General features: G+C 37.8%; 2 protein-coding genes across 2 annotated transcripts in view; one reads left to right on the top strand and one right to left on the bottom strand.

The window, feature by feature from the left end:
* Positions 1–9645: 9645 nt before the first annotated feature.
* Positions 9646–44491, bottom strand: TOMM70 (translocase of outer mitochondrial membrane 70). Its single transcript, XM_045785352.2, has 12 exons — positions 43963–44491; positions 31431–31604; positions 28791–28917; positions 27085–27194; positions 24000–24148; positions 22095–22302; positions 19679–19813; positions 18238–18345; positions 17274–17390; positions 14629–14726; positions 13947–14069; positions 9646–11750 (listed from the first exon to the last, which is right to left on the bottom strand). Exons 1-12 carry the CDS (start codon positions 44287–44289, stop codon positions 11597–11599), a joined length of 1830 nt encoding a protein of 609 aa, XP_045641308.1. The 5' UTR covers positions 44290–44491; the 3' UTR covers positions 9646–11596.
* Positions 44492–60050: 15559 nt separating this feature from the next.
* Positions 60051–66961, top strand: part of LNP1 (leukemia NUP98 fusion partner 1) — an 18808-nt gene continuing 11897 nt past the window's right edge. Inside the window, exons 1-2 of the mRNA XM_087861690.1 lie at positions 60051–62664; positions 63877–64065. Of these exons, the coding sequence (XP_087717816.1) occupies positions 62560–62664; positions 63877–64065 (294 nt within the window). The 5' untranslated portion in view covers positions 60051–62559. The remainder of the gene's footprint in view (positions 62665–63876; positions 64066–66961) is intronic.

The raw sequence follows: 66961 nt of genomic DNA, 5'->3' as shown, positions 1-66961 counted from the left end.
GTTTCTTTCATCAATTTTTTTTTAATAGTTTTCAGAGTACACATCTTTCACCTCCTTGGTTGAATTTATTCCTAGGTATTTATTCTTTTTGATGCAATTGTAAATGGTATTGTTTTTATAATTTCTCTTTCTGCTACTTCATTACTAATGTATAGAAATGCAGCTGATTTCTGTGTTAATTTTATATTCATTATTTCTAATGGGTTTTTTTGGTGGAGTCTTTAGGGTTTCCAGTGCATAGTATGTCATCTGCAAATAGTGACATTTTAACTTCTTGCTTACCAATTTGAATGTGTTTTATTCCTGTTTCTTGTCTGATTGCTGTGGGGCCAGGACTTTCAGTACTATGTTGAATAAAAGCAGTGAGACTATGGGAGATCCTTGTCTTGTTCCTAATCTTAGAGGAAAAGCACCCAGTTTCTCACCATTGAATAAGATGTCAGCTGTAGGTTTTGTTTTGTTTTGCTTTTTTCACATGTGGCCTTTATTACGTTGAAGCGTGTTCCCTGAAAACCCACTTTGCTGGGTTTGTATCATGAATGGGTGTTTAATTTTGTCAAATGCTTTTGACAAAATTGAGATGATTATATGATTCTTATCCTTTGTTCATGTGGTGTATCATGTTGATTAATTTTCAAATAGGGAACCATCCTTGCATCCCTGGAGTTCTGTGATCACAATGAATGATCCTTTTAATGTATAGTTGAATACAGTTTGTTAATATTTTGTTGAGGATTTTTACATCTATGTTCATCAGAGATATTGGTCTGTAATTTTCTTTCTTAGTAGTGTTTTTGTCTAGTTTTGTTACCAAGGCAATGCTGGCCTTGTAAAATGTTTGGAGGCTTTCTTTCCTCTTCTATTTTTTTAGAATAATTTGAGAGAAGTTATTATCTCTTCTTTAAATGTTTGGTAGAATTCATCAAATCCATCTGGTCCTGGACTTTGTTAGGAGTTTGATTACCAATTCGGTTTCATTACTAGTTATTGGTCTGTTCAGATTTTCTGTTTCTTTCTGATTCACTTTTTGAAGAATATATGTTTCTAGGAATTTATCCATTTCTTCTAGGTTGTCCAGTTTGCTGGTATATAATATTTCATAGCATTGTAATCCTTTGTATCTCTGTGGTGTTGACTGTTACTTCTCTTTCATTTCCAATTTTATTTATTTTTATCTTCTTTCTTTTTTTTATTTTTTCAAAGAACTGACTTGGTTTCATGGATCTTTTCTCTTGTTTTTTTTTAATTTTTCTTTTTTTCAGTCTATTTTATTTCTGCTCTGAACTGTATTATTTCCTTCCATCTACTAACCTTGGGTTTTGATTTTCTTCTTTTTCTAGTTCTTTTAGGTGTAAGTTTAGATTGTTAATTTGAGATTTTTCTTATTCCTTGAGGTAGGCCTGTATTGCTATAAATTTCCTTCTTAGAACTGCTTTCGCTGTATCCCAAAGAATTTGGACTACTGTATGTTCATCTTCATTTGTCTACATGTAGTTTTTTGATTTCTTCTTCCTTTGTAACCCATTGGCTGTTTAGTAGCATGTGGTTTAGCTTCCATGTTTGTATTTTCTTCAGTTTTTTTCTTGTGATTGTCTTCTGGTTTCATACTGTTGTGGTTGGAAATGATGTATGATATGTCTTTAGTCTTCTTAAATTTGAGATTTGTTTTGTGGCCTAACATGATCTGTCCTGGAGAATGTTCCATGTGCACTTGAAAAGAATGTGTATTCTGTTGTTTTTGGAAGGGATGTTCTGTGTATTATCTGTTAAGTCCATCTGATTTAATGTGTCACTGAAAGACACAGTTTCCTTATTGATTTTCTGCCTGTATGATCTATCCATTGATGCAAGTAGGGTGTTTAAGTCCCCTATTGTTATTGTATTACTATCATTTTCTTCCTTTATATCTTTTAATATTTGCTTTATGTATTTAGGTACTCTGGTGTTGGGTGCATACATATTTACAATTGTTATGTCCTCTTGTTGGATTGATCCCTTTATCATTAGGTAGTAGTCTTCTTTGTCTCTTGTTATAGTCTTTGTTTTATTTTTATTTTTTAAAGATTTTATTTATGAGTCAGAGAGTGCACATGCACAAGCAGGGGTGGGGGGACAGAGGGAGAAGCAGGGTCCCTGCTAAGCAGGGATCCCAACATGGGGCTTGATCCCAGGACTCTGGGATCATGATTTGAGCCAAAGGCAGATGTTTAACCAGCTGAGCCACCCAGGTGCCCCTCTTGTTATAGTTTTTGTTTTAAAGTCTATTTTGTCTAACTGTTGCTACCCTGGCTTTCTTTTTTTCACTTCTATTTGCATGGTGTATCTTCTGTCCTTTCACTTTCAGTCTGTATGTGTCTTTAGGTCTAAAGTGTCTCTTGTAGACCACATATAGAGGAGTTTTATTTTCTCCATCCATTCTGCCACCCTATGTCTTTTGATTGGAGCATTTAGACCATTTACATTTAAAGTACTCATTGATAGCTATGTACTTGTTGTCATTTTTTTGTTGTTGTTTCCTGGTTGTTTTTGTATTTCTTCTTTGTTTCTTTTCTTGCTCTCTTGTGATTGATGACTTTCTGTACTGTTAGGCTCGGTTTTCTTTCTCTTTATTTTTGTGTAACTATTACAGGTTTTGGGTTAGTGGTTACCATGAAGTTCATTTATAGGACCCTAGGTATATAACAAATTACATTAGGTTGGTCATTTAAGTTTGAACACATTCTTCTTTTTTACTCCCTCTTTCACATTTTATGTGTATTTTGTCATATTTTACATCTTTTTATTCATAATTTTCTTTTCTATCTATGGCTTCCCCCCTCCCCTTAAGTCCCTGTAACATTTCTTGAAAGGCCAGTTTAGTGGTGATGAACTCCTTTTACTTTTGCTTAGGAAACTCTTCATCTCTCCTTCAGTACTGAATGATAACTGCCTAGTGGAGTATTCTTGGTTGTAGCTTTTTCCTTTTAGCTCTTTGAATATATCATGCTGCTTTCTTGTGGTCTGCTAAGTTTCTGCTGAAAAATCACTTGGTGGTTTCCCTTATATGTAACTTTTGCTTCTCTTATACTGCTTCTAAAAAAAATTTTTTTTATCTTTAACCTTTGCCATTTTATTTTTTAAAAGATTTTATTTATTTATTTGACAGAGACAGAGCGAGCACAAGCAGGGGGAGTATCAAACAGAGGGAGAAGAAGAAAGAAGCAGGTTCCCTGCTGAGCAAGGAGCCTGATCAGGGCTCAATCCCAGGACCCTGGGATCATTACCTAAGCCAAAGGCAGATACTTAACTGACTGAGCCATCCAGGCACCCCTAACCTTTGCCATTTTAATTGTGTCTTGGTATGGACCTCCTTGGGTTTACCTCATTTAGAACTGTCTTTTTTCACCCCATTTCTTAAAGGAGTCATTTCTGCTCCCTAGTCCATTCTTGTCTTTCAGTGGATCTGCCCTTACCATTCCAATGACACTTCTTTGGCAAAGATTTCTGATAATCTATTTGTAGACCTGTCCATTTGACCTCCCTGAAACCTAACACTATCATTGGGACCTTGGTCTTACTGTGGTTAGTGGTCTACAGCTTTTCATTGCCACCTTTGTTTGTCCCTTAGATATTGATGTTTCCAAAGGTTTATTTTTAGCCCTTTTTATTTTCTCCTGAAGTAATCTCATCTATGTGCAGTCTTAAATATATGCGGATAGTTCTCAAACATGAAGCTACACTATTGGCATCTTCTTACCAGTTAAAATAAAAACAGCTTCATCTTGCTGGACTCTTAACTTGGAGGGCTTAATTTCAGCTTATACTCATGTGTCTTCACTTAGGTTTTATTTTTAAATTCTGGTGGTTTTTCCCATTTTCTAGAAAGCTCTTACCTAAATCTATTTATCCGTCAAGCCCTAGCAGAATTCATTACTGTTGTGTGTGTTTCCATACCACATTGTATAGATAGAGATTTATGGTACCAATTTTGTTGTCTTCATTTTGGAGCTCCTCAAGCCTTTATGTTCACCTTTTTATGGCTGGTCCTCACCGTGATGAATGCTCAGTAAAAACGTGATACGTTGGAGTGAATTTATTCCTCCAGATTGCACCAATTTATGTATAAGTTTTCTGGCTAAATGACTTCTACGTGTTCTGGAATCTTTTCTTTACCCTAAGGGATTCTAATTGGGTATGGTGTAGCTTCATGTAATATAGAGCTGGATAGGACATTATTTACTTAAGATCACAAAGGCAGTGGAAAGCGTTGTTAGTTAGAACTTGGGTCACTTCATGCTGAGGCCAGTAATATTTTTCCCTGCACCATGCTATTGTCCAAGATAGGCATTGTAATTGGTGAAAGATTAAGCTTGAGATGAATAAAAGGTAAAAATATGTACAGATAGGTAGTCATTTTGCGGTGAGTCTCTTTTAAGTTTCTGCCTCTCTTGTGAACAGAGGCATTGACAGCTTTTCTTCCAGGCTGTCCTTTCAAAAAAGTTTATATAGTGAATGGTTTGGGAAGATAGAGATATGTCTTTCTGGAGAATAGGACAGGCTTGTTCACAAACCAGTATAATAAAAATGTCTTCCTCTGACGCCAAAGTCAGGCATGTTTGCTTGCAGTCAGCCCTTTAGGATTCGATTTCTTAAGCTCAGAGTTTTTCATCTGTGACACAGTCCCTCTGCCTGTGCAGCATCCACCTGGATTACTTCAGGACATCTCCATAGTATTTGGGGTACGAGGGAAGCAAAGCAAACATGAAGCTCATGGTGCTTGCCCTTCTTAGGTAATTAAGTCCATTGTCTCTGGATCTCAAGTCTTTTGCCATCATTCGTGAAACTAGTTTATAAGAATGGCAAAGGGTTTGCAAGAATGGTAAAAATCTTATATTCTTCATGGTTCTTGACATAAAGCAGACGTTCTGAGATAAAATTGGGTACAAGCTGTTTAATATAGCAGTTCACTGATAATTTAGGTGATGGGCCATCTCTGCAGAGAATCTCACCTGTTCTGTCTGGTCCCCTTTAAACTTTCCCTCCTCCAAAATGATGCCTAGCAGTCCCTTTTCGTCATGGTCTTCTTCCCCCACATTTGCTCTGTGAGCCTTTTCCGTTGAGCCCTCCCATGGCTTCTAGGACACCGCTTGCTCAGAGTCCTGTTTTCTTTCAGTGCCAACAAAAGAACTGGAGAAATTTCGCTGAGCTCTGAAAGGGAGTAGTCATGTTGGTCCTTAGCCTACTCCCACTTTTAACTCCCTCCCCTCCTTTGGTTGGGGTCAGACACCACAGCCATTTCTGTCTCAGTGATCAGCAGGACCTTGAATAACCTCTAGCATGAAGACCATCTAGAATGGTCTAAGAATACTAGCTTTCAACCCCCAATAGAATTTGTGCACTGTCACTCTAAAATAAACTTGGGTGTAGTTATTTTTACATTGCTTAACTTTAACACTTCTAAAAATGTTTGAAAATAGTGTCTTCGTTTTCATGTTTCTTCTGTGCATTGGCAGAGGCATCTGAACTTTACTGACAGTGTTTTATTAGTTTCGGATGTGCCATACGGTGATTCAGCAATTCTACACGTTTGTCAGTCCTCACTGAGCTAAGTGTAGTCTTAATCCCTTTCATTTCACTCATCCGAATACCCAGCTCCACTCTGGAAGCCGTCAGTTTTTCTCTATTTAAGAATGTTTTTTTGTTTCTTTTTCCCTTAAATTTCACATATGAGAAATCATGCTATTTGTGTTTCTGTCTTATTTCACTTAGCATTATATCCTCTAGGTCTATCCATATTGTTGCAGATAGCAACATTTCATTGTTTTTTTAATGGCTGAGTAATATCCCAGTGTGTGGAATTACATATATACATGTACATACATACACCACATCTTTTTTTTTTTTTTTTAATTCCAGTATAGTTAACATAAGGTGTTACTTTCAGGTGTAAAAATAGAGTGATTCAACAATTCTATACATTACTCAGTACTCATCATGATAAATATACTCTTAATCCCCTTTACTATTTCACCCATCTCCTCCCCACCCCCACCTTCCCTCTGGTAACTATTTCTCCATAGTTAAGAGTCTGCTTTTTGGGTTGTCTCTTTTTTCTTTGTTGTTTCTTTAATTACACGAGTGCAGTCATATGGTGTTTGTCTTTTTCTAACTTATTTCACTCAGCATTATAGCCTCTAGATCTATCCATGTTGTTGCAAATGGCATGCTTTCATTTTTTATGGCTCAGTAATATTCCACTGTGTATATACACATTTTCTTTATTCATTTATCAATGAATAAATTATGCTTCCATAATTTGGCTATTGTAAATAATGCTTCAATAAGCATAGAGGTGCGTTTATGTTTTCAAATTAGTGTTTTTGTGTTTTTCGGTAAATACCGAGTAGTGGAATTACTGGATCATATGGTAATTCTCATTTTTTGAGGAAACTCCATATGTATTCCACAGTGGCTACACCAGTTTGCATTCCCAAAAGGGCAGGACAACTCCTTTTTCTCCACATCCTTGTCAACACTTTTTATTTCCTCATTTTTATTTTAGCTATTCTGACAGGTGTAAGGTGGTAGCTCATTGTGGTTTTGATTTGCATTTCCCTGATGATTAGTGATGTTGAGCATCTTTTTATGAGTCTGTTGGCTATTTGTATGTCGTCTTTGGGAAAATGTTTGGGTCTTTTGCCCATATTTAAGTGGATTATTTGTTTTGCAGGGGTCGAGTTGTTTAGTCTGTTTTGGACATTAACCATTGGATATGTCATTTGTGAATTTCTCCTATTTATTAAGTTGCCTTTTTGTTTTGTGGATGGTTTCCTTCACTGTGAAAAAGGTTTTTATTTTGATGTAGTCCCAATAGTTTAATTTTGCTTTTGTTTCCCTTGACTGAGGAGACAGATCTAGAAAAATGTCGTGATAGCCAGTGTTACTGCCTGTTTTCTTCTGTGAGTTTTATGGTTTCAGATCTCACATTCAGGTCTCTTCTTTAATCCATTTTGAGTTTCTTTTCATGTATGGTGTAAGAAAGTGGTCCAGTTTCATTCTTTTGCATGTAGCCATCCAGTTTCCTTAGCACCATTTATTGAAGAGACTATCTTTCCCGTGTTGTATGCCCTTGCCTCCTTCTTTGTAGATTAATTGGCCATGGAAGGGTGGATTTATTTCTGGGTTCTCTATTCTGTTCCATTGGTCTGTGTGATTGTTTTTGTGCCTGTACCATCCTGTTTCGATTACAGTTGTACAGTATAATTTGAAATCTGGGATTGTGATACACCTCCGGTTTTGTTCTCAAGATTGCTCTGGCTTTTCAGTCTTTTTGGGTTCCATACAAATTTTACAATTATTTGTTCTACTTCTGTGAAAGATGTTGGTATTTTCACAGGCATTACATTTAATCTGTAGACTGCCCTGGATAGTATGCACATTTTAACAAGATTAGTTTTTCTATTCCATGAGCATGGAATATCTATTTGTGCTGTTTTGTTTCCTTCATCGTTTTATAGTTTTCAGAGTACATGTCTTTCACCTCCTTGGTTAAGACTAATCCTAGCTATTTTATTCTCTTTGATGCAATTGTAAATGAGATTGTTTTCTTAATTTCTCTGCTACTTCACTATTAGTATATAGAAATGCAACATTTCTGTATGTTGATTTTGTATCCTACAATTTTATTGAATTCATTTATCAGTTCTAGTAGTTTTTCAGCAGAGTCTTTAGGTTTTTCTGTATATAGTATTGTGCCATCAACAAAAAGTGGAAGTTTTACATCTTTCCAATTTGGATGTCTTTTGTTTTTCTTATTGCTGTGGCTAGGGTTCCAGTACTGTGCTGGACACTAAAAAGACTTGATGTCCTTGTCTTGTTCTTGATCTTAAAGGAAAAGCTCTTGAGTTCTTCATCATTAAGTATGTTAGCTGTAGGTTCTTTCATAAATTGCTTTTATTATGTTGAGGTATGTTCCCTCTAAACCTCCTTCATTGAGATTTTGTTGTGAATGGATGTCGTACTTTGTCATATGCTTCTACATCTATTAAGATGATTGTATCTTTTTTATCTTTTCTCTTATTGTGATATAGTATATTGATTTGCAAATTTTGGACCACCTTTGCCTCCGTAGAATAAATCCTACCTGATTGGGGTGATTTTTTTTTTTAATGCATTATATGATTTGGTGTGCTAATATTTTGTTGAGGAATTTTGCATCTATATTCATCAGGAAGATTGGTCTGTCAACTTTTGCCTCATATCTGAAAAGCAGCCTTTTGGTCTGGTGAGTATACCATGATCACATATATTTTACATCACAAATGCCCCAGTTCTTGATTTAACCTCCACACTGTGGCCTAGGTGTACATTCGTTGCCTAAACCACCTTTAGTCAAAATTTAAGAGCAGGGGAAGACATGCTGTACTTTGAGATATTCAAAAGAATTCCTTTAAACTGTAAGTTACCTTGTGCACAATAGCCAAAGGAGTGTGTGTTAGTTTCCTATCACTCCTGTAACCAAACTGCTACAGATTTAGTGACTTAAAACAACAGATTCTTATTGTCTTAGAGTACTGGAGATCAGAAGTCCGAAATCAGTTTCACTGGGCTGAAATCACTGTTGGCAGGGCCAAACTCCGCTCTAAGGCAGAATCTCTTTATTGCTTTCCGTTTCTGGTGGCTGCCAGAATTCCTTGGCTTGTGGCCACATCACTCCAATCTTTCCCGCTGATCACATTCTCTTCTATGATTTCTCTCTTACAAGCACACTTGGGATTACATTTGGGGCTTACTCAGATAATTCAGCATAATCTTCCTATGTCAAATTCATTAATTGAATCAAATCTGCAGAGTTCACTTTTGCCATGTAAATTAACATTCACAGGTTCCAGGGGTCAAGATGTGGATATCTTTCAGGGCACCATTATTATTCTATCACAGTGTGTTAAGGCTTGAAAATAGATCAAGTTCCATCACTTTATTCACAATTTTACAGAGGACTGAGGTTAGGATTAATTACTCCCCCCTTCTGTGTTATTTCCTCATAAAATAGCAAAGAACTCAGTGCACCCAGGACAGTCGTAATTAACTATTAGTTTTAAACTCAAAAGTTTCCTGGTTTGGTTAAATTATATGCCCTCTTGTACGTAAACAGCCTTAAGATGATGACAGTTAGCTGATATGTACTGGGACAGTTTAAACTACAATTTGATCTTCCAGAGGCCTGAAAGTCTATCTGAACTGTTTTAAAACCAAAGCTGCTGCTTGTTTTGGGATGTATTCCCTATTTATACCTCAATTAATAAAGGGTAGATAACTTCAGGCATCCCTTCTGAAAGACTACAGAGTGGTTGCAAACTGATTAAAACTCACTGGTGAAACCAGTTTGAAGATCACATCAGTCACAAAGCTCAGGTCTGGTTGGCAAAATTCTAGGCTGCCATGCAAGCACAGGTAAGGCAGTATAGGTAGGAATAAAGGAAACTGGCTCCGCTAGCTCTTCTTAGAGCTTTGTTTCACCAGTAAAAAGGACACGTGTTCTCAGGGAACTCCACCATTCACACCAAAAACTTAGTTTGAAAAGTCCATAAGAGAATGATTATGCTTTTACTCTATACTATGATAAATGAATAAACTACCTATCTTTTTATTTAAAGAACAGATAGAAAAGCTTCAATGTAATATTTATTTGGTGAATTTACATGTGAGGTCATTTACAAAAGAAAAGATACAGACAGATGCAGCTTTCAGTGCAGTTTCAAATATTTTTCAGAACAAGCAATAGTCCATGAGGATTTGGAATGATAGTACTGAATGGCACATGCTTCAGTTTCCTTCGTGTGTTTTTTCTACCCAGCCCCAAAGGGTAGGAAGGGAGAACAGTAGAAGAAAATACCAGTGTTAATGTAAATACAGCCATGCAAATAAAAACTTTAAGTCAGAGGTTATTCAAAGATGTAGAACATTTCTGTGTATTCAGGGGTTATGATAGTTGGTACATAATTTAAGAACTAAAATGCAGAGTTCTCAAACTTTCCATTATCCAAACCATCTTAAATTATGTTAAACTGTCCCCACTAGAGACCTCCTCAATATTTTCTAAACTCTGACTTTGGAAGGGGTCATTTCTTACAGTTTCTAGGAAGACAGCATTTGTAGACAAAACCTTTTTGACTTCACTAGGATAAAGCACCCTCTTACAGAGGGGTACAATGCACCTTTACTCTCAAAAATGTAAACTCTAATTAGATTTCATTTCCTGAAGTGTAACTGAAGGCCTGCTTGCTCTTTTATTATACCCAGACTTAAATAAACCTCTCCCAAACCCAAATATCTCAAAACAAGAGATACCTTAAGAACACAACCTCTCTCCCACCAGAAAAATCCAGCATATAAACAAAAGGATGGTCTATAAAAGTGACAATTGGAAAAATAAAACCCAAAGTGATTTTTAAGTAAAAAGGTAAAGTAAGGAAAAAAAATCTGTTAGTATTCCTAAGTAAAGACCTGGACATGCACAGTCAGGCCCTAGAGACCAAGGTTAGTTAGCTCAAAACTAAAAAGCCTTCCACATTTCCTCAGCACCTTTGAAAATACTGGTTTAATATTCTTTAAGCATATGTAGCCATAGTTAAAGCACTAAACTTACCACCTCAGGAAATACTATGCTTCTGGCTCCAAGATTTACATTCTTTTGGAACCTTTAATCAACATTTTCTTCACTACAAATTTTAAGCTAATTAAACACTCCCACACATCACACTTCATCTTTATACACACAACCAACCTGAATTTTCTTTCAAAAATACACTATTAAATAGTGTACCTTATACAGAAAATAGCCACGGGAATTTACAGACCCATTCCTATTTCATCTTACCTCTTGCCTGGTTCACTCTCCTATTAATTTTCAGTCTTCCAGCATATATACCAGAGTATTTTGCTTCTGTGTGATTTACTGTATGAAAGCCAGCTGCTGTGGACTTTTAACAACAATGTACATTATCCACTGGAGTTGAATGGGGTCAAAAGGCTTAAGTTGCCACTGAATCTAACCTGCAGAATCGGAGGCATTGTGCATGCTGACAGTGGTTTAAAGGGTCTGTTTTGCTGCCTTCAAAACAAAATCCCCATTTGTTTTGTTACAAAACAAAACTAAAAGGGATTAATTGAATCCAAAAGAAACCTATTTTACAGCACTTACTATGTTCATTTAAAAACCAACATGCTGTAAAATACTTATATTGCACGCATACACACACACACACACAAAATCATCCAGAACATAACCCCCCAACATCCAAAAAAAAAAAAAGTCAAATCAACAAATCAAAGTTTTTATTTGCATGGCCGATTATCATCTGTACTCTCTGCAACTTTAATATCCCTTTAACAGGTTCTAAGCTTTTGTTGCACAAGGAATAAAAGCTGCAACACTGCAAACTTCCTTCAGCAGCCACTCCCACAACACCTAAACATGAAACATGTAACGAATGACAACAGCACAAACAGAAATACTAAGTTCCACCATTCAGCACAGTTCATGACAGTGTCTTTAGGGTTCAGTTGAAAAGGGAGTAAACTTCTAAAAAGAGGGTCGTTCTCCTTTCCCCCTATTTTATAACGTTGGTGGTTTTAATCCGTATTTCTTTGCAACTTCTGTCTGGGCATGGGCAGCATCACAGAGCGAGTACAGATGAGCCATCTCCATTTCCGATTTGGCCAGGTTAATAGCTTTGTTGAACATGTCAATGGCTTTCTCCATGTTTCCTCTAAAAGAACAATTTTAAATGTTTCACATACAACAAGCATTTCACAGAATACAATGAAGTTTCTGACCACCCAGTTTTAGGATTCTAAAAAAATGCTTCTGTATAAGAAACAAAATAGTGCCTAGCACATAGAAAGCACTCAATGAATATTAGCTACTATTATAAATACTGTGTACTTACATTATACCTTTCATAGTCTTTGTTTTCAGATAAGAACACTGAGACTAGAGAAATTAAATGACTTATTTAAAATTAGAATCCGGTCTGGTTCCTAAATTCTGTGTTTCTGTACTACATCGTAAGACTCCTTTAGAAAGCAGTCACATAACCTCAGAGAACATTAATGGTATTCAGGGGCTTTACCTTCACATCCATGTGAACTCTTCTTTCCCCTCATCTCTTACCACCATACTCCGCCCCATGCACCTCCACTCCAGTTACACAGGTTCCCTGGAGGCCCCTGGCTCTCCTACCTATACATAATGCTCAAATGATTTACGGCATCTCTGCCTGACTCTAATCAAATCCTCACTGTTCTAAGGCCCAGTTCAAATACAATATCCTCATGAAAAACATACTGTCATTCTGTGCAAGTCAGATGAATGTATATTCATATTCTTACTACATCCTTAATAAACACTTCTCCGTTCCCAAAACCTAGTACAATGCCTGGTAATTAGTATCTGTTTTTTCAGTAAATGGATGAATATGCTTGGTCAAAAAAAATGTAATTTGCCTCTTACTAAAGTCTAGATGTGGTTAGGCTTTACATACTTGCCAAGAACCGAGAGCTGTTTTAAGTTGTCTTACCCATGTATATATGCATACATGCTTGAAATCTTAGAACATTTATAAAGTCCCTACTAAACTGCATATAAAGGACCTCTGGGGTAACTACTTAACTTCCTACCACAATATATGGCTACATGAAAGGCTTGTTTTTTAAAAAATAAGAGTTCATGTTTGGTTATTAGGTAGATTGGCTAAATCCTAGGATAATGAGCAATTTCATACATTCATTTACTTTTATTTCTTTCTTTATTTGTAAGGTAGGATTTAGAATGGATTCCTAAAACTATAACACACCACGAAAACCCATCAAGTGCGTATCAGGGGTTCTTAACCCAGGCTCTACAAATAACCTTATAGCTTTCCTCAAAAAAGATTACGAACCAGTATCCCATCCTATCTTAGTGCAAGAATATCCACATTAACAAACTGGCAACTAAGAAATAATATTTACATGAACTGTCACAAATTTCATCAGCCTATATATATTCCGCTCACTGTGGAGCAAAGAGAGGACGTAGGAGGGGCCGAATGACAGGGAGTTAAAACAATCCCTAGTGATTCCTAACAAGATCAGTTAATTTGGCATCAGTGAAATACAGAGGCTAATATCCTATTCCTACTACTGGATCATCATGTAACCTTGTTAACCAGTTTGGACATCAGTTTCTACCCTCTTCGGTTAAACTGAAGATCACATAATCCCTACCTTTATAAGGACTGGGGTAAAGATCATTTGAAATAAAATTTGGAAAACCACCCAAGGTTCAGTACCTGGCCTAGAGTAGACACTCAAATGGACAGCAATGCCAGTACTAAGACGGTATACGACACTAAATTCTATGGTATAAACAGTTGTCACCTGTTAATGGTGACTCCCAAGTGCAACTCTGGATAAATATTTTCACAAAACAAGTTATGAGCAGTTAAGAGTTACAAAAAGTCTCTAGCTCTGTGATTTTTAAGAAAACTCATGGGCTCAGGGATGATGTTTCAACGTGTCCAGTTGCTTGGCTGGTTGCTTATTTGTGGCAGGATCTGGATCTTCCTGCATTCTGGCAGGAATCCTTACGCTGCACTACCCTACCTAAGCACACTACAGGCATTTTTCCCCTCCAATAGAAATAATATAGGTGAACAGAGCAAAGAACACACAAGAGGTATTAGAGAAAGATCAAATTTTCCTAATACATATGCTTTTAAACAAAACTTTTTAAGTGTAACTTTTAAAGGAAGAAAATGAAACAAGGCAAATCAAAGTTGTATAGTTTTGAGAGAAGCTTCCTTCCAAAGGCATGACATATTAAGAATTTAATGGATATTGACAATAACATATTTGTAATGAGAAGAATGAGAAGATAAATATCTATGGAACTGCCTTAAATTTTCTTAGACTATAGAAGTTACCTTTGCACTTCAATAGTTCCCATGGTTTCATATGCAAAATCACATTTATTGTCAATTTCAATAGCCTTGCTGATCAGTTCCAAACCTCTATCCAGATCTTGCTTCCACTGAAGCTGAAGTAAACTGCAAATGCAACAAGGCAGTCAGATGTAACTATGGCGTAGTATCAACAGCAATATAAGCACACGACTCAATTTCTACCCTCAATGAATTTACAGGGAAAAACAATCTAGTATATAATCATTAATTTTTTCCCTCAATTTTATATTGGTTTTATAGTCCAAATTCCTTATTATGAAAAAAGTGTCCAAAGGTCTAGGCTCTGTTACTAACTTACCTTGCAAAGCTGACTTTTTTACTTTGTATAAAGTTTTTTAAATGATAAGTACATAAGGACTGGAAAAACTTATTTTCATACAGGTAACATCTGACAGGACTTTCAGTACTGAAATCTTTATAGAGTGTAAATAGTATATTTACCAACTGCTGTATAAGAATGAAACATACAAATTTAAAAATTAACAGTGGAGCATCTACAGCATTAAGAAATTTGTCAGTGAACTTACCGATACTCTTTACCACAGTCCCCCCGCCTTCCTTTCTTAATGACCAGAGAAATCCATCTTATTACACGCAAGATATAGTTTCTTACAGAAACAAAGAGAACGACAAATATACATACCCTTTATGAACATATGTTGTGGCATTATCTGGTTCCAAATCAATACATTTATCATACATATCATCAGCTTTCCCGAACTGTTGTTGATCTGTTAATGCCTATGTGAGGAGAAACTTCAGTTATATTAAGGTAACTGTCAACCTAAGCAATTAAAAGTATATTGTTTACTAATTAAAATTTACTTATCCATTCATTACCAAGTTAAATGTTACACCTTAATTATTTTTTTATTGTTGTAAATATGAAATCTTAATTGTTCTTTCTTTTTGTCAGATGGTTACATGAAATAGCAGATGATCTGGTACAGTGTAGACCAGAGAAAGTCCTGCTCTTGGTGCTAGTTCTAATATCAGTTTTGCACAGGTGCACTCATGTCACTCATAATTTATCATAATATATCATAAGGGACTTATTTTAAAGACAATACTCTTTGGAAGAATAAATTCAGTTATGTGTTATCAGTCATTCCTTAAAAATGTTGATTAAAAAAAAAAAAGCAGCTACAGTCAACTATTTTAGGGCAAATCCCATGGCAGAAATGGAATGCTTGGTTATATGGATACCAAATCATGCTGAACCTAACTTTGAGACTTAGCCAGCATCTAAGCTCAAGCTTGAGAGTTAAAAAATATTACACTGTATCTACGTGTGTATATAAAGTAATATATATTATTTCATGAAGTAAAAATCAAAAGACGGGTCAAAGGATAGAAATTTTAGACTAGTAATGTTAGCTGATAAGAAGATAGTGCAAGTAAGCCACAGCCATTCTGAAGGGAGCACAGTGACAGGAAAAAATGCAATCAGAAAAGCTCTCAAGAGGTTGTACCTAGTATTAAAAACCCCTCTGAATTTCATTTCAGTGATGAGGTTAGTGCTGTCACTTTCTGGTTTGTTTCTAATCAAACATAAGGCATAAACCCAAGTGTACTTACTCAATAAAAATGTCCTACAATTATAATGTGTTTGTCCTATTTTAATTTTGATACATTCTATAAAATTTTATATCATACGTTTTAAATCGTGTGTAGTCAGCAGTGTTTCATTTTTTTATTATCACCATCCTGTCTAGAAATTTTAAAACAAATAGATAATTTCAAACGCAATTTTAAGAATTTCTGGGTTGTACGTCATACCCTAGAATCTCAATTCTTAACAATGCAGTGATATTAGGACTTTTTTTTTTTTTTTTTTTTTTTTTTTTTTAGAGATTTTACTTTTTATTTTAGAGAGAGAAAGCATGAGCAGGGAGAGGGGCAGAGGGACAGAGAGAATCTCTAGACTCCACGCTGAGTGTACAGCCCAACACAGGCCCAAGTCTCATGACTGGAGCCAAAATCAAGAGTCAGATGCTCAACTGACTGAGCCACCCAGGTGCCCTGATATTATGACTTCTAAAGAACAGATCCAACATAAGTCAATCTTATCATAATCCCTCTCAAAAAAAAGTTATAACCTGTGGTACTTATATAACTTGACTAAAGAATGCATGGAAGAAATTAAAAACAAAACAACCTTCAGAAAAGGTTTGGAGGTAGGAGTCTACCACAGATGGTCATTTTTAAATGTTTCTATTTCTGTGATGTTTGGGGTAGGGAGAAAATATTTCTTTGGAATAAAAAAGAATAAGAGAAGATATTATATAGCATACTGAGATATCTGGTTTATGAATATACCAAAAGCAACTTTCAACTTAAAGACTAAGAGAGAAAACAGTCATTCTGAGATCATTTACTTACAGAAAAAAGTCTAACTGTGGCTGTAAGAAGCTAACCATTTTCATTTATTGGAGGACTTAAAATTAATAAATTTTCAAAGACTTCAGACTACAATTAAAAAGTGAAAATAATTCAAGTGTACATTCTACTTTCCATACCTTCAATCCTAAAGCAAGGAAAGGTTCAGGATTTGGCAAACCACAGAGAAATTAAAATGAACTGTTACAGCCTACCTAACCACTTAAAAGGACAGTGATCTAAATAGGAAGAAAAACCTTTCCATGACATTCTTCCCACCAATTGCACAGAGTAAATTTTCCTAAGGTAATTAACTAACTTTTTTGCAAATCCAATCCAAATGAACAATTAAGGGAAATGCTTGACTTAAGCTTCCCCACGTTGAGTTTAGGGCCAGGGCTTTCAAACTATCAACACAGGAGTCACTCCTAAGGTGACTGAAGACCATTCTGGAAGCCAGGAGAATCATAACAGAACAAAGCCATTCGTGTTCACAGAAGCTGCAACCAGGGAAGCACTGTTTCTAATTTCCATACTGAAATTCAGCATACGAATGCAGTTCTTCAAAAGGACTGGAAACTGGGGGCCCTGGCTGGCTGATTCAGTGGAACATGCAACTCTTGATCTTGGGGTTGTGAGTCTGAGCCCCATGTTGGGTGTAGAGATGATTACTTCAAAATGGAATCTTTAAGGGGCGCCTGGATGGCTCAGATGGCTAAGCGTCCACTCTTGACTTTGGCTCAGGTCATGATCTCAGGGTTGTGAGATCAAGCCCTGCATGGGCTCTTCTGAGCATAGAGCCTGCTTGAGATTCTCTCTCCCCCTCTCCCTCTGTTCTTCTCCCACCTCTAAAAAATAAAATTAAAAAAAAAAAATGCCGACTGAAAAAATATGAAAAATCACATTTACCTGAGCATATAGTGCATAGCCTTCAGCACACCTTGGAAATTTCTTTATGACCTCTTCAAAACCTTTCATAGCTGCTTGGATTTGTGAAGAATTGTTTCCCGTATATGCCTGGCGATACTGTTTTAAAAAAATCAAAACAGGCCTGTCAAATCAAGAACTCAAAAACTCATGGAATTTAACATATTACAAAAGTCACACAAAATCACATGAATATTTCCAGAAAAGCAGGTGATTTGCTAACCTAATTTGCTGCATCTAAAAGGGTTCCAAGGAAATATCTCCGGAGCAGGGATCCATAGGCTATGTACCACTATGACTTCATTGCCATTATACAATTGCAAGATGTTCAATAATCTAGAAGAAGGCATACTAACTTGTAAGAAGTTAACTTTACATATAAATGGGGGAGTTTTAAATCTAATTTATTACCACTTTACCAAAGTTACTATTAAAGCTTCACCTACCAACATTTTTCATCCATAATATAAATGTGCTTATGACCAATTTCTTTAAAAAGTCTTTTAGGACTCAGGCTATAGGGTTAATTGGAAGTACCTCATTTCACTAAAAATGAACTTTTGTCTGATTTTCAGCTTTGTGTTTCTGAATATTAATAAGGTGAGATGAGAGAGCAGTTATGTGATACGACTGAAGAGTATTTCCTCAAAATGCTTTTGTTTTTTTGTGTAGCTTATGGTAGAAAGGCAGGGAGAACAGTGCTGTTTAGGGGAGCATGAAATCAGGGACAAACATCGAGATGAACTCAAATAAAACATCCAGAGGTACACAGGAACAATACCTCAATTAGCAAGTACACTCTATTTCCCTAAACACATTTCTCCCTTGTAGTCATCCTTTGGGGGAAAAAGAGATGATGGTTTTGTAGACAATGAGATACTTATTTTTGTTAACAATGGGAAATAAAAATGATGTTTAGGAAAACACAAAATAAAGTAGAACCTACCAATGCAAAACATTTCTGAGCTTGTGCCAGAGCTGACTCAGGTCTTAATCTAATACATTCATCAAAATCTGCCACTGCTTCTTCAACTTGATCAAGCAGTATTTTCAGCTAAGAAAACAAACAAACACACACATATATACACAATTCAAAATAACAGGTGCACCAGTTGAGTACAAATGTCTCTTATCACAATTTAGCATCATGCTATGCATGTAGTAGTTATTCAATATAGAAATCCTTTCTAAGTGAACTAGAAAATCCTATCATTTAAAGGAATGATTCTAAAAACTATTAACCGATTTTTTCTAAAGCACCATTACAAGACAACCTTCTCGGGTCCCCTCCCTCCTCGGGAGCTTTATACAATCACTTTGCTATCGTTTAATAAACCCTGCTTTGCTGCCCACAAAAACAAAAACAAAAAAAAACCCAACCAACCAACCAAAAAAAAACACCATTAGAAACCCACCATTTTTGTACTGCAGTTTTGGTCACTCTTAAGAAATCTGTTCTAGAAAACTGAATATCTCTGTACTTTAAAATTTCAAAGCGGATCAGACACCAGTAATTACTTTTTTTTTTTTAAGATTTATTTATTTATTTGAGAGAGAGAGGGAGCATGAGTAGGGGGAGGGGCAGAGGGAGAAGCAAACTCCCTGCTCAGCAGGGAGCCCCATATGGGACTCGATCCGAGGACCCTGGGATCATGACCTACGCCAAAGGCAGCTGCTTAACTGGCTGAGCCACCCAGGCGTCCCAGTAATTACCTAAATGTCAAGAATTTTAAGAGGTTATCTCACACTTCTTAATAGCCTCCAGATAGAAATATTAGGTAAAATTCTCCATTAGAAAGAACTTCTGCTTTTCTGTTATTATATCAATAGCCTGTACATTCCACCCTAATGCATATCACGAAGCTATCCATGTTAAACAGGTAATAAAGCCGTGTGTTCCCCAGAAGAGGCTGAAACTGGGAATGGTTTTCATCACTACATATCTTTACCAAAAATCAAGTATGCATATTATAAAACTCCATTCAGAAGAGTTTTTTTGGTACTATTTGGATAGTCTAGGACAAAATTTCCTTACAGCAAGAAGCCCACAGAAATCACCCTGTTGATTCTAGCATTAACTCAAAATGTTCAATAAATGTTTCAATGTCATTGAAAACCTAGGAGCCAGAAACACCTGAAAACCAAACTTGAACCGGCAGGCCAACATTTGTAGCCTTCTTTCTTTCTTTCTTTTTTTATAAGCAAATACCAAAATTCAAAGGACAAATATTTAAGATGGGACTAATAAATGCCAACCCAAACTATAAAACTATACCTTGTTCACAGCTATCAGAAGTGGCACAAGGAAACTTGTGACAACATTCTCAAAAATGGTGTAAAATTCCTCAATCCAAAGGTCAGAACTCTTGATAAGAAAATAAATTTACCTGTCCTCGGTGGTGATAAACATCTGCATTCTGAGGATCAATGTCAGCAGCCATGTTAAAATCCTGAGTGGACAGCAAAGGCTGCTGCTGTTGCATGTACATGCTGCCTCTCTTGATGAGAGCATTTGCTCGGAGCTACATAACCAAAATAAGAAAAGGGTTGTCATTACCAGAATTTAGTTTTTTAACAATAACAGCTTTACTGAAGTCTAATTTACACACCAAAGCTCATCCTTTAAAAGTGTACAAGTCAGTCATTTTTAATATATTCACAGAGCTGTGCAACCATCACGAGTAATTCCAAACATTTCCATCACCTTCAAAAGAAACCTCATACACATTAGCAGTCATTCCCCATTTCCTTCCTAATCCTCAGTCCCTGGAAACCATCAATCTACTTTCTATTTCTACAGATTTGTATGTTCTGAACATTTCACATAAATGGAACTGTACATTATGTGGCCTTTTTGTATCTAGCTTCCTTCACGTAACGTCAGGTGTTCAAGGTTCATCTATGTTATAGCATGTGTCAATACTTATTCTTCTCTATGGCTGAATAATATTCTATTGTACAGATATACCACAATTTATCTGTTCATCAGCTGATGAACATCTAAGCTGCTTCCACTTTTTGGCTATTATGAATAATACTGCTATGAACATTCGTATAAGTTTTTGTGTTGATATATATATATATATTCAGTTCTCTTGGGTATCTACTTTAGAGGGGAACTGCTGTGTCATATGGTAACTCAATAATTACTTAACTTTTTGAGGAACTCCCAAACTAATTTCCAAAGGGACTTTAACATTTTACATTTCTACCAGCAATATGTGAGAGTTCCAATTTCTCCATATCCTCACCAATACTTTTAATTGTCCATTTTTATGATTATAGCCATCTTGGTGGGCATAAAGTGGTATCTCACTGTGGTTTTGGTTTTCACTTCCCTATAGCTAATGATGCAGAACATCTTTTCATATTCTTATTGGCCATTTGTATATATTCTCTGGAGAAAGTCTATTCAGATCTTTGACCTATTTTTAAATTGGGTTCTATTGTTGAGTTCTGTATATATTCTAGATAAAAGCACCTTATCGGATACATGATTATGAATATCTTCTCCCATTCTGTGGAGTGTGTTTTCTCTTTCTTGATGGTCCTTTTAATTACAAACGTTTTTAGTTTTGATGATTTTCGTATTGTTGCCGTATCTAAGGAATCATTGCCTAATCCAAGGTAAGATTTCCTCCTATGTTTTCTTCCAAGAGTTTTTAGTTTGAAATCTTACATTTAGGCTTCTCATCCATTTTGAGCTAATTTTTGTACAGGGCACATGACAGTCATCATTATTACTTGCCATTAAAACAAAAAGTCATGGTCATGAAAGCAAGAAATAGGTTTCTTCTGCAAAAAAATTTTTTGAGGCATTAAGTACATGTAAATTTTCTTTCAATGAAACAAATAAGAATGCCCCCACAATTATAACAAAAACAGGAACATATTTGTAATCAGTAGGAAATAGAATTAAAAATCATATTAGTAGGGTATCCTCAATTTGAACACCTCATTTTGAAAGGAACTTTTAACAAATACTTAGTTGTAATGCCTTTTGTTTACAAGAGGTGAAGACAGTTTATTAACAAATACTTAGGCCTTGAAAACAACTTTTATATTCCACAAAATACATGAATAATTCATTTGGAGGTGAAAAAAGCCAGAATTCACTTAAATCAGTCAGGAAACAAGCCACAGAGATGTTAACAAACTAGTAAGGAATTTAGTTAATTGGTAGATAAGCTCTGTCTTGTTAAAACACTGGGAAGGCTCATATAATTCAACAGATCCCCCTAAAAATTATGAAAATAGTTATGAACACATAAAAAGCTGTTCCAACCACACAACTATAGAACTTTTGGCGTATTTTAGTATATCTCTGTATCGTATTTTCAGAACCTGTTTTTTAATTCATGTTTACAAAATGTTTCAGATTATTAAATGTGTTTATTTTATTAAATGCATTTTATAATCTTGTACTTCCTATTGCATGTTATTTACAGTACTATCTACAGCACTGCTGTATCACCCTTACCGCTATCTAAATATAGTCTAATACAGCAGGCAGTAGCTATAAAAGGAAGCTGAAGTTACCAGATGCCATAGAAAAAAGAAAAAAATTCCTTTTCTGGCTAAAGATAAATATCACTGATATTTACGTTTCAGTTTCACTGCACCAAATCATCATTAGGTGTAGTTGCTTCCAAAATAAAAACAGCCTTTTGGAGAATGGCAACCACAATGTGAAAAATTTGGCAAAACCTGTAAAAGCCCCATTTTAAAATTCTTTTCTCTCTCTCCCTCACACACACACACACACACACACACACACACACACACACACACTTTAAAAGGTACCTTCACATTAGCTTCTTTCAAACTGATGACCTTATCTAAATCTGGTTTGGCCGCATTGGCATTGCCAATGAGCAGGTAGAAGGTGGCTCGTAGTAATAATGCTTCTGCCATGTATTTGCCTTGGGCATCTATTTCTTTTGAGCATTCACTTATTATTTTATCATAGTTTTCTTCTTCCATATACTGTTTGGCCCTTAAATATCCAGAACTGAAAATAAAAATGAACATTCAGAGATTATTAAGAAAGGATCAAATGCTGAAACTTGCCACACTTAGTATTACTAGAGTTACTAGAGTTAAGCAACTGTCCATTTCTTAACATTCCAGTGTAGGACTGAATGGGGCAGTGGTGAGAGGGGTAAGAGATTAGGATTTCTGATGTGGACTGCGACTCTTCTCGATGTCTTGGAAAGTTTAAAAAAAGGTTAACAGCAGAGTCAACAGCAGAAACATAGGGTTACCGCCCAGGCTTCAGCATTTATGTACGTTAAAGGATGAGCTAATGACTGATGGATCTGCAACGTGGACAAAGATCTGGTCTTATTCACCTTCAGACATATGCATACTGATGTCACTCAACAGTTATTTTATGACCAACAGAAAGAAAAGAGAAGTAAGATATCATTAAGTAGGGTCACAGAAGCCAAGGGAAGACACATGACCCAATCTGTGCTTGGTAAAGAACACTCTATGTTGTGGAAAATTCACTGTAAAAGAGCAGGACTGGAGGCAGAAAATTATCTGAAGGGCTCTCATCCAGAAGTTGTGTTGTTTCACCTAAATAAATAGACCTTGAATGAATAGGTGGAAATATCGAAGAAGCAAATTTAAAGGAAGATTCTTCTATTAAGTAGGATGTTAAAAAAAAAACACATACACACACCCTTTCCTATGTTTAAAATACAGTGGCCACAACATCATTATTCTTCTAAGATGGTAACTTTTATTGAGGATGCTTGTAAAAGGGATTTTTTTTTACCTGAAAAGGAAATTTATACTAGCTAACCTCTAAGGGGTCTTACAAATACGAGGCTCCAATAGTTAGAGTACATTTTCTCATTTCATTTGTTACATAACCTGAGTAGAGAAAACTGGCAAGTAACTTAAGCTACATCAGTCAAATTCTTACAAACTCTTTTATATTTATCCTATAATTACATCCTAATATTCCCTGCATTTTAACTTCATTGTAGTTTTTCTAACAAGGATTATTCCCTAACATGAAGAGGAAATTATTGGCATTATCTTAAACATTTACTTCTCAACTACAATTTTCTGAAAAGACTGTGTATTAACTAACTAAAGTTTGAATATCTTGGTACAAGTATGCATAGTATCTTCCCTTAAAAGGTAGCCAACAATGGTTGAAAAATTAGGAGATACAAATCAAAAGCAATGTCTCCTCAAACTTTCCAGTATGCTACAGATGCAAAACTATGCTTTGTTACAGGAACAATACTCCCTTTTTTCCAAAACTCATTAAAAATGTCATGTTGGTAGTAATATTGTACCTTCTCCTAGAAAGGAGAGCTGCCTTTAACACCAAAACACAATACTGATAAATACAAATGGATCAGCAGACTAGGCGACTTATACACTCCATCACATCGCTTGACCTCCAGTTGTAAACACAGCGTCTTGTACTTTGGTTTCAATTCTCTACAGGAGCAAACACAAGAAGCCCAAAACACAGAAAAAACTCTAAAGAAAGTCACTCTTCAGGGCACTCCTAAGCACCTCATAGTTTATAAACTTCCCTGCGCGAAAACACTTGGATGTTGAGCTACATGGTTAATTTTCAAGTTAGTGCCCCTTTTCCAAGACAGTCAACCACTTGACTCACTGGGAATCCTCTTGAGAATATCGTGTAGGACTATGTAGATAGACTATGCTTGCTATACTTACTTTTCTTTTACTTCTGAAGCCTCCCCTTCTTTGTCTTTGTCTTCATCAGACTTCTCTCCTTTAAGCATGGGCTGAGAAATTATATCATCCGTGAAAGAACTGAAGTAAGATTTGATAAACTGTGGAGATGGCATCAGAGGTTCACGATTCTGAAATTTAATCATGTTTAAATATATCAAAATGAGAAAACACTGACCAAAGAAGCAGGTACATTTGTGTAACACTGAGAATGACTCCTGTAAAAACTGGAATCTCGTTCTCAAATAACTGAAGAATATTAGGCTCCAAACCACAGGACAAGAGACAGTGGAAAAGGTAAAGTTACTCACCCCAGCTGTTCAAAGCAGGTTTTAAATGATGCCTCCCTGGGTCATGAGATCGAGCCCCACGTCGGGCTCTGAGCTGAGCATGGAGCCCGCTTAAGACTCTTCTCACTCCGCCCCTCCCCTGACACACACACACACACACACACACACACACACACACACGTGCACTTGAGTTCTCTCAAACAAACAAATAAATATTAAATGACACTTCCCTTCTCCAAAGATGTAAAACATCAAGAACTCCTAGGACTACACACTTAAAAAGGTGAAATGTGGAACACAGGAGGCAAATAACTGCTGAGTTAAAAATTACCTCCTACTGCACCTGGCTGGCTCAGTCAGTAGAGTGTGCAACTCTTGGTCTTGGGGTTTTAAGTTCAAGTCCCACACTGGGTAGACAGACTGCTTAAAAATCAAATCTTAAAAATAAAAATGTAATAAAAAAATAAAAATTATCTCCCTCTGGTCTCTGTCCTAGAAGATCAGCATCTTAACTAATCATTCAAGACCACATCTTACACAGGTGCTGTAATGTTAAGTCCATTTACTGTGGGCTTTCATCTGTCCTCTAGTTGTATCGCATCTGAAGATCCCCATTACAGTAAGTGCCATTGAAAGTCTGAAGGAAATCACATTTCTTATTTAAATTACCACATTTTGGCATGGCAACCTGATTCATAATTATAGAAGTATTTTAGTTCTCCTTTTAGTCTGATTAGGGTAAAGTTTTAGAGACGGTAAAGGGAATAACATGGCCATAAGGCTCTTAACATATATTTTGGATCCTTTAGCTTAAAAATTCAACCCAAAGATTTTTAAATTGAAATATGATATTTTAGATTGTATGCACAACAAATACCATTTCTGTTATTTTGGTGGATTTAATGTCTTTGTATTTGAAGAAGGAAAAAAAAGGGAATTTGGCTTTATAAGTAAATGACCTAATCTAGGATAGATGAGATTGGGAAAGAAAAACAACAGGAAATCTAAGGGAAAAATCCCTATTTTTGTGGAAGAGATACAATGTCTTAATTTGGGATTATACAAGTTAATATTTTAAATCAAATGGTCACCCATCAAGTGAAAAGTATGCTTAACTTCGGTATTTCACTAAAGACTCTGCATAGGAATGTACATTGGTAATTATTTGCCACTTTAAATAGCAGTTACTGAAGGCTGAGTAAATCATTAATGTCTTTTAGTTTACTATTTCAGCTTGGAAAAGGGACCTCCCAGGCTTCCACAGAGAATTACAAATTTAAAATGAAAACAATGTAAGTAATGGACTTAAGTATCAAGGGAACAAGACACAAGTTCTAGCTCTGCCACTTACTAGCCATGTGACCTTGCACATGTCATTTTCAGTTTTCTCATCTCTGAAATGGCAGTAAAAATATTTGCTTTATTTATCTTACAGGGTTGTTGTAAAAATAAAAACAATAATGTGAAACGTATTTTGTTATTCTGTGCCACAAAGGTGGCATACAAACAGATTAGAAAATGTAAGTGAAGGGGGACCTGGCTGGCTCAGTTGGCAGTGTGCGCGACTCTTGATCTTGGGGTTGTGAGTTCGAGCCCCATGCTGGGTGTAGAGATTACTTAAATAAATAAAAACTTAAGAAAAGAAAGAAAATATAAGTGGGAACTGATTTGGAACCTATGTAAATGTAGGTTATCTTATATTTTCTTACTACCCTGAAGTCCACCCAGCATAAATACTCAGCAATAACATTATATACACAAGGAAACTAGGCTCCTTCGAGGTTGTGAGACTTTTACATGGTACTTACAGTGTTTTGAGGAACCCCTGTTCTAGGAAATGATCAAGGGAAAAAAGTGTTCCAGAGTTTAAAGAGACTGAGAACAACTACAGCTACATTCCTCTCGGAGATTCACAATATATCCTAGCACATGAAAGTCCTGCAGTGAAGAAACCCGTTTTAACTGTTTAACTCAGTGAATATTCATAAGTGCAAAATTAAAAAAACACACAGCTTATTAAAATCAATTTAAAAGAAAAGTTATTCTTAAAGATAAAGGAACAATTGCCTCAATATTACTGAAGTTTAGCAGAAAATCTCCAGTGATATTTAGTAATGCCTGTGGTAGTCTCATGGCACTCTACTGATATCCCTCCATGATGCTTCACCATATCATACCTTTTACACTTATTAATGGTCTCTCTCACTAATAATTCTGTAAGGGCAAGGACCATATCTAACCACCCTTCTAAAATTGCTTTGTTCAATAATGTCTCTTGAATTAAGATCAAGAGACTGCCTAAAACCAGTGCCAATTTATATATTAAATACACCTTTAAAAACTTTAATGATATAGACAGGAGTTGGCAAATTTTTCCTGTAAAAGACCAAATAATGTTTAGGCTTTGCAGTGCCACAACCACTCCACTCTGCTGTTTTAGCTTAAAAGCAGCCACAAACGATGTGTGAGTGCTGTGTTCCAGTAAAAGATTATTTATACAATCAGGTGGCCGACTGGCTGTGGCCCACAGGCCTTGTTCGGTGACCCCTAATATAGATGAAGTCTTTCAGTGTCCATCCTCCAGATACAATATTGGATATAGCCTACATTCTTATTTTGAAAAGATAAGCTACAAAAGCCCAAGATTACAGAAAAAGAAACACAATGCAGATCTAATTTCAGCTGTTGCCATTACTATCACATCCAAGTTTAAGCAGTGTAAATTAAAAATGACCCTTCGTAATGTATATTCCCTCTACTGACCAACTCAGACTTACCTTGTATTTTTCTTTGGCTTTCTCTTTTCCAAGAAGTTTAAGAACTTTATCAGCTAACAGCATGCTTTGTTGATTTTGGAACCCTTCTAGTATACACACAGCAGTGACATCTAGAAATGATGGAAAAAATAGAAGTATAAAATTATTGCAAAGATCATCAGCAGCATCAGATGGGCACAATGTTACCACACAAAGCCATACCAAATCGACAGCCTGGTGTAGCTATCAATTTCATTTCCAGTAAATTGATTCTGTTCAACAATTTAGCTTTATATACTCTATAACCAAACTCAAAGCTCAGAAATTCATTCCACTTCTCTGGTTATTCACTTTCCTCACCTGTGAAATCCAAGGGACTATACTGCATGGTTTGTGATGTTCCTCACCACTCTCACATTCTACATAGTAAATAAACAAGGAATCCAGGAAGATTCTCTTCTGTCCAGTACCTAAAGGCCAAATCAGTGAAATGTGGCTCTCTCATGGCTGATTCTTTTTATAGGCCTCAGAATTATTCCTTGTGTCCAAAGCCATCTGGCCACAGAGTTCTCAATTAAATCTGCTGCAAAATACCATTTTCATCTGGTTATGCCACAGCTCAAGATAAAGTGGTTTCAAATTTAAAAGATCAGTGGTTCCTTAAACTCTCAACCTTTCAGAACACTCAAACACTGGCTGTTCCCACTCTTTCTGAATTCAGTTTCTCAAAATTTCAAATCCTCAAACAAGTCAATCTGCTGTTATGTTCCCCTGACAACCTGGCTAAAACCAGTGTTAATGTCTTTTTCCCATCCCATTCCTCCTATCTAAAATCCACTTATCCTCCTTTCTACCAATTATTAACTATTAGTAACTTGGACGGCTGGCTGAAAACTCAGAATTCTCTTTTCCAAACCAACTGTCCTTCTACCCACCAGCAAAGTATACGACACCACAAACCCTCAAATTTTTCTAAAACGTTCTCTAAACCACCCTCACTTGGAAATCCAGACCTTAAAAATAAAATGGCTTTTTCCTTTTAAATAATGTTATTTAAAAAAATTATGTCAAAATCTGGTTATTGATGCTTTTAAAGCAGATTTAGCCTGTAGAAATCACATTTTGGTTTAGCTCCATGTCACCTACAAAAATGTACTTTAAAAGCCAGTGGCCTATATATTCTAATTGAAGTTCTGGAAGCAAATATGGCCAATTAGAGGCCGCAGAATATTTATAGTATTTACGGAGAATGGCAAATTCACTTGATGCTTTGTACCAACTACATAATTTCCAATCGGGTATAAAATCACGTTTGAAAATACCAGAGCAAAAACCAAATGTTAATGATTCATCTCAAAATTATTTCATATTTATATAGGATAATCACTGAAAATATGCAGAATCTTAGCAGCACTATCACTGACTAAAACGTATTTTCTGATTTCTTATTTATGGAATTACACTGAGGCTCATTAATTGCCAAGTTAAAAATGTATGGGATGTAAACTTCAAATGTTAATACTAATGTAATTCCATAACTGAGAACAGAGACAATACTCCAGTGTCAACAATCTCAATTTAAACTAGAAAACAAACTCTCAGTTGGGGAAGAAACTAACTTTTAAATACAAATGATTTCTCTACTCACAAGCTGAGTTTCATATAAATTTACCAATGACTACAAAGCCTTTAGTAATTTTCATATGTAAACACAAAAATACCCTCACCTTCTAAACATTCCTTCTTATTGTCTAGCTTCTCGTGGGCTTTTGCACGTCTAAAGAGAGCTTTCACATATTTGGGATTAAGTTCAACAGCCTTTGTACAATCTTGTGCCACCTCTTTCCATTTTTGCTGTAATTAAAAGTATTAAAAAAAGTCACACTAAAGGAAGCACTGTTCAAGAGAAATCAGTTTTGGAAACTTAACAGGCTGAGTATTAAGAGTCCCACAACACACAAAAATATTCCCAATACATAAAAAGTGTTAATATCCACAATATATTGTAACAGCTCATATAAATACCTGTAATAAGAAAAGCAACCTGATTTTCAAGAACAGGCAAAAGACCTACTTAGGCCATCTTTCTACCACCAAATCTACAAACCTACCTGCATCTCTGTGCTCATATCATCTCCTTCCCGGCTGTTAAAAGTGAGGAAGTGCCCCTCTTCATCAGAGGCCACCCCTCCACTTGTGATCTGGATCCACACTGTCCCCACTTCAAGGACTTCACTCTGTTAACTGTTTCTCCTCTGCATCAAACTACATCTCTACTGAAGCATTCCCATGAGCATAAAAACACTCACTCTAGTATTTTCTATCTTTCAAAAATCCCCATTCCCTGCAGCTACTACCCCATTTCTTAGCTCTTTATTGCCAAACCTCCAAAGAACAGCCACTCTACTTGACTTCTGCCTACCTCAACGTGTGCTCCTTCTCAATTTCCTTTGCTAAATTCTCCCCCCTCCACCTGAGTTCTACAAGTGGAACCCTCACGGCCTCATCTCTTCTCTCTCTAGGTGATTACATCCATTGTCCTGGCATTACATAAAATCTAAAATTAGGCGGCTCTCGGATTTGAATCTTTAGCCCAAACCACTTCCTTAAAATAAAGACATTTCTTTTTTTTTTTTTTTTTTTAAAGATTTTATTTTTATTTATGTGACAGAGAGACAGCCAGCGAGAGAGGGAACACAAGCAGGGGGAGTGGGAGAGGAAGAAGCAGGCTCCCAGGGGAGGAGCCAGATGTGGGACTCGATCCCAGAACACCGGGATCACGCCCTGAGCCGAAGGCAGACGCTTTAACGACTGTGCTACCCAGGCGCCCCAAAATAAAGACATTTCTTAATTCAACTTCTACTTAGCTGTCTCACTCCTTCCCCATTCTATCGTTATTAACATTCCTGCTTTTCTTTACTGGTCACATCCAATACAACAGCAAGGTGTTGTTCTCAGCTTTCTTTCATGTTTCACCTAGACTACTACAACAGCACCCTTATGTGGTCTCTTTGTCTCCACGCCTTCCTCCCTATATTCTTGACAGAACACTGAAAGCAAGTTTAGAGGATGTTCCTGCTCTACTTAATATCCTTAAATATTTTCCACTAGACCCAGAATCAAATCCAATCTCCCTACCTATGCAATATGCAAGGCTTTGTCTCATCTGCCCTCTACTACTTCTCCAGTTGCATATCTCTATACTCCAGGATCCTTTATTCTTTAATCACACCAAACTCTTTCCTGCCTCAGAGCAATTACACATATGGTTTCCTCTATTTGTAACACTGTCTTCTCTGTTTTATGTACCAACCCCACCCCCAGTCATTCCTCTATTACAGATCAGGTTAATTCTTTAAAACATTTATGAAAATGTCATTTACTAGTTTGTTGTTTAGCTATCCTTGAGCTCTATGCATAACTGTTTGCTTTTATAAACCCAACTCGTACCACAGTAACCTTCCATATAGGAGACAGTCCATAAAATTTGGTTGAACAATAAATGGCGAGAATACAATTGCCCAATAACAACAGAAAAGGATGGTCAACTTTAGTAGTATCTTAAAAAGTGCAAATTAAAACAATGAGAGACAGCATTTTTCTCCTACCAGAATGGCAAATATTATTAAGACTGATGATATAAGTCAGTGACAATGATAGCAAACAAGCATGTTCATATTATTATTGTTGAGCATAGGTATTGATGCTGTTTCTTTATATTTTCATTTCTAGAATTTTATTCTTGAATTTTATCCTCCCAAAAGTATACAAAAAAATACTTACGAAAATATTTACTCAAACACTGAATGCAATAGGTAAAATAGGAAACAATCCAAATGTTCATCAATAAGAAGATGTTCCCAGTATGCAACTATACAACAGCTACTATATACAGCATTTCAGGAAGAATGACAAATCTTCATGTGCTAAGAAAAACTGCACAAGATATAGTGGCAACTGAAAGAATATGTTACAACAATAAATAAAATAAAATAAAATAAAATAAAATAAAATAAAATAAAATAAAATAAAATAGGTCTCCCCCCAACCCCACATATGGAGAAAAAAAGTTGAAATAATAGCCTCAAACTGTTGAGAAGGATGGGGTCACCAGAAACTGTAGCTTCCTGTATTATCTAATTTTATAAAATCTGATATAAATATAACTTTGGGTTATATTTGTAACCAGCAAAACTAAAATCTGTTCTTAAAAAAGTTATGTAATTAAAGGATATGAAAACAAAAACCCTGTAATTTCAAAACAATTGTAAATGTTCAGAAAATTTATTAGATTTGGGTAGTATTAACTGAAACACTATACAAATAAAGAAAACAAAAAGAAGAAAAAAACCACCTAAGATACATACCAACTGTTCAAAGGCAGCAGCTCTGTTTTGATAAAACGTGGAAAGGTCAGCGTTCTTCTCTATAGGGCACAAACTGATCGCCTCAGTATAGCACTGAATAGCTTGTTCATATTTTCCTGCTTTAAAATATTTGTTGCCTTTGTTCTTGGCTGCTTGGGCTCTATCAAGAGAGTTCTAAAATGAAAGGAAATAACACTTACCAATACTCAGGAATAGATTCAGATCAGTGATTAAACAGTGATAAACTACATGAACAGACACTTCTCCAAAGAAGACACAGAAATGGCTAACAGGGGGCGCCTGGGTGGCACAGCGGTTAAGCGTCTGCCTCCGGCTCAGGGCGTGATCCCGGCGTTACGGGATCGAGCCCCATGTCAGGCTCCTCCGCTATGAGCCTGCTTCTTCCTCTCCCACTCCCCGTTCTTGTGTTCCCTCTCTCGCTGGCTGTCTCTATCTCTGTCAAATAAATAAATAAAATCTTTAAAAAAAAAAAAAAAAAAAGAAATGGCTGACACATGAAAAAATGTTCAACATCATTAGCCATCAGGGAAATTCAAATCAAAACCACACTGAGATACCACCTTACACCAGTTAGAATGGATAAAACTAACAAGGCAGGAAACAACAAATGTTGGAGAGGATGTGGAGAAAGGGGAACCCTCTTACACTGGTGGTGGGAATGCAAGCTGGTGCAGCCACTTGGGAAAACAGTGTGGAGGTTCCTCAAGAAGTTAAAAATAGAGCTACCCTATGACCCAGCAACTGCACTACTGGGTATTTACCCCAAAGATACAGATGTAGTGAAAAGAAGGGGCACATGCACCCCAATGTTCATAGCAGCAATGTCCACAATAGTAAACTGTGGAAGGAGCCGAGATGCCCTTCAACAGATGAATGGATAGAGAAGATGTGGTCCATATATACAATGGAATATTTCTCAGCCATCAGAAAGGATGAATACCCACCATTTGCATCGACATGGATGGAACAGGAGGGGATTATGCTAAGTGAAATAAATCAAGCAGAGAAAGACAATTATCACATGGTTTCACTCATATGTGGAACATAAGGACTAGCACGGAGGACATTAGGGGAAGGAAGGGAAAACTGAAGGGGGGCGGGAATTGAGGGGGAGATGAACCATGAGAGACTATGGACTCTGGGAAATAATCTGAGGGTTTCAGAGGGGAGGACGTTGAGGGATGGGTTAGCCCAGTGATGGGTATTAAGGAGGGCACGTACCGCAATGAACATTAGGTGTTATACACAAGCAATGAATCATGGAACACTACATCAAAACCTAATGAAGTACTGTATGGTGGCTAACATAATAAAAATAAATAAATAAATAAATAAATGAAAATAAACGGTGAAAAACTGACAGAAGAAAAATGGGGAGGCAGAGTGGCTGTTTACAGTGTAAGTCACTTCATATAAATATCTTCATGGGATAAAGAGTCAGTAGTAGGATTGTTAAGCCAAAGGTTACTTATTTTTTTCATATTACAAGTTTTTATTTTATTTAAAATTTTAGGTAGTTAACATACAGTGCAATTACTTTTTGGAGTAGAATTCAGTGATTCACCAATTACAAGTGCCTTTCTTAATACTCATCACCCATTTAGCCCATCATCCCCCCAACATCCCTCCATCAACCCTCAGTTTGTTCTCTATTGTTAAGAGTCTCTTATGGCTTGTTTCCCTCTCCTTTTTTTCTTTTTCCCCTTCCCATTTGTTCATCTGTATTCTTAAATTCCACAAGGTTTATGTATTTTTAATTTCAAAAAAATTGCTGTAGTACTTTAAATGTAAAGATCCACTTTCCTGTCATTCCTGCCAGCAAGAGTTGTGACAGCTAATTTTTGCCAGTCTAATGGGTTCTCCATCAGGAGTGATTTTACTGGTTAGGACACATTTCACAATGTCTGGAGACATTTCTGATTGTCACAACCAAAGCCGCAGGAGGTAGGGGTGATTAGCTGCTATTGTTACCTGGTGGGTACCAGGGATGCTGGTAAACATTCTGCAATGCACAGCACAGCCCCCCAGCACAAAGAATTATCAGATCCAAAATGTCAACAGTGCCAAGTTCATTGAAAAATCATGATATAAAGTAATATTCCAATATTATTTTGATTTTCATTTTACTCATTATTAATAAATCTGAAAATCTTTTCATGTTTATTGACCATGTGGCTTTCTTATTCTGAAAACCATTTTATTCATGTGTGCTGCTATTTTTCTTTTAGGCTGTTTGACAACAGTGTAGAACAGATACTAGAAACACTTTGCCATCTTCATTATAATTGTTACTCCAAATCTGTTGTTTGTTCATCAATAAATTTTTTGTACTCCCATCTTTGTCTCAGAATTTTCCTGGGGGACCCAACTTACATTCTTCATGTGTACAATACAGAAGAGTTGGTAGTTACCACCCACTGAGGATAGCTGTGAATACCTCAGTCAACATTTGGGAAGCATTCTGGAGACAATTCCAGTTATCCAGGTTCTAACTACTAAATCGAAGAGCTTTGTGGCACGTCTTTACCCAAAACTTTGTCAGCACCATCCAACTTTAACAAATATGTGACTATGAAAGAATGAATCTATAGGTCTTCAACAAGTAAGCACTGTTGAAAAAAGCAAAAGCAGCTGCCCTTATAAATAACTTAACTGTGAAAGCCAAGTTGCTTAGGGCCCAGGGCATCTCACTCACAAAGAGAAAATGAAACAGCAACCCTTTTTTGTATCTGCTCTTTCTTCCCTTACTCTTGCTTCATTTTTCTTTGAGGCTTCCCCCGCATTTACCTTTCATTCCCCTTCTCCTTTAGCCTGAGTACAACTATAGTTATTTTTTAAAAGTATAGTGTGCAAAGATGTTAGAAACTGCATTTATCTAAGTTCAGATATATTAATACATTTTTTTAAGTAGGCTCCACACCCAACATGGGGCTTGAACTCATGACTCCTGAGATCAAGAGCCACATGCTCTACTGACTGAGCCAGCCAGGCACCTCCTAAGTTCAGAATATTAAACACTTAGTTTAAGCCAGCTGGTGTCAATAAGGAATATAGTTTAAAACCAGGATGTAGGAGGATGAAAAGAACCAAATAAACCATAAATAAAAGATGAATATAAAATCTTCCATTTGTCAAAAGCCTTATCATCTTCCAAAAACTTTGACAGTGAAAATCCTTGGCACAAAACATCCATAATAGACAACCTGGAATCTCTTATGTGGCCATGGACTACAGGAGGGCAATTATCAAGCTGATTGCTGGAAAACTGCATTTGAAGCAACTTCAACAGTCCTCCCACTCCACTGAGAGAAACAGAAGTCAGACTGGAGTAGGGCTCTGTCATCCACAAGGAGCGAGGATCCTCTACACCCAAAAGACAAGTGACAGGCATACCTGGGCAGTCTTCTAAGGGACCACATTGCCGAGTACTGCTAACATTAGAGAGATAGTATTTGAGAAAAGCAGGATAAACCAAGCAAACAGAAACTTGAACATCAGAGGAGTAAGAGGCTATCATAGTCATTTAAAAAAACAGGCTGCTTTTGGGGTGCATGGGTGGCTCAGTCAGTTAAGTGTCGGACTCTTGATTTCAGCTCAGGTCATGATCTCAGGGTAGTGAGACCGAGCCCTGTGTCAGGCTCTGTGCTGGGTGTGGAGCCTGCTTAAGATTCTCTTTCTCCCTCTCCCTCTAAAAATTAAAAAAAGAGGCTGCTTTTACAGAGCACCAATTAGACATCGTGAAAATCAAAAAGGATTATTACAGTCAACTCAATAGATGGTCTGGGACTGCATATTAGAATGGGCATAACTGAGAAACAAATTAACAAGTAGAAGGTAGAGCCAAGGATATCTGCCAGAATGCAGTGAAAACAGAGGATCGGGAGGTGAAAAGTTTGGAGGAAAAGTTAAACGACATGGAGTATAAATCCAGATGTTCCAACATCTATCTATCTGGAGTTTAGAAAGAGAGGCACAGAAAGGTGTGTTTAAGGAATTATTAGAAAAATTCCTGGAGCTGAAATGACATATTTTCAGACACATCACAGTGAAATCTCCCAACAAAAATCCTGAAAGTTTTTTGGTTGAAAAAATAGGATGTCCACAAAGGAAAAAGAACCAAACTGGTGTTAGAATGTCACAAACATGAGGTACTAAAAAAAAACAATGAAGTAACAACTTAAAGTTCCGAACAATCTTATACCTCACCAAACTAGCTTTTAAGGTTGAACACAAGAACAGAAATAGAAGTGGTACAACTTCCTTACCACTAAAAATAAACCCCAAAGAGGGGCAAATGATCAATACAAGCAGGAAGGAGAGGATAAGGAAACAAAAAAGCAGCTTACATATAGCAGGATTAAACATGTTAAGAATCACAATAAATGTGAAAAGGTTAAATCTCCATATTAAAAAATCTATGCTGCCTATTAGGCATGACCTAAAACAAAGTGACAGGTCAAAAAGAATGTAAAAAAAAGTTACAGAAGGCATATACTAAGAAAAAGGCAGTATCAGACAAATAACCATTAAAAAGCCTCAGATGGAACACAGAAGGACAGTTATATTGATAAAAGGCACAATCTGCCAAGAACACATCATAATCACAAATCTTTATGTGCCTAATAAAACTTCAAAATAATGAAACTCAGTTACTTCCGACATTATATATCAAGAAAAACATTCTTCCAATTTCTGGCAAAAAGTTTACAATGTTTCTAAGTCATTTAGAACATGGCTAATACACACCCTTAAACACTGGGGACTGTTTATGTAGAAAATAATGTGGCATATTAAAAGCATGTGAGAAGTATATCTGACTACAGACCTACTGAAGAGTTATTTAGTATTTTTAAGAAAGATTAGCAGATTAGATAAAATACATTTTCTGGACAGAGTAATGACCTTGTTTCATTAGCAGAAATAGCAGTGAACTCTTTCTTGTCTACTAGAAGTTTAAGACTAAATAATATCATACAGAATACCAGAAAAAGCAGTCATAGCAAGGGCTGATAAAAGAACAGAGAAATGAGTACACAAGGCTTCCTTCTTCTACTTAGGATAGACAGTTCCTACTTTTATTCAGCAAAGTCTAAATCAACTTAAAACCAATCAAGTGAATCTTTCAATTAGCTATTTTCCCCCACTTTTAGTAAAGTTTTATAACAGCTCCTTTTAAAATTATTAAAAATTCTTTTACTCCAAGATTCTTGGCTGGTTCAGTCAGTACAGCATGTGACTCTTCATGTCGGGGTTCTGAGTTCGAGCCCCATAGTAGGTGTAGAGATTACTTAAAAATAAAAAAATAAAAAATTCTGTAACTCCTAAGGCCAAAATCAGAGTCTGGTTAATTTCCTTTCCTTATTATACTGTTAAAAAAAATAAAACACACACACAACACCCCCCCAAACAACAAAAACCCACAAAAACAGAAACACAACCCAACACCCACAATGGTCAGAATGATACTATGGAAAAGGATCAAATTTTATAGGCAAATCACCAAGTTGCAAATTTTCCTCCACTGCTACTCCAGAAAGCAACCAAACTACATTTTCATAGAGCATAATCTTGGTTAATAAACCTACCACCCTAAGCTCACTGCCTGCCCAATTACTTTCTGTCCAACTATTTCCATTCATTAATAAAAATGCAGAGAAATAATGGAATTACAACAGGGACAGTACAGAAAAACTAATTATTTTGGCCTACTGATCAAATTTAGGGCAAAAAGCTGGTTAACACAATCCCAGCCTTCTCCTGTGTCAGGAACTAAACCCTATTTTCATAAGCTTTGAGGCAAAAGCCAGGCAGAAATGAAAATATATGCACTGGACAAAAAAGTTTATATAGAAAACACACAACTAACAATTCTTTATGAGGGATTTTCATTCCATCCTACAGGAACCCTTTGTACTACTATTCAGTCACTCCCCACCTGCTGCCGGCAGTCTACATTCCCGAGTTATAATAACTTTCAGAATTAAAGATTAAAGTTAGAAAATAAGCCCAGAGACAATTTTGAAAGCATATTTTATAAATGAGAAATGAAGATATACAGATCTAAAACATAATGGGAACATCTCGAAATGCTAGTATCTTTCATATGGTCTATTTGCATATCTAAAAGCTACTAGGGAGACTTAAAAGACTATAAAGCCATTTATCTTATTGGAAATCACTTTTGGTTTGGACAGTCTTTTTAAGGTTCTGAACATTCCATAATATTTTACACTAAAATTCTGTGAAAATGCAATTTCTGCATTAATTACAACAAATTATTTTCTAATTGACCTGAAAATTTTTTTTAACAAGTGAATTGTATCATGCCATTCCCTGTTCAAAACCCTCCAATAACTTCCCACTACTATTACCTACATACAAGACTATAAACTTCCATTACTTTACTTCAGCCATATACTAAATTTCCAAACATGGGCATAAATTCAAACTCTGTGAATACGGTCGCAATACAGATGAATTGTGAAAAAGATATTTACATCTGCCTAGTATGTCACATAAAGTATGATTTAAAATGGTCTACTAGAAAACTTAGTTTTTTTCCATCCACACTTTAAGTTTCATCTCTTCATAATAACTGTCCAGCAGAGTCAACTCCATGACTTGATGTGATTCTGCTAAATGAATTCAACAAATATTTGGCGCCAAATCTTACAGGGAATCCTGAAGTTAATGCATTAAGAAAAAATCAACTGTCAAAATTACTTCTGAAGAATCTCAAAGAGAGTACTCCAGGTACTCCAGTGGGGATGCACGGTAGGTGCTATTACTATCCTCAGTTTACATATAAAGCAACTGAAGGCCAGGGAGACTAATTTGCCTAAGGCAGGATTCAAATTCAAGCAATCTGACTCCAGGTTGCCTAAACTACTGTACTGCATGGATCGTCATCCACGTTCTATGAAGAATATCGTTAGAATCACACCCAGATTCACATTCTGGAACTAAAACAAAGAGATTCAGATATCCTATCTTGCTCAGTACTGACTCTAGGGCAAAAGGTCTTTATATGAAAAGACAAAGAATCATCAGCACAATTAGATCTTTTTCTTTATGCCAAGCAATTATAACTGAATTCATTTTAGTTAAAAGCACGTCTGACGTAACTCCACTGTACAACAACCAACAGGATAGTCTTTATCCTGAAGGAATACTAGGGGCAGTGTAAGAAACAAACAAGTAGACTGGCAGCTTCTCTGCAGAACTACTACTGATTAAAAAAAATTGAAACCGCAATTCACATCAGGAAAATGTACATTAGGTGATTAGTATATTGTGTAATAACCAGAAAATTATTAGGCCCAAAGTAGCAACTGCATATATATATATACACACATACATCCAAAACTATCTGAGTAAGACACAAGAATTAAAAACAAATAACTCAGGTAATAAATCTAAAATGAAACAATGAGAGAAGTAAGTATGTATGTCTCTTCAACAACACTGTGCTAGAACTTGTCAAACAAGATGCAAACCTAGGAATCTGCCCCACACCTTTTGGAGAGACGTATCTACTCTGGAGAACAATTAACATTTAAAGACCAAAGTGACAGATACTAAAGTATAATAACAGTAAATTGAGTGGAATACAAAGTTTAAAAAAAAAAAAAGCAAGGTTTGACAATCAATGAAGGTTACTCACAGGAATTGCTCTGGAACCAAAAATGACTGACAAAGGAGAGTTGGGAAAATACTCCAAGAAGGAAAAACAACCCCAACAGAGTTATTTGCGCACATACACACACGAGAAATTCGGGAAACCAAAAAGAGTCCTTCAAAATAAGTCCTGCAATGGTAACACTGACTACATTACAGAAAGCTTTCAATGATATACATTTGGCAATAAGAACTCACTGTAAATTTTTAGCAAGTATTTATAAAATATTATTCTGATGATCACATATAGTCACTGTGAAAGGAAATGAACTGGAATCTATGTATAAGAAAATAAAATGGTTATCACCATAATTACACATTTATATCAAGTTAAAATATACACGAGGTGGTTTGATAGTATTTCTTTTCAATGGTTTCATTCCCTTATATTTACCAAATTCCAAAAGCATATTTTAAAATTTGAATTCCAGCTTAAAAGAAGTAGCAATCAACTGGGGAAAACTGACAGCATGTGAAACAATCTTTTAAAATACTTTATCGACCAACTGTTACTTTTATATGAATAAAAGCTAGGATAACAAGAAAATACTGAGATAATAATAAAGTCCTTTCCCATATTATATTTTAAAAATCTACATGTGTATACATATATATATATACACACACACACACACACACACACACGTTTACACACAAACACACATACCTACAAAAAATGAAGCTTCATTGGTACATTTACTTAACCTCTGCTTTGTACCAAGCATTGTATTGGGTTCTGAGAATACAAGAGTAAGACAGAGCCAGTCCTAGCCTTCACATATTCCAGAGTTATAGCAGGAAAGACACGAATAAGCAACTCTACTAGTAACATGTGGTAAGTGGAAGGGAAAAGTTCAGTGTTACATAATCACATAGTGGTATGCCCAGGTAAAGAAAGGGTTTCAGAAAAGGTTAAAATACTTACATGTTGTGATTTGAAGGATGAGAAGGTAGGGATACTGGGCACAGAATATTCAAAGACGGAAAACATGAGGAAGTGTCAAGATATAAAGTTGAAGAAGCAAGCAGGATCAAGATCATGGAGGGTCTTACATGACAGTGAGTTTGAACTTTATGTTGTGGGGAATGAACAGAACACGACTTAATGATTTTAAGCGTGGGGCTGTCAAGATTTATTCTGGCAGTGACAAAATGGATTAGAGGAAGACAAGTGAGAGAAGCAGGTATTTAGTTGAGAAATAATGGCAATGCGAATGTAGTAGTCAGACTTGAGAATTTTCTAGGTGTTTTCCTGGATTGGATGTGGAAAACACGCAAGGAGCAGAAAGTTAAGATGATATCCAAGTCTCTGGCTTGGGAAACTAGTTAGATGAGGCACATTGATAAGGGGTACTCTCAGGAAAAACAGGAGTCTGGATGTGAAATATCTGTGAAGTAGTGAAGTGAAAATTCCCCTTAAATTTGGGCCTCTTGAGAGGTCTAGGCTAGAGGCAAGAAATTAGGGAGCTATCAGTACATGAGATAAATAAAGCTCCTGTAGAGCAAACAAGCATCGAGTGAAGGTGTGAAAGGTAAGAATGCTTATGATAGAACCATGAAGATCACCAAAAAGAGGAGGCAGAGGAAAGAGCCTGGAAAGGAGACCGAGAACAATCAGCAAGGGAGGTATCAAGAAATTTTTAAAAAGCAATGAAAATCAGAATATAGTATGTCAGAAGCCACAGGAAAAGTTATGAAATTAAGAGCAGACAATGTGAGTGAGCTAAAGATCGAGTGAGATAAAGACTGAAAGGTGTTCACTAGACTTAGTTATACAGGAATGTCATTGGTGGCCCTGATTTTTAAAATGACAAGAAGCTCATTTAAGGGGAGAGAATTACTTTACTTCAAAAATGACTGAAAACAGCAGGTTACTCAGTCTGTGACCCCCTAATTAAAATATTTAAGTACATTTCTCCCTTCCCATTCTAGAGTGCTTAGATTAGTGGTTCCTAACCATTTCATGTGGGATAACTCCTGTGTAACACTAAAAAAACTTGAATACCAGAATAACTATATTTTGTCATCAGATTAAAAAACTACCAGATAAAAAGCTACTATACTCAATGAAGTTTTAAATAGATGCACATTTCAAAAAAAAATCCCAAGTTTGAAAAAAGAAATGCCTAAGACATCTATCTATGTAGCCAGAATACCATTACTTGGTGTCTATGTGGGTGTGGTAGTCCCTTGCTGTAACTCAGGCCCAGAGAATGAGAAGCCCTATGGATAAGATGCTCTTCAAAGAATCTTTCCAACTTTGGAAACCTGTAATTCTTCAAGTTTAAAAAAAAATTACTGAAGCAAAATGGCACATCATGGTAGGTTTTTCAATGGCCCAAAATGGAACATGATTTAATACTTTAAGTACCTCAATCTTAGATGCTATCAACTGCAATTTGATGCCTTTCTTTAGTGAAATCCTAAAATCCCATTAAAGAGAAATATGAATTTCTGTTTTTGCTTTCAAGTGTTTATCCCAGAAAAAAAGATAAATGGCTGCACATGAAAATTTCAAGCTGGATAATTTTATTGGTTCATTTTACATAAGGCAAACGTAGACCAACAGACAAAATTACCACTGATTTTTATTCACTGAACACTGAACAGACAATATTTGTCCATTCCTTCATTCCCTTAAAAATTACAGCTGTTGCTCAGGTGGGCAAAGAACAGTTGGGGCATCAGGATTCTGCCAGTTTTTCCTCAGATGAAACAAAATTATTTCCTTATTTATCAAACCCACTAAGGTTGCCAACTGAAAGGTGCTATTCAAATATAAAGCAATTTCTCCAACCACAGATAATAAATAAATTATAACTGGCGGTCAGTTATATATAGATAGTCTAATAATAACTTTAAGGACTATAAAAGACAGAAAAACAGTCTTTCGGTATTTACTAGTCACCATCAGTTAAAACACAAACTTCCTTTAGAAGAATGGCAAAGACACTGTTGCTTTACTGAAGAATCATTTAGTAATTCAAACCAAGAATATAAGCCCACAAATTCCACAAGGTGAACAACCCTAAGTGTGTTTTGCTCAGTTTTATTTTGGGTCAAAAATAATAAATCATTAAAGCACTTCAAGTTACACAAGTCATTCTTAAAATCTAATTTTTAACAGCAGCGACTTAAAAAAATTGTTCTGATAAAACTACAAAACACCCCCAAATTTAAAAATCATCACACTGTTGACCCAGACAATGCTGAAAAACTAAAAATGGGATTTAAGAAAATTTAAAATCTGAAAGGCAGTTTGCTAAATTCCACACCAATGGTATGCTAAATTCAAATACCAAACGGGTAAGGTGGGGCAGTATTTGAAACTGAAAAAAAAAAAAAAGTCGAAAAGTTTCATGTATAAAAATTATTTTTATTTTTAGTGGTTATAGAACTAAAAGCTTTTATGTGTTTCTCATTCATTCACTATTCTTCTGTTAAAATGAAACTAACAAAAGAAATAGGAATTGACCAGAGAATTTCAGACATATGAAAACGACATAACGCAAGTGCGAATTCAAAGAATCTCCCGATTACCACTCTCATTAGCAGCGCTCAGAGGCAAAAATTTTTAGGGCTGGAAAAGATATTAGAGATCTAAAATATTGTACTCCTCTCATAGTATATGCGGATGACACTAACACCAGAGAGATAAAATGACCTTCCGGAGGTAACTATGCTGGAGAGTCCACTACAAAGTGCACATCTCCTAATTCTCACAGTCCATGGTCTCTTCCAGGGTATCATACTGCATCTTTTCTACATTAAAAAAAAAAAAGGCAATGTTTTACTCTCCCATTACAAAGACTCTCTCACAGCCTACCACAATACCTGACATATAGTGGGCATTAAATTATGGTAGTTCACTCCGACATCAAAACTTCCTTTAATGCTAATTTGACTACTTAGTAAAATCATGTCTTTAACCTGAATAATACAATGTGGAAATGACTTGCAAATGTATTTGACTGGGAGTTATTTAACCAAAGGTTTCTATGAACTGTGGTTTACTCCGAACTACCACTGTACAATCCAAGAGGCAAATAAAATCTTCCACCTCACCCCATCCCAGTATTGTTAAATGCAGCCAGGCTTATTCCCCACAGCTGTCAGATACCAAAAGGATTTAACAGTCGGTTCAACAAAACCATGTAAAGCGGTTCACCAGATACTCTGACGCTTGGCCGAACATCAAAGAATCTTTATCACGCATGTCAGGCTTGATCATGTAAATTTTCAGGTAAAATTAAAAAATGAATTTAAGATGCTTCTACCAAAAAAGTTTAAGAATTCATTCCCACAGATTAAAAAAAAAAAAAAACAAATGCTACTCAACACCATTTTACTCTGTCAACAGTCACTGTATTTACCTAGCCCCTACCCTAAGAGACTTCAAAAAACGGTGGTGGCTCGTTATTAGAAGATTATTACCGATCAAATTCAGGCCTCGGGAATCAGCACAGCAATTCCTATCAACGACAATGTACTAATCGTTAATGGAATTTGGCTTCCTTCACTAAATACAATTTTCACATTTGCAGATGTCCCCCGTACCCAAAACGCCAGAGATAAATGCTGTGTCACTGAGAAAAAAGACAAGTATTTGTCTGAAACCAAAGGAAACTATCAAAGAAGGACGCTACCTTGTGCCCCCCCCCCCCCCGGCTATTCCAATCCCTACAAAGGCAGCCAGAAACGTGCTTCCCTAATAAACCCATGTGCTGCCAGGCAGCTTCCGTCTAATGGTAAGCCCCCTGACCCGCACTAGAGCTAGTCAAGGAAAGGCTGCACCCGCTGGGTTCCACCTCTGTTGCCCAAGGCTGCTTCTCACCATTTCCAGGTGAGCACCGGGGCCCTCCGGATGTCCGCTGCCCGGGGCCGGACTGGCCCTGCCCTCTGGGGTCTTCCGTTCGCTGTTGCGCTTTAAACCGCCGGCGTCGCCTCGGCCCCCAGCCTCCCGTCGCCGCCTCTGCCGGCTCCACAGGTACATGGCACCTGCGCCCAGCAGCAGGGGCGCCCCGACTGCCAGCGCCAGCTGCCATCGCGGTAGGCCCCCAGTGCCGGGGCCCGCAGTCGCGCCGCCGCCGCCCACCCCGCTCCCGGAGCTGGGCGCAGCCGCCGCGACCACCGCCGCCTCCACAGGCTTAGAGGCGGCCATGACGAGTGTCCTCCGCCACCGCCTCCCTGCTGGTCGCGGGCGCCTCAGTCACCAGGTAGCGGAGGAAGACCGGAGGGAGGGAAGGAAGGCAGTGGGCGAGCGAGCACGCTAGGCAGCGAGAGCGGACGACAGAAAAGGGCCAGAGGTCACCGGAAGCCTAGGGCATGCCGGGCCAAACCCGGCAGTCCTTTTCCTCCCTTCTCAACCGTGGGGAGGGGGGTTGGGAGAAGAGGGGGAAATTACTTCCGGGTCAGGGGGAACAGGGCGGGCGGGGGCGACCTGAGTGGCCCTATCTCTTTCCTTTCGCCCCGCTGCTGTTTGTGAGACTAGCTTCTAGGGTCTTGGGCCTCCGGTGCTAGCCAACGTCGTTCCCTCCGCCTTCAGAGGGCCCTCTTATCTGGGGAAGCGGAGGAGGGACGCATATACAGCGGATTTACGGTGCGCAAGCGAACGGTGAAAGTTCTGCGACGGCCCTGAGAACGGGCGGGAGTGGCGCAGGAGCTGTGAATGTTATTGGTTGGCAAGAGTGGTGGGCGGGGCGTAGCCCGAGTAGCCCAGTTTATTGGTGGAATTTGGGCTTCGTTTTCCCGTTACCGCCACGTAGGCGCATCTTAGACCTTTGGGGCTGGTAGTTTGGTTGTCCGTCTGCCAGTCTGGAAAACCAACGGCTTAAGAGTGTTAAAGGTGTGTGAAGGGAGAACTCAAGCTAGAGCTAGCCTGTTTTATCACCGATCCTCTTATTTCTACCGTGGCCAGATTTTAGTTTGGAGGAATTTGAGATTACTGGGGGCAACAGCAGATAGCAGAAATCAGACTGGGTGGATACGGGCAAATCTAAATTGCCTTCCGCCAAAACGGCTTGAACGGAGTCCCTGCGGTTCACTGTCTGTACCAGTCGCGAAAGCGATGACGTCTGTATGTTGTTAATGAAGTTCTTGAACCGAGTGGGTAGACATGCGAAGACCCAGAGTTCCCTCCTGCTTGCAGCTTTCCTATACGTATTTGTGCGTCGTGCTGGATTTCTCCTGACATCCCAACCCACGTCGCGATCCCTGGAACACCCGCGCCCTCCGCAGTGCTCTGATCCGCCCACTGCCTTGCGACTTTTGCACCAGCTGTCTCAGCCTTCTTGCTTCATTCCCAAACCGAAATTTCAATTCATAGCTTTCATATAGCTTTGTCAAGTCCTTTCTCCATGCTCTGCACCAGACATCTTAAAATACAAGAATTTCCCTAGCAAGGAATTGTTCGGAATTCATAGTATTTTCAATAAGAAAAGACAATATTAATAGAGAATCCAGAGCAATGGCTCCCCATTTTAAGTATACTGGTCTGCAGCCCCTTATATTAAAAATTTTAAAGGATCATTCAGCTTTGGGGCACAACAGGATTTTCAGCATCACAGTAGAGCTACATAAAGATTGAAAGATAATTTATAAAGTGGCACCAAAACAGACGGATTAAATTAGAATGGCCTAATTTGAAGGTTTCAGGATCATTGCTTTTCTCCTGCTTCATGTAGGTTCCTATTAGTAAATTGCTTTCAGGTGATAGGGTTCTTCAGCAACAGACTAAAAAGATGAGCTAAAATTCGTAGCAATAGAATTGAGTTGATCAAATAGCGATTGTTGCAGGTAATCGTCTTTTGTTCCTTCCTGATTCCTAACCCCCGAAGGAAAGTCTTCTGGCCTTAATGTAATTTCTCCCTTGCCATTTCAGAGTAGAGTTAGGATTTTTCTTTACTGAAATTTCCGTTTTTCTGCAGCCTCAGGGGATTGTAGAATGCTAGTAATTACTGTTGGTAGGAACTAAGTCATTTGAAGTTTTTAAAACTCATTTGTTGGAATAGGTAACATTGTTATGGTTTCAATCCAAAAGTTACAAAGGGTTTACTGTGAAAAGTCACCCTGTCCCTAGCCACCCAATTCCCCTCTCCAAAGGTGATCAGTGTTAGAATTTCTTCAAACACTTTATTTAATTAATATTTATCTAAAAGTCTGTTTTTATTGGTTTTATTTTTAAGATCGGCATCAGTAAATGAATTTGTTCTTGTTACTTTTGTGATTTATTGAATATATCATTTCATTCCCTAGCCTATTCATCTCTTTTCTCCCATTTTCTCCATTTCCTTATTGATTATAGTGTAGAACTGGGTAAGAATGTCATTAGTTCTATGACCTCACTGACCTGATGCATACATTTCTGAGCTGTGAAATAGTGAAAACATACGTCTCACACCTACATGTGAAATATTTAATTTTTTAGTACATTGTTTGTTACAAAATAGCAGACATTCACTGCTTTGTTTTCTGTTTTTCTAAATTTTAAAGGAGAGAAGTAAAATTGTCTCTATGAAGTTTTATGTATGTGAACATAGACATTTTCTTGCTAGATTAATGCAACTCAATAGATTTCTTCACCTCTTCTCTGCTCTATCTTGGGAGTCAGTTGAAATGAGGTAGAACATCTAATGGACTGGGATGTGAGAGACCTGAGTTCTCATTCTAGATTTTAATACTAATGAGCTATGTGTGTGACTGTGGGCACCAATGTCCTCAGTGGATTAGATGATTTCTAAGTCTCCTCCTAGCTTTAAAATTGTATGATTCTATCCCCTTCATTGTCATCGCTACATGAAAGGCTTTCTTATTGGTAGAGTTGGTAGATAGCTGCTTGATTGGTGTTTAAGCCTTCCAGTGAGTCCACAGACATATAAAGCACATACATACACAGTTGGATTCTCTTTCAACTTTTCCTTAGGTTTCCATTCTCTATTTTTCTTCACTGAAAAATTACTGGAAGGAATTGTTTATGCCTGTTTTCTCTACTTATTTATTATCTATGTCATCCAAAATCTATCAAAATCTGGTCTCTAACTTTATTACTAGTCTGAAACTACCTTAAAGATCACTTAATTCATTGTTTGTTTTTGGCTTTATTCTGCTTTTATTGAAGCACTTGATACCATTGGTCATTCCCTTCTTGAAACATTGTTTTCCCTGGCTTTCAGGAGACTAAATTCTCCTGGTTCTTCTACTCATGTCCAATTTCTAGATAAATGCTGTCCAATAGAACTTTCTGTGATGTTGGAAGTGTTTTATATCCATGACATCCAGCATGATTTGTATCTGTTGATGTCCAATAGCCACATGTAGCTATTGGGCACTTGGAGATATAGCTAGTGTGACTAAATTTTTCATTTTCATTTAAATAGACTTAAATGGGTTCATGTGACTAATGATTACCATATTGGGTAGCACAGCTCCAGATCTTCCTCAAGTATAGGAATCCACAGGAATTTGTCTTCTTCTTTGTCTGTGGTCTCTCCGTTAGTAACCAAAATGTGTCTCATTGCTTCAGGTACCATTTCTCTGAAGATCATAAATATCTAAATATTTATTGGTATGACTGTTCTGTTCACCTCTAGCCCTATAATTTTCTACTATTTTCTGAGCAGCTTTGCCTGGATGCCTTATTTTAAAGAATATAACTCATCATCTTCCCTCTTCACTCCTTCCGTTTGTAAAATCCCCTTTTTCTCACAATACCACTGTTACCTTACTGGTTATCCATATTTGAAAGTTTAGGCTTTTTGGACCCTCTTTTCCAACTCTACCTACCTAGCACAAGTGAATATACCAATATAAATATATGTAAACAAAATCTGCTGTGAAGTCTTATTCTCTTGTAATACCTTACAAATATTTTTTTCTTCCTTCTATGCCCCCTGCTACCTCCTGGTTCAAATACATGAAAACACTTAAAAGTGTGTCTGACAAATAACAGATGCTGAATAAATAGTTGTTTCTTCCCTTCTTTTTTCTTTTCTCTATTTTCTTTTCCTTTCTGAATGCTGTTACCAGCTTCCCAGCTTCCAGCACCTGTCTTCTGTGTGTCACTCTGCACTTAAGATACTAGATTAGTCTTCCCAAAGCACAATCCCAATTTCATTCTTGAGCTCAAAAACTTTTAGACCCTCTCCACTTCCTATGAGGTTAAATGTGTGTCCATCCCCTCCTCCCTTATACTTCTTCGATTTTCTTGGTCCACATTCATAGCACTTACCAGTGTTTAAAATTATGTGACCCGTGACCAGACATAAACTCTGTGAAGACAGAAACTTTGTTTGTCTTGTACTCCCAGAGCCCAGAAGATAGTCCATGTAATGGTTAATTTTATGTGTTGACTAGGCCATGAGGTGTCCAGATAATTGGTCACACATTATTCTGGGTGGCTGTTTTTTGGATGAGATTAACATTTGAATCAATAGACTGAGTTAAACAGATGGCGCTTCCTATTGTGAGTGGCCCTAATCAGTTGGAGGCTTGAAAAGAATAAAGAGGCTGACTTTCCCTCAGTAAGAGGGAGGTTCCACTGCTTGACTACCTTGAGATGGGACATTGGTTTTTTCGTGCCTTTGGAAGTGAACTGAAGCATTGGCTCTTGGGTCTTGCTTGAGCTTGCCAGCTTTCAGACTGGAATTTGTAGCATCAGCTCTCGAGTCTCTCTCAACCACAGATCTTGGGACTTCTCAGCCTCCGTAGTTGTATGAGTCCATTCCTTATAGTAAATCTTACAAATAGGTATATCCAGTAGTTTCTGGTTCTGTTTCTCTGGAGCATGCCATGTAATACAGATTTTGGTACTAGGAGGGGAGTAGCTGCTACAAGAGATACCTAAAAATGTGGAAGTGGTTTTGGAATTGCGATAGGTAGAGGCTGAAAGTTTTGAGTTGTGTGCTACAAAAAGCTGAGATTTCTGTGAAGGAGCTGTTGGTAGACATAAGGACGTTAAAGGCAATTCTGTTGAGGGCTTAGAAAGAAAAAAATGAGAGATCGAGATGAAGTTTTCATTTTTACAGATATACATAATCATGAACAGAATGTTGGTAAAAATATGGATGTTAAAGGCTATTTCAGTGAGGCCTCAGAGGAAATGAGGAACAGACTATTGGAAACTGGAGGAAAGTGATTTTTCTTATAAAGTGCTAAAGAACTTGGCTGAATTGTGTCCTAGTGTCTTGTAGAAGGTAGAACTTACGAGTGATGAAATTGGGTATTTAGCAGAAGAGATTTCTAAGCAAAGCATTGAAGGTGTGGTTTAGGTTCTCCCTATTGCTTATAGTGAAATGGAAGAGGAGGCAGATGAGTTGAAGAAGGAACTGTTAAGTAAAAAGGAACGAAAACTTGGAGATTGGAAAATTCTTAGCCTATCCATGTTGCAAAAAACAAGAAAGCTTGTTCTCAAGAGAACACTAATGGTATACCTGAACAACGATTTGAAAGATCTTGAATGGAATTCATGGGCTCCATCAGCCATCTCAGCAGAGGCCAGGTACAGAGATAGGGTGATACCAGAAGAAACACCGCCAGCTGGGAGTAAAGAGGACCAGAAAAAAAAAAAAAAAAGGAGGTGGGAGGGCAGAATAAAGGAAGGCTGTTGGACTTTTGGGATTGCATAGGACCATGTGGGACCATAGACCTATTCTGCTATAAGCATGCTTTATCTTTCAAAAGGAGAGAATGACCCCAAAGGCTGTCCGGAAATCAGAACTGCCACTCCCACCACAGACTCAGGGGGCAGAACTGGTTCTTCCTGTTTCAAAGGGTGGGCCCACCAGGATGCCCCCACGGTGCCTCAGGGGCAGGGTTATAGTTGTAGAGAACTGCATGGACAGTTCTGCTTCCTTTCCCCACTGAGGTGACACTGCCACCCTGTTGGGTATGGAGGGCAGAGTATAAAAACCAAGAAGATTATTCTTGAGCCTTCAGATCTAATGGAATTTGCTGTGCTAAATTTTGAACTTGTTTGGGACCCCTTACCCCTTCTTTCATATTTTTCCCTTTTGGAATGGAAATGTCTATAATATGTCTGTCACATCATTGTATTTATGTGCAAATAATGTGTCTGATATCACAAGTTCACAGACGGACAGGAATTTTGCCTCAGGATAAATCATATCTCAAGTCTCACCCATATTTGATTTGGATGATATTGAAATGAGACGTTGGACCTTAGATTTTAGAGTAGATGCTGGAATGAGTTAAGACTTTGGGGGCTGTTGGGATGAGATGAATATGTTTTACAGGTAAGGACATGAATTTTGGGGGACTGGGGCATCAGTCACTGTACCAAAATCTGTATTAGCCTCCTAGGGCTGCTATAACCAAATGCCACAGACTGGGTGGCTTGAACAACAGAAATTTATTTCTCACAGTTCTGGAAGCTGGGAAGTCCCAAATCAAGGTTCTGGTCAATGTGGTTTCTAATGAAAGCTCTACTCCTGGTTTGTAGATGGCTGCGTTCTCCCTGTGTCTTCACATGATTTCTTTCTCTCTCTCTCCTCTCTCTCTCTCTCTCTCTTTTCGTGGTAACTAGGGGAGAGAGAGAGAGCTCGAGCATGCAAGCTCTTTAGTGCCTCTTCTTAGAAAAGCACTAATCCCATGGGACCAGGGTCCCACCCTCATGATCTCATTTAACCCTAATGACCTCCCTAAGGCTCTAAACACCATCACATTAGGAACTAGGAATTCAACCTAAGAATTTGGTTTGTTGGAGGGAGACACAAATATTCAATCCAAAGCATATAGTAAACATTCAATAGATACTGTTTTAAGTAAATGATATTGAAGGGTATCAAAGAAGGAAAAAATGACATTTAGGATGAAATAGATAGAATCCTCGTTTACTTAAAGCAATATTGAGTGTCCACTATATTATGAGCCTTCCTTTAAACTCCCAAAATACTTTTCTGGAACTTTCTTAAAACATAGCCCTTTTTACCTTGTTTTATAGAATTATACTTGTCCTGCCTCATCTATTAGACTATAAGCATCCCAAATCAGAAGCTATGTCTGATACTTATCTTTTTATCTTTTATGGTGCCTAACATAGTGTCTCCAACAAAGCTATACGTCAGAGCAAAGGACTATGTTTTTTCTTTCTGCATTGGACTTATACAACAGTATAATTTTTCCTCACAACTCCCAAATTGCCATAATTATTTGTTCTCCTGTGCCACCCATACTCAGTTCTGAGTCCTTGAGGGGTGAGAATCATGTTCTAGTTGTCTTTGTGCTCCTGCATCTATTACTGGGCATCTATTACTATGGCTGGGCACACAATAATTGTCAGCTTACTTATTTATCCATGCAACATAATACCTGAAATGTGGTCAGTGCTGAATAAAGAGTTGATGAAGTGTTTGTTGAGCAATTCCCTGACTGCTGCTTCATTTCCATTACTGTCACCAACATTAATGATCTGGTGCCACCATTGCTGTCCAACCACTGATATCAGCTAAGAAACCAACTCAGTTGCTGCCACTGCTGCCATCACCAGGAATAGTCTGCTTCCATTAGCAACATCATCCCACCTATTGTCTCCAGCCCCAAGCATACTGTAGTCAGTTACCACCTGCACCACTGCAGCTGCTTCCACTGGGACTGGTTGGTTTGTCCTTCATACCCCACTTACGATACATAGAAGTCTGTGTTTCCTCTGAGCCCTCATGCTGTTAATTTTTCCCCAGTTTTTCTCCTGATGGTTTCTGCCTTATTCAACTTCCATCAAAGCATCAGTTGAGTGGGTGATACTTCTTTGTTTCTTAGAGGGAATGTCACTTGATGATTCAGTCAAGTGGCTGTTCTTTTTGCTGTCAGAAGGAGCCTCTGCATTTATCTTCAGGGAACAATTTACAGTCACCCTAGCTCCCTCTCCTTAGCTGTGACTGATGGCGCACACGTATACTTTATGCAGTCATTAGCCACCTTTCTGCCCACTCACAGATTTGTAAGATCTATCATCAATCCTCATCAACTTAGTTCATCGCCACCCACAAGAATTTGTGTCATTTGCAAATGTAGAAATGTTGCCTTGCTTCTACTTACAAAGATATTACATATAGACTATGTGAATTGTGCCCTGCACAAGGATGCTGGAGCAAGTGGAGGCTGAGGTCCAGCCTGCACTCTATTCCTCACAGTCTGGTATCAGGCTGTGTCTGCCTGGAGAAAAGTGCTCCATTATCTAAATTGCATGAAGATACTGGTCCATCACTAAGTGATGGGCCTGCCGTGGGGTATCCACCAATAAAGGGTACCATCGTCTAATTCATTCCTATTAGACTAGTAGTCTTGGTTATGCAGACTTGATCTTAGCATTGATCTAGCACTGAACCTGAAGTCCTCTAGGCTATTCTTCCCTATCTTTACCTTTTGTTGTTTTTTCCAAATCAGTGAAAACTAGCCTCAAATCCAACAATGAGGAGAAGACTTAATTTTGTTAAATTATGAAAAAATGGAAAACCATAAAAAATAGTTTCTGTGCCTAGGTTCCGGTTATCTATTGCTGCTTAACAAACTATCCCAAGTGGCAGTGGCTTAAAGCAACTTAGTGACTTCAAACAACTATTTTATTACATCTTAAAGTTTTAGTGCTCAGGAATTTGGGCAAGGCTTGACTGAATTTTCTGTTGGTGTCAATGGTTTATTCTTCTGGCAGATGGACTGGTCTAGAGGGCTCAAGACAGCTTCACTCCAGTGTCTCACACCTTGGTGCAAATGGCTTGAAGACTGGACTGATTTGAGACTATATAGGAGGGCACCTTTTTGTGGCCTTTCCAGCATGGCAGGGCAGTCACACTCATGTGGCAGCTAAGGATTCCTAGAGAGAATGTCCCAGGAGCCCTAGGCAGAAGTTGCATAACTTTCTAAAACATCACTCTGCCACCTTCTATGGACCAGGCATGTTACTAAAGCCAGCACAGATTCTTGGGGAGGTGAATTAGACTCCAATTCTCAATGGGAGAAGTAGCAAAAAAAGTTGCAATTCCTTTTAATCTACCACCATCTTTCACTAAGATTTAACCAACATTACAATCTTGTCATATTTGCTTGTGACACAGTTAGAAGAAATATTTTTGTTATAGAACCTTGATAAAGATCATCTGAAAGTCTAAATAAATGATCATACCTAATAGTGAAATGTTAGTACTTTTCTCTTTGAAGTCAAGAACAGTCGGGGATTTCAGGTTCTAGTACATAGTACTGAAGGTGTTAGTCAAAATAATAAGACAAAAAAGGAAATAAAAAGAGATTGGAAAGAAAGAAGCAACTTTTCATTATTTATAAGACAATATGGTTGTTTTCATAGAAAATCCCAAAAAAAGTATAATCTACTAGAACTAATAGTTTAGCAATAAAAGATTAACGCTATTCTCAAATTGGTCCCTGATGTTTTCCAAACTATTGGCTATTTTGTGCAGGTGCACACGCCCTGCTGGATGGCCCCTGGAAGGGTCATTTTTTAAACTGTGAAATGTCCAGTGGTTCCAGCACCACTTGTTGAATAGGTTTTTCCTTACTCCATCGGATTGTTTTTGCTCTTTTTCAACATTTAGTTTAAATACCTATATCTATATTTGTTCCTGGATTCTCTATTCTGTTCCATTGGTCTATGTGTATCTCTATCAATACCACACTGTCTCTATTATTGTAGCTATACTGTAAGCCTTAACATTGTATAGCATAGCTCTCCCATTCTACTCCTCATTTTCAGAATTGTTTTTAACTATTTCACATCCTTCGAATGTCTATAAATTTTAGAAGAAGCTTTTCTATGTCTATAAACACCTGGATAGGAATTTGTATTAAACCTGTATGGGGAGAACTGACATCTTTATTCTATGGAGTCTTCTAATTCATGAGTAAGTCTTTCCATTTCTTTAGTCTTCTTTGATTTCTTTCATCAGCTTTCTGTCATTTTCAGAATATAGATTCTAAACATGTTTTCTTAGATTTGTATCTAAGTATTTCACTCTCTTTAAGGGGCAATTATAAATGGTATTGTGATTTTAATTTTGATTTCCATATGTTCATTTTTAGTATGTAGAAATGCAATTAATTTTTCTTTGTATTGAGCCGGTATCTTGGGACATTGCTGAAACTCACTTATAGGTTCTAGGAGCTCTTGTTTTTGTTTTTATAAATCCCTTAGGGTTTTGTATAGAGACAATCATTATCTGCAAATAGAATTTTATGTCTTTCTTTAAAATCTGTATGCCTTCCCTCATCCCCCTCCCATTTTCTTCCCTCATTGCTCCAGCTAGAACTTCTACCACTGTATTGAATGAAAGTGGTGAGAGTGGGCATTCTTGCCTTTTTCCTGATCTCGGACGGAAAGATTTCAGCCTTTCACCATTAAGTATGACATGCAGGAATCATTTTAAAATAACATCTTTTCATGATTACAAAAGTGATACATGAGCACTTACAGAATATAGAAAAAAGTATAAAGAAAAAAAATTATTTGAAATCCCATGATTCATAGTTGATATTTGGGATCATACTAATAAACTGTATCTTCTAGGGTTCTCCAGAAAAACAAAACCAATAGGGTATATGTGTGTGTGTGTAGGTGTGTGTCATGTAGAAAGAGAGAGAGAGGGAGGGAGATTTATTTTAAGGAATTGGCTCACATGATGATGGAGGCTGGCAAATCCAAAGTCTGCAGGGTGGGCCAGCAGGCTGGAGATCCAGGGGAAGCAATGTTGCACTTGAAGTCCGAAAGCAGTCTGTTGGTAGAATTCCTTCTTGCTTGGGGTAGGTCAATCTTATTTTCTGTTTAGGCTATTTGATTAAATGAGGCCCACCCACGTTATGGAGGACAATCTGCTTTACTCAAAATCCACCAATTGAAATATAAATCTCATCCAGAGATCTTGCCATTTGTTTTTTGGGTTTTTTTAAAGATTTTATTTATTTATTTGACAGACAGAGAGAACACAAGCAGGGGAAGTGGGAGAGGGAGAAGCAGGCTGCCCGCCGAGCAGGGAGCCTGACATGGGGCTCGATCCCAGCACCCTGGGATCATCACCTGAGCTGAAGGCAGACGCTTAACTGACTGAGCCACCCAGGCGCCCCAGATCTTGCCATTTGTGACAACATGGATGGACCTAGAGGGTATTAGGCTAAGTGAAATAAGTCAGACTGAGAAAGATAAATACCACATGATTTCACTTATATGTGGAATCTACCAAATAAATGAATAAACAAACAAAAAGCAGAATCAGACCTATAAAAAAAGAGACCAGTCTGATGGTTGCCAAAGGGATGGGCAAAACTGATGAAGGGGAATGGGAGATACAGGCTTCCAGTTATGGAAAGAACAAATCATGGGAATAAGAGGTATAACATAGGGAATATAGTCAATGATATTGTAATAGCATTGTATGGTGATAACATATAGAGATGTTAAATCACTAAGTTATACACCTGAAACTAATGTACCATTGTGGGTCACCTATACTCAAATTTAAAAAAATTTTTTTAATTTTATTTGCCATAAATAAATAAATAAATAAATAAATAAATAAATAACAATTTATACTGTTAAAAAATGTAATTCTCATCCAAAAACACTCTCACAGAAACATCCAGAATAAAGTTTGACCAAACATCTAGGCACCATGGGCCAGTCAGGTTGACAAATAAAATTAACTATCACAATGTATTATATTTTGATTTTGTCACCAAATATTTTATTTTGAGAAGTTCCCTGTGTCATTAAATCCCTTGACTTTTTTATGATTGCATAAGATTCTGTTGTATGAATGTGCCATAATTTATTAGCATGGTCTCCAATTCTGCTTTTTTTTTTAAAGATTTTATTTATTTATTAGAGAGAGAGACAGCCAGCGAGAGAGGGAACACAAGCAGGGGGAGTGGGAGAGGAAGAAGCAGGCTCCCAGCAGAGCAGGGAGCCCGATGTGGGGCTCTATCCCAGCACCCTGGGATCACGCCCTGAACCGAAGACAGATGCTTAACTACTGAGCCACCCAGGTGCCCCTCCAGTTGTGCTTTTAAGATATTTCCACAGTTTTGCTATTTTATTTTTTTAAAAGATTTTATTTATTTACTTACTTATTTGGGAGAGCGAGTGTGCACGTGGGGGGAGGGGCAGATGGAGAAAGAGGGACAAGCAGACTCCAGACAAAGTGTTGAGTGTAGAGCCTGATGGGGGGCTTGATCCCACAACCCCGAAATCACGAACTGAGCCAAAATCAAGAGCGGGATCCCTAACCAAGCTACCCAGGTGCCCGACATTTTTGCTATTTTAAATAATGTTATGATGAACAAATATCCTCTGCATACCTCTGATTATATACTTATAATACTAAGGAGAGAAATTTCTGGGTCAAAGAACATGAATATTTAAACAAATCTTCTTAATACAGCTTGCTATACCTCTTTCCAGAAAGACCATATTCATACTAAGAGTATATGGCATTTGATCCTCAGAAAAGATTGTTCTGGAGCTTTGTTGGAATTTTTATTTATAACAGTCGAAAGATTACCTGTTGTTAATTTTTATTTTTTAAAAGATGTATTTATTTATTTATTTGGGAGGTAGTTGGGGGAGGGGCAGAGGGAGAGTGAGAGAAAGAATTTCAAGCACACTCATTCTGAGGGCAGAGCTAGACCTGGAGGGTGCACACAAGGGGCGGAGGTGGTTAATCTCATGACCCTGAGATCAGGAGCTGAGCCGAAATCAAGAGTCTGATGCTCAACCAACTGAGCCACCCAGGCGCCCCACCCATTGTTCATTGGCTCAGACTTTAATATTTCCAATTTCTTTTTCTAAATGTCACGAGTATTTTGTCACACTTTCCTTTAAATGTTTGGTGACCCACTCTGTTATTGTACATTGCAAAAGTTTGCTCCTCTTAGAAGTGAGACTCACAGGATTCTTTAATTCCCTCGATTCTTTTCTGGGGCACTTCTTGTGGAGGCTTGTAGACTCAGACTAAAAAAAAAGTGCTGAGAAATTACCTTTAAAGTCTGTGAAACTGTAGTTAAGATCTGGAAGGAGAAAGCCTTTTCTGAAGTATAACACACTGATGAGCTAAAGTGGTAAGGTTTTTTTTACAGTGGTAAATTTTAACAAATAGCGCATTCAATTCTGTTTTAGAATAATAGCTGCCCAGGGATCAAAAAGACCTTGAGAGGCCATACAATTAATGACAACTACTGGAGGCAAAAGCGCATGGATTCCATCTCTGGCAGATGAGAATCGATACCATGCTTCAAGATCTCTTCTGGAAGAGATGATATATTGTCTTATAAAGACCTATTCCAACATCTAACAACTTAGACTGTTATGAAGCCTCCCATTAGCCCAAATCCTGCAGAACTTAATGATGCTTATTGCCAAAGTAACTAGATATTAATATAACCAACACTCTTGTAGGCAGACTCTGAAAACACACCTTTCCCCCCCTCAGATATATTTTACATCAGCAGTAGTATATTTAAAAAATAGTTTTCATCGTACGAGCTGCATAGCTTTTTAGAATAAGAAATGATGATGATGTACCCTCAAGTAATACATACTTACAGACACTCGGTTAATCACCAAGCAACAGGGTGGCAAACTTCACAGTGTAGCTTGATAACAATCATGGGAATGGATGACTATGCTTTAACATGTTACCTGTAAAAGAACATTCTGACAATCAGGGCATTCAACATAACTGCACACAGTGTCAAGTATTCAAGCACTGCTTTCTGGAAAGTAAAAACTGTGTGAAAACCACTGATGCATTGTGACTACATATAAATATATAAAGATGGAGCAGCTTAGTTCTTCTGTACATAGCATTTCTTTTCTAGAATGAGAGTGGCTCAGGCAAGCTTGAAAATAGTGTGGGGAATAATTCTTCCCTTTAACTGGCAAGAAAAAAAATGAACTAAAAAATAAATTACTGTAACCACAGGGGTTATGGAGAATGAACTAAGTAAAAGGAATGCATTGAAATAAATAAAGGGAGTTAAATAAATGAAAGAGAGAATGAGATAAAGAGAAAATCTCCCCCGCCCCCCCAAGATCACAGTCTCCTGAAGCAGGAATGTGAAAGAGTGGCATTGAAAAGCACTTCATTTGTACACAGCCCAAGGATTACTTTCACTGATTACCTGGGTGCCCATGATGCCTGACTGCTTTATGAGAACACGCACGCCACAAGCTTCCCACCCTCTAAGAGAAGGTAATTCCTTTCACATTGAGCATGATAAGAAAATACACACGCAAGCTCTCTAGAAAACTACAGCTGTCTCAGCCACTCGACACTTTTGAGTACCCACCATGGGCTTGGCAAGGTAGAACATTAGAGCAGGGTCAAAAGGGCACCTCTCTCTGGTCCCGCGCCCCTGGCCATATCTCCTCAGGGCAGGTGTCCCAGTGCCTTCCAAAGAAAGCTGATGGCCCGGCTCCCAGGGTGGGGCATGGCCTCCTCTTGGGCAAGGGCTCCTGAGACAGTCTGGGAGAGCAGTTCTCCTCCAGCTGCCGAGCCCTGGCAACTGCTGCTGCGGCCTGGCTGCTCCAGGTTTGCTCTAAGAACCTTAGTCCAGGCAAAGCAGGGAGCCATCTTTCTCATACATTTAAGGAAATGGGCTTAACTAGGAGAAAAATGGAGGCAGATTGATTTTATATATACTATAGACCAAATTCTTTTTTGGGGGGAGTGACTTCCTATATTGTTGCTTTGGGAGAATTTTTGGCCAAAGATTTGAAGAAGCTATACATGCCCTAGATAGCAGTCTGCAGAGTCACAAGCACAGGTAAGTTCTGCTTTCACTTCCCCAACAGCCCTTGGGATCAACCATCTCCCCTGCCCCCACCGCCTTCTCCTGATGCGGCTCCTTAGGTAAGACTCATGTGTGGCTTACCAAACCCTGCCCTTTTGGTTTCAATTGATAAATCTACCCTTAGCCCTAGGAACCCCAAAGCACCCCACCTGCAGACTCTGATAAAAACGTGCCTGTGTCTGCCTCTCTCTATCTGCACTCTACCTTGACCTCCCCACGTGTCCCCTCAAGGTGTGCCAGGCACTTCCTCCAGGACTTGTAAGTAATAAACTACTCTACTTTAATTCCTCTTGTGTCTGTTGTTGAGCCACAGTTCACCATCTGACATCCTGTGCTCCACTTAATAAGTGATGATTTAAGAAATGTGTAACAGAGGAACAGAAGAATTTATGTAGAAAAACACTGGTAATATAACTTAACCAGAAAGACGCAGCATGACCAGGAGCTGGTTAGGACAAAATCCTGAATTTTCAAAAGTTTTCAGAACATGTTTACATAACCCCCATCTTTTTCATCATGATCATTTATTCAGTAGGCAGCCTGAAAAAGAATAATCTCTCTTTGGGAATAGCTTTATTTAATAATCAAACTGCCTAACTTAGGAGATAGGTGAGTAAAGTAGAACCAGGCTATCAGTCTATTGTTGCAAATTTCAAATAATCTTGAAAGTCAGACATAAGTCAACAGCAGTGAGACATTCTTGAACAGGGGTTGAGAGTCCCCTCTGGCAGGAGTGGGTGGAGAGGCCCTACTCTCCATGCTGTGCTCTTCCAACTTGCAGCTTAACAGGAATCACAGGTTAGATTCCTTGTGATCATCTCAAATGGAATTAGTCCCTACCTTAGAAATATACAGCCACCAGCAGCTTGGTTTCAGGTGGTCCCATCAGAGAGTGAACCCCTTCTTATGGGCATCTGCAGGTGACCCATGTGGTCCAGTCAGCATCCATGATGCTCTTGTAACTGATGGCCGCATGGAGGGGTCTTAAGTCTGCAGTAGTCCCAGCGTCTCAGTTCTGTTCATTGAGCCTATGTCTGTTTTCCAAGATTGAAATAGTCTGTTACAGATGTTATTAAGTTTCAGCCTACCATCAGGTCCAGGCAATTAGAATCTCTGAATTCAGGATTCCAAAAAAGCCAGCGACTTTTCTTCTTTGGCAGCAGCAAAGATGAGAGACTACAGCGTCTGACAGTGGAGTTCCAAGTTCTTCTAAGCCCCCTTTATCTTGTCAGTCTTTGAGTCCAAATTGACCTTCTGAAAAATATGCACAATTAGTCTAGAAGATCATTGGCCTCTGAGTCAGACATCTGATTTTACAGAAACTTATTACCAAGCTAAAAACTGCTTTTTAAAACTCAAAAAGTGTATTTTCCTGCAGAGATTACTTCTCCTTTTATGTTGTCTGCCTTTTCTCATAGGCTTCAACAGGCAAAAATCATGGGAACAATAATCAGTTATGAATATTCAAAGCTCAGATGTTCAGAGATTTTAAATTTTAATCCATCCAAGCAAAAAGTCCTGTTCTACTAGCACCTTTTGTTGGGCAGCTTTCCCAGATTGGAATAATCCCTTTAGCATTTATGAAATTACAAGCATATAATATTTTATACTGTTTTTTTAAAAGCACATACCCAGAAGCAATAGCTACAAAATAAAAAGCCATTTTAGAAAGTGTCTCTCTCTCACATTTTTTTTTTTGTAAGTTTACTCAAACCTTAGCAGTAAATTCAACACTTTCAGGATTAACATTACAGCTACCGAGAGATCCTGGCTGGAATGCAACAGGCTGCTGGCCCAGTGGGTAGAGTGTTATTTTTCCCCTCTTCTTTTTTTCTGATTTCTCCAAGCACTGTTTTAGCTATATTTCAATGAGTTAGGGTTGTTTTTAATAAATCACACTTCTGACACCATCACCCCCATTTAAGGATTTGCTAGAAGAATCCACAGAGTATAGTTATACTTATGGATGAGATTTATTACACTGAAAGGATACAGAACGGAATTCAAAAAGGGGAAAGGCATATTGGGTGAAGTCTGAAGAAAGCCAGGCACAAGCTTCCAAAAGGTTTGTTGTTGTTGTTTGTTTTTGTTTTTTCCCCATTTTCCCCCATTGAAGTCTTATAGGATGGCAGCACATGCGAAGCGTCTACATGCTCATTAGAGACTTAGTGCCCCTGGTTTTTACTGGGTGCTGTTTACGTGGTACTCTGCTATGGACTAAATGTTGTGATTCTACAAAATTCGTATGTTGAAGCCTAATCTCCAATATGATGGTTTGGAGGTAGTGCCTTTGGGTGGTGAATAGATGAGAAGGTGGAGCCTTCATGAATGGAATTAGTGCCTGTGACAGTTAATTTTATATGTCAATTTTATGGAGTGCCCAGATTAAACACTATCTGGATGTGTCTTTGAAGGTGCTTCTGGACATTTTTTTTTTAAGATTTTATTTTATTTATTCGACAGAGATAGAGACAGCCAGCGAGAGAGGGAACCCAAGCAGGGGGAGTGGGAGAGGAAGAAGCAAGCTCATAGCGGAAGAGCCTGATGTGGGGCTCGATCCCATAACGCCGGGATCACGCCCTGAGCCGAAGGCAGAAGCTTAACCACTGTGCCACCCCGGCGCCCCGCTTCTGGACATTTGAAATGATGCACTTGAATTTGAAATGACGGACTCAGTAAAGTAGATTGTCCTCCCCGGTGTGGTGGGCCTCATCCAATCCAGTTGAGGGTCTGAATAGAACAAAAGACAGAAGGAGGAATTTGCTCTTTTTTCCTGCTTCACTGCATACGCTGGGATATCTCATCTCAACTTCTGCCCTTGGACTGGGATTTACATCATTGGCTCCCTTGGTTATCAGGCCTTTAGACTTGGATTGAATTACACGACTAGCTTTTCTGGGTCTCTAGCTTGCAGATGGCAGATTGTGAAGTTTATCAGTCTCTATAATTGCATAAGCTAATTCCTCATAATAAATCTCCATATTTATATGTGCACATTTTCCAATATTTAAATTGCTTCTGTCTATAAGGCCTTAAAAGAAGGATTCAGAACTCCAAGAGATAGATGTCACTCAAAGAGGTTTTAGAATAAAGTCATATTTCTTTTCTTCAAAATACGTTTAAGCAATAATTAGGTATGACCTGTTCTGGCTTTTCCATCCCCTGATCATAGATTTATTTATTATTGTTTCTGAAATTGGAAGAACAGCCATTTCTGTCTTAAGAGGAATAGAAAAGAAGAGGTTTATCTATAGGTAAGTTTTGTGGACATACCTGCTCCTGCTTCCCCAACAGAAGTTACCTTTCTTTCTTTATTAACAATCAACAGTGGTGGCATACGGTTATATAGTTATAACTTTTCCTTTCTCATCTGGGTCATTGGAAAACAGGCTTTCTGCATTCTGTAATAAAAATATTACAAAGTAACAAGCCTGTATCTCTCACTATTTAAAACAAGAAATAAAAATGTTGCAAGCTCTTTTATGCTTTGGTTACTTTCCCTTAGTAACTTAGAAATTGTGGTACCATGCTCTAGGAACACTGATCACAATTATTAAGCCCCTCTTTTTGTAGCTCTAGGAAGAGTTTACATATAGAAAACAGTCAGGAATACCTCCATCTAAGAATGCAAGCTTTATCAAAGGTTTCTTGGAATACTGGTGGAATGGTGGAAAGAGTCTGGACTTCATTATTCTACTCCGTGCTTCAGACTTGGCTGTGCTGCTTAGTAGTAAGTTCACTTCAGGCAAGTGGTGATCTATTTGAATCTCAATGTCCTTATCTATAAAATGAGGTACAAATCTCCCAGTCACAGTGTTGTCATAATGAAAATACCATATGTAAGATATTCCACTTCATACCTGGCACAAAGGAGGGGCTTAATTTATTAGTCCTGTTATTTCAAAAAAAAAAGCCCACTAAAATATATATATAATATTTATTTCCCACCTGGAAACAACCCAAATGACAACCCCAAATGACTATCAGTAGTAGACTGAATTTTTTTAAATGTGGGATATTCATACAGTGTAGTACTGTAAAGTATCAACTACCATTAGCACAAAAATATGGCTAAATCTCACCAACATAATGTTGAATGACACAAAATAATACATTCTGTATAATTCCATTGAAAGAAAGTTCAATAACAGGTAAAATTAATCTATAGCAACAGCGGTCAGAAGTCATAACGTTTTGGAGGGAGGATAGATTGGAAGAAGGAAAAAGGGAGCCAGCTGGGGTGCTGAAAATGTGTTATGTCTTCTTCACCTGCATGGTGGTGGTTAGGTATAGGCATATGTATGTAAAAATTCATCAGACTGTATGCTTAAGGTTTGTACATTATCCATGCACTATTTATACAGATATAAATAATACATCAATTAAAAAACTGTTCCTTTAAAACCAAGAGCTGGATTTTTGTATCAATATCAATTTTATTTATTAGGAGTATATCTAGCAGTAGATATAACATGCCAATAGCTGGCCATCTTGCAGGCAGTGGTCAGTCTGTCCCTTGTAAGTGGCCCCATTTCAGAGCTAGCCTGGAGCTGACAAGCATATTGTAAGGGTCATGCTCCATCATTATTGACAGCTGGAGATGCCATCACATGCCACCGGCAGCAAAGCACAGGGAAAACCAGGCTGTGGACTGTGCTTCCCACCCTTAGGCTTGGAGGCACAAGCCCCAGCAATGGAAGGATTAAAAAGCCTCAATTTAAAAAGACAGGGGGAGGGGAGGGAATGTGGGCTGCACAATTTATAAATAGACATTCCCCGAGGCTGCCTGATGGTGAAGTGGTTGTTTAGTAAATCTTTCTCCCTTAAGAATCCCATTATCGGAGAACATTCAAAAATACCAGTTTCATTTTGTCTTTTGGGGTAGATCCTGGGTTTCATCAAGTCAGCCCTGTTGGATGATATTTCTTTCTCTCAAATTTAGGGACAGGCCTTCGATAATTTGAATCCGCTACCCATGGAGCACAAAGATGATGATGATGATGATGTGTCTTTTGCCAAATGGATGAGCAGCTTCTGGGGTCACAGCTGGATAGAAGAAAATGAGAGAGGACTCCGGGACCGTCACGGATCACAAGACGCCACTTACAGGAAAACCTCCCTGCCCTGCCCAGTGAGTTATGATCAGAGAACCAGGGGAGAGCTGGACTAGGGGAGGGGATTTCTATTAGATCATTTTTGAAGAAGCCTTTGGTATAAAATCTTCTTTGTTTAAAAATCAGTACTTCTAAACCTTTTTATACCCACAAAAGTCCCTTTTATTATTTTATCTTGTCCTTCAGGGGACCTGAATTTCATTTATTAGGTAAAGATTTCTTCATTTTTAGTATCCTAAGATATCTTTAACTACTATTCAGAGCTCGTGATAAACCCGAGACAATCTTCCTGAGGGTTAATATGACTCGAGCCAAAGGAAAGAAACTTAATGTTATAAATTAGTCTGTGCAGCATCAGGCGTGGGTCAATGTGTGATTTCCGAGTCTTTTTTGAAATACTGAAAATAGCTCTGAGATTTGATGACCTCTGAAGAACTGAGGATTCCACATAATAAATCACTACCTTTGATAAATTTGATATCCTTTTAATTCTGGTTCCCCTTGGGTTTCCCGAGGGGAGAGGGAACCAAAATTTTTCTGCTCTCAGCCCTACTGTTCCATAGGGAAACAGAGCACCCAGTGTCTAGGGGGCAGGATGCAAGCAGGAGAAAGCTCCTGAGAACAGAACGGGTTGGGGGGGGGGGCTGACCAGTGAGGTCTCAGCAGCAGGCTCAGGCGGAGGTTCTCTCTGCTCAACGGCAGGGCTAGAAGACCCTGCAGCAGAGACCTGCGTCCCCTGCTTCACATTACACAGCAAGGATATAGGTTTTCTTTTTCACAAGTCACTTAGGACTCCAGCTATAGAGAATACCTCCCCAAACTTCTGCTTCTGTCGACCCCAGAACCGCGTATGTTTTGGGGCAATGTTATTTTATTTCAGTTTTAGCCTCAGAGTTCCCAGATGCAAAATGCCTGTGAGGGATATTACAGTGGGCATGGCAATGTCTTCTACTCCCAGTGACCAGCAAATTTGAGGAATAAGACCTCTTTAAGACACAAATATTTGAGGATAGATTTCTTACCAAATGCGCACTGAGGCACAAAGGGCAAGTTTCAACAGCTCTTTGAGCTTCAGGTTCCTTATGTAAAAAAGAAGAGAGCTGGACTGGGTGATCTCCGGGAGCTCTTCTTGCTCTAAGAGTCCGTGATTTTGTTGTAGATAAACGCCTGCTTATCATACTCTCATTTTAGTCTCTTACGTTCCGCTCCAAGTGAGGTATTCACAATGTGTGAACCAGACGTACAATTAGTTTCCAGTTTCCAGATAGTGAGAACCAGGGAGAAACAAAGAGAAAAACTGTGATTAGCTATTTATCTCAACAACCCTTTAGAACTGTTGAAAATACAAAAACAAAGGAAGAAACATGACTAATAAAATACAGTTTTGTTGAATACATTTTAGCATCTCTTAGACTTTTAAACCAGAGATAATCCACCCTTTTTAGGGAATCCAGTTTTAGGTTGCAATGTTGTTTGCCTTAAACTATGGGGACTAGCAAGATTTGTTATGTATGGCATTTCTAACAGGGTCTGTATATCTCTTCCTGCTCATACTCGCTTCGAGCATTTGCCTGAATTAACCTGCTTAGATTCTCTAAGTCAACAGTGAATTCCACAATTATCAGACTACATGCAGAAAGTATGTGTTTATTTAAGGAGACAAAGCATGGAATAAAAATGAGCACCTGGCCGAGTAGAGTAGAGAGAGTGTGAGTGTAGAACACAGAGCAGGGGACCCAGGGCGACGTGGGCAGAGTCCTGGAAATAGTCAGGGCTCTGAATGCCCAGATCCAGTCACAAAACACCATATATTTATGACGAAAGCCTATAGTTAGATACTTAGCTTTTCTAACTCTAAAATGTGCTCAGCTTTTTCTTACTTTAGAGATAAGAGATAGGTTTTCATTTGTGTGCGTGTGTTTTGCTTTGAGCTCAATCAATAACTTGAAAAGCTTACTTTTAGCCTTGTCTCTTTTCTTCTCTCCCCACTGCTCCCATCTAAGGTCTTCCCCCCACAACCTATTAATAACCTATTTTCATCTATATATTACATGCATAGGAAGAGAAGAGCTTCCCCTTCCTTTCCCATTTGAATGTGGTTTCTAAAATGGCTTTTAGCCTCATGATTCCTGCAAAACCATAGCAATGGAGGCTTGGTTCATTGAACATATTTATTGAACACCTACTATGTGCCAGGCGTCACTTACGCTAGGCACTATAGGCTTAGAGGGTACAAGAAGACATACATGATCTCTGTGCTTGTGGAACTTCTGGTCTAGTGGAAAATACAAATCTGGCAGAAAGAACAAGGCAGACAAGGGGTAAAGCTTGGTCCTTCTCGGAGAACACTACTTTTTGACAAGACTCAGTATAATAATCGTGATAGCTGATTTAAAGTAAATTAAAAAAATCTAACTTTACTGTCCTGATGTTCTCAGGGGGAAAAAAGGACAGTAATATGAAGTCTCTTTCATGAAGTGAATGGATATGCCTTCTACCTCCAGCACCACATGAATACAAACTTGAAGTAAAACGGTTCCCATATTCCTTATTTACTCTGCTCATTGAAAGTGGATTTTTAATACTTTAGTCTATGCAGCTCTCTAGTCATCTTCTTCAGCTTAGCATGGTTCTCTTAACATTGTTGGGCCTGGTGGAAGGGAGGATTATGCTAAATGAAAGGACTCCCAGGAGGAACTGAGTCACCTGGCCTAGGGCTTTGCTAACTCCCGACGGACTTTTCCAGTGCTTCCTCTGTGTTCCGGGGTAGGCACAGTACGTGCTTGCCCACATGATATCATTTGAGGGGATATAATATGAGTCTCTACCTGTGTGTACCCAAAGGACTTTTTTTCTTTTAAAAAATAATCACCTTTAACCATTTTTTGTATTCTCTCTTCATATTCTCAACTT

Source organism: Ursus americanus, chromosome 4, assembly GCF_024610735.1.
Source record: "Ursus americanus isolate L20-20 chromosome 4, mUrsAme1.1.p, whole genome shotgun sequence".
NCBI lineage: Eukaryota > Metazoa > Chordata > Mammalia > Carnivora > Ursidae > Ursus > Ursus americanus.
Note: the sequence above shows the minus strand (reverse complement) of the source record. Positions and strands in the feature narration are given on the sequence as shown.

Excerpts from the sequence above, each read along its gene's own strand:
- TOMM70 (XM_045785352.2), bottom strand. The coding sequence starts at position 44,289 with ATGGCCGCCTCTAAGCCTGTGGAGGCGGCGGTGGTCGCGGCGGCTGCG. Across the intron at positions 18,346-19,678 it reads TTTATCACCACCGAGGACAG|CTGAAAATACTGCTTGATCA; the intron begins GTAAATTTATTT and ends TTGTTTTCTTAG. Across the intron at positions 17,391-18,237 it reads CTCAGAAATGTTTTGCATTG|TATCGCCAGGCATATACGGG; the intron begins GTAGGTTCTACT and ends TTTTTAAAACAG.